Source organism: Quercus robur, chromosome 2, assembly GCF_932294415.1.
Source record: "Quercus robur chromosome 2, dhQueRobu3.1, whole genome shotgun sequence".
Lineage (NCBI taxonomy): Eukaryota > Viridiplantae > Streptophyta > Magnoliopsida > Fagales > Fagaceae > Quercus > Quercus robur.
Window position 1 is genome coordinate 33,161,712 of NC_065535.1, and position 71,789 is coordinate 33,233,500.

Sequence of the window (71,789 nt, forward strand, 5' to 3'; positions counted from 1 at the left end):
TTGGGGAGAAAACCCGCCAACCGACTCGCCGTTTTCGGGTTCTGGAGGCGAAGACCCGCTGCCGACCGTCACCAACGTCGAGTCGGCCAGTTCTCGGGCCGGATCGGACGGATTGGGCGGGTGGGTCAGGTCTCGGTTTCTATTGGACACCCCTAGTTGAACCTACCCACTATTATCAAGAAGTTACTGACCCTAAATGGTAGGATGCAATGGCTGCTGAAATAGCAACTCTAAAGGCCAATAACACCTGGACCTTGGCTACCCTACCTGCTGGCAAGAAGCCTATAGGATGTAAATGGGTTTACAAGGTCAAATACAATTCTGATGGCTTTGTGGAAAGGTATAAGGCACGGCTTGTTGCCAAGGGTTTTACTGAGAAAGAGGGTGTTGATTACATTGAAACATTCTCACCAGTAGCCAAGATGGTTTCTGTTAAATGTCTATTGGCAGTGGCTGCAGTCAAGGGATGGTTTCTTGCTCAACTTGATGTCAACAATACTTTTCTCCATGGGAATTTTATTAAGGAGGCTTATATGGCTATTCCACCAGGGTTTCATAGCCAAGGGGAGCAGGTTTGTAGGTTAAATAAGTCTCTTTATGGACTTAAGCAAGCCTCTAGGCAGTGGTTTGCTAAGTTCTCTACAACCTTAATTCAAGACTTGGGTTTTACTCAATCTAAGGCTAATTATTCTCTGTTTACTAGGCAGAAGGATAAATCTTTCTTACTCATATTGGTTTATGTGGATGATGTGTTAGTAGTTAGTGACAACAAAGATGAAATAGCAAAATTCAAGTTATTACAAGAACAAAGGTTCAAATTGAAGGATTTAGGAGACTCGAAATATTTTCTTGGACTTGAAGTTGCTAGATCAGACCAAGGTATAGCTTTATGTCAGAGGAAATATGTTCTTGAGCTGCTGAATGATGCAGGATATCTAGGGTGTAAGCCAGCAAAGACACTAATGGAGCAAAATCTTAAGTTGAGTAAGTATGAGGGAGAGGAACTTAAGGATCCTAGTTTGTATAGAAGGATGATTGGCAGATTGTTGTATCTGACTATTACCAGGCCAGACATTACTTATGCAGTTCATAGGTTGAGTCAATACATGACTAAGCCTAGAAAGCCTCATTTGGATGCTGTGTACAGGGTCTTACAAAATCTGAAAAATGAACCAGGGAAAGGCATTTTGTTTTCTTCAAAATCAAAACTACATGTGAAGGGATTTGCAGATTCTGATTGGGTTGCGTGTCTTAACACAAGAAGCTCAATGACTAGCTATAGCATATTCATTGGTGATTCATTAGTTTCATGGAAATCAAAGAAGCAATGCACATTCTCAAGATCTTCAATAGAGGCAGAGTATAGGGCCATGGTTGTGGCTACATGTGAGATAGTCTGGTTGTTGTATTTTCTAAGAGATATTGGAGTTCAACACAATAAAGAGGCTTTATTGTTTTGTGACAGTCAGGCTGCATTGCACATTGGATCAAATCCAGTGTTCCATGAAAGGACTAAGCATATAGAGATTAATTGTCATGTAGTGATGGACAAGGTGCTTGAAAAGGTTATCAAGTTGATCCATGTTAGAACACATTGTCAATTAGCTGATTTACTGACCAAGGCACTCAATTTCAATCAATTTTCAAGTTTGATTTGCAAAATGGGGATGATTAATATTCATTTTGTAGTTTCCCTTGAGGGGGAGTATTAGAATGTAAAGCATGGTGAGCATGAGAAGCATAAAGGCTTGACAGAATCAACAACAAGGCAAAACTACAGAATTGAAGAAAGAAAAGACAAGCAAGAGTTAAATGACAAGTAGCTTAAGATGTTAAAGTTGTAGGTAGTTTTAGTGTGTATTTATCAGTTCCAAAAGTTAGTTAAGACACGTGAGAATGGTAGTTACTATGTGGATTCACACGTGTAGAGTTGTTAGTTAGTTCTTAAGCTACTCTGATTGTATATAATGTGTACATTTTTCTTTTGGTTAAATATACAATTGAGGAAGTTCTTTTCCCTGTTTTCTGATATGTCTCTCCCTCTCTAACACACAAACACAAACATAAACACAGGAAAATTTTGAAGGGAGCAATGCATGGAAAGTCATTTTTATAGCCAAATTACCGTATGATTTCAGACACCAAAATTGATGAGTTGGCCAAAACTTAATACAATAATTACCAGACAAAATTGCTGCTTGGCCAATCTTTGTTATTTAACGTTAGCAACTAATATTTTTTGTGAGATTTTAAATGAGAGGTAAAGGAGAGACAGGATTCGAGCATAGCATTACATGCTCTAATACCTAGATAAATTATAAATATATTATCCTAAAAATTTTAGTTGTTAAGAAATGAGTTTACAAGAAAAGAAGTTGTTAGGAAATAATGAATTTAGTTATATTTCTAACAGAGTTGAAGCCCGACATGTCTTGTGGATACTAATACCTTGATAATTCTACTAATAAGAGTTCTTTCATGTTAGACCAATGATATACTCTTAAGAGTTTAAATTTAATTGGGATGTGATGTAAAACCCTTGGTTTACACACTTCAATAACAACATATATATCGCACTAAGTTTTCACAAACTCATGAATAGAGTCTACCGCACATAATAAATGAATCATCAACTTATTTCAAAAAATCAAACCCATCATCCTTAATATCAAGCCTACCATTGGAGGCACTACCATAATCTGGAAAAAGATGCCTTCAGCCATCAAAGACACTGCCTAACAAAATGTAATTAAGGAAAGTAACTAATTATAATAGAATGATTTGTTTGATTTTTTGAAATACAAAGGATTTATTGTGTGTGGTAAACCCTATTCACGAGTTTGTGAAAATTTAACGTAGCATACTATTATTGAAGGGTGTAAATCAAGAGTTTTATACTACATTCTTGTCAAACTTGAATTCACATTCTAAAATAATTTTAAGTGCCAAGAAGTTGAAATTATGGTTTCAATTATTCTTTTGCTTCACTTTTAAATCTTATATATATATATATATATATATATATATATATATATTAAAATGTTACTATATATGTATCATACACTTTGTATTTTTGAAAGGGCCTCGAGGAAATTGGTAATTGTTAGGAACCTAAGAATTGTAGGAAAATTGACTTAATTCGAGGTATAGTCACCGTTTATAGAGAAATATTAAGAGAGAGAAAATGCACTAAGCAATCAATTGATTTATTCTTCCATATGAATAGAAATGTTATTACAAGTATTTATAGAACCATAAAACTATTCTATTGACTCACATGGTCTTATCCTAATGGTTTTGTTATTCTCTATGTGCATTAATAATTCCAACATGTGTTAAATGTGATTAACATGCTTGGAATTGTAACTAACTAACCAACTAACTAATTAACTAAATGTAACTTACAGCGATTGATTTTTAATAGCCTAATCGATTATTAAGTATTTAGGGTGAAATGAAACAATTTTTATACATATAAGGCGAATTCAGATATTCAAAAAAAAAAAAAAATCAATTTATACATGTGTGAAATTCTTATATATAATTAACATTGAAAAATTTATATAAATTTTTTTATTATCAAAATATGGCCAGAAGGGTCTTAATCTAGTTGAAGGAATGTGAAAATAAATTGAAATTTTAAATTATATAAATGGGTGATTAATTTATTGGAGATAATGATATAATTTAAATTAAAGTGCAAATTTTAATTTTAAATTTTCAAAGAAATATTATAAAATAATTAATGAATAATTGATATATGCATATGCTTGTTTATTTCTTATACAAAGCTATAATTGTAATTAGAGTTTAAATTGTGAAATATCTTTTATTTTCTAATACCGTTTTCTTTCTATTTATTTTTATTTTATAATTCAGCAATTGGGAGAAGGAAGATTTGAACCTTAAATGTCTTTTTTGAAAACACTAAGAGCTAAGAGCTATAAACTAGGTGAATTACAAAATTTTTGGCATAACAATATAAAACAAAGAAAAATAACACTCATTTTCTATATTTTCTTTAATTCTATCTATCCGACCAAACACCTATCATAGAAAATATTAATATTTTTTTCCTTTATCTTACTTTTTAATAATTTCTATATTTTGTTTCCTCTTACTTTAATATCATCTTACCATCCTACTTTAATATCATCTTACCAAATAGAGCCTAAAATTTCTTTTATTGGAATCTTTACACCAGAAAAATCTCCAAAAGACCAAAAAAAATCCTCATAGGTAAATACAATTTAATTTAATGAACATATTATTTTTTCATGAATTTTTTTGTACTGAAATACTCTTAGAACTTCACATAATAATGGGGTTTTTTTTTTTGGTGGGGGGGGGGGGGGATGTTGTCTTATTGGTTCAAAAACATCAGACACCATGCATGTTGAATCTCATAAAATAGAAACGACTTTGCGTTGTGTGTAACTTCATAAAATTTACACCATTTTTACACTGATTCAAAAACTATGCTTTATTTTAAAGTTGGGATCAGATTGGTTAAGATTAGAGTGCCCGTTTGTCGTAACCAGGCTTTGGGGAGGACATCCATCTCGCATTTTTATATTGCAAGAGCCAACCGCTCATCACATCCCGTTAACTGCCTGAAGGATCATGGTTTGCACATTGGTTCAATTTTCTTCCTTAAAGAAGCGACTTCCACACATTCCAATATTAGCTTTCGATGTGGGATTAGATTACCTTACAAATTCCTCTCTTTTAGTCCCTCTAAAACGAGAAAGTATATGTTGTTTCTAAAACTCCAACTCAGCATCCATATGGTGTTTCTAGTTCCAATAAGAAATTGACACATGTATTAAAAAAATTACAAATCAACAACTCAGTTAACTTAAAATAAAAAAATAAAAAAACAAACATGCCCCTAAAAATTTCAAAGTCGCCATTAAAACAACAACAGGCATTTTCCCTTTTTTTGAAAATCAAAATTTTCTCTTCATATCTGCTTTCTCTCGCACCGCTCCCTCTCCTCCAAATCTCCATAGCCACTGCCTAGCATCGTTGCCGGAGCTTCGCCGTCGGACATAATCAATTCCAAAAAGATCAGCCTTTATCTGGTCAGAAAACCCCAAAATCATCTCTTTTTCTAGTTGCTTCCAACCCCCAAAGCCGGAAGCTTTCTTGCCGCTTCCAACATCTGATATCGCAAGAAAGGTTTTTTTTTTTTTTTTTTTTTTTTTTTTTTTTTTTTTTTTTTTGTCCATTTATTTTTTGTATTTTTCACATCTTATTTGTTTTTTTTTTTCTTACCGAAAATAAAAGGGTCTATCTTTTTATGATGTTGGATTTGGCACCATAATATGTCTTATTTTTATAATCAAATCTTACCTGAAATGGTTTTATTCTATTATGGAATGAGAACACCTAATGTTGCAAGATTTGTATGATAATGAATTTGGCTTTGTAGGTCTGTTATGGGGTGAGATTTGGGTGTTTTTGTTTAGGGAAGAGACAAGTCTGATGGGAATTTGGGGTTGGGGTTTGGAATTATGAGTTTGGGGTTTATTTGCTATCATTGTTTTAATTTGTATCCTAGATTATTATCAATGTCTATAACTGTACATGGGATTGGGCTGCCTAGATTAATTTTGATGGTTCCTTGTATCTAATTTATGATACTATTCATGTTGTGAGTTTGGGGTTTAGTAGCTATTATTCTTTATTTTAGTTTGTATCCTATTTTATTATCAATGTCTATAAACTTTACATGGGATTGGGCTACCTAGATTAATATTGATGGTTCCTTGTAGCTAAAGTACGATACTACTCATGTTGGTCGCCAAGTTGAAGTAAGATTATATATTGCTAATAGTGTACTTTGTTACTTGAATATAGGTTCTACTGCTGTTATGTTTAGTAGATATTATATTTCTGTTGATATAATTACATAGCCTACCCCATTGTTAAATAATTATTAAAGAAACTAATACAGAATATTTTGTTTCTTGCTTCCTTAATTAATTCTAAGTAACAGCCACCAATTATATTTATATTAATTCGTATACAAAGAACTGTTTTACTAGACGACACAACAGATAGCTACACTATAGTGATTGGATTACATAAGAACTCTTAAACATTATCAGTTTGTAGTGATTGGATAACATAAGAATCTTAAACATTATTATCTGATCCCTTGACTTTAGCTGGAGATACGTTAGCTAAAGTTAATGTTGTCTCAATAGTTATTTGAGTTCAATTTCTTAAGTTCCATTGGCTATAGTGTGTTACCTACTGGTTTGTTGGTTGTAGGAAGAGAAAGTTCCAAGCTTCACCAAGAAGAGAGTTGGGAGGTCTGAATGGAGGAGGGCATTCTTTGTTGGTTTGAACAGAGTTATATGTCGACTACAAGAACACATGCAAAAGATTGATAAAGATAGAGTTGATCAAGATGAGTTAATTGTACACCACAAGGAGGAAAAAAGGTTGAGGATTGCATTTTTGTTATAGTGGGTTGCATTTGTAATTATTGTGAATCTTTTGATATGGTGCAATGGGGTTAGAGTGGAGCACAAAAAGATTTTGCCAAAAGTTTAGCTAGTTTGGATCAAATTTACATTTTAATATTATTGTTATGATTTGTAATGTACTTTGTCACCCATTTGATGGATTGTCTGTTTTGAAAGATTAAAATAAATAAATAAGCATGGCACTTTGTTCATGAAATCTCAAATTGTATATTTTTGGTGCAATTCTAACATTGATTTATACAAGTGTTCCAACTCCTGAGACAACGGCAACATTTTCATCATAACCTGATATAGCAGAAGCAAAGTTGGCTCCTCCAATGATTAAAGGTTATATGTGTAATTGAAAAGCCATTAACTTGAACCATATATTTTACATTGTACTCAGTCATCATTCATGATTTCTATGCAAACATTCTATCATTAATGCATCACATTGCCATCAAGGTCTATTACAAACTAATCAGCTCATAACTAGCAATTTTCCAAGTAGTTTTGTACTAAGTTACAATGTAACTATAGCAAAGATGCTTATTCCAGGAAGTGAGTTTCCACACATCTGATAACAATTCCATGAACAAAAAAACCTGCATAATTTCATTCCACAATATCACCTCCCATGTTTTGGTGTTACCATTAATACATTTACCAAATTATCTAAGGTTTCACATCCATGTTAATTAATGGTGGTGCAAAAGTTAAACAAATGTTATACACTAGGTTCTTTTTTTGCATTCTTAGAAAAGACACAATTAGTCGTATCCAAAAATAGACTATAAAGTTTGTCTATGTCATGCTTCTTTGATCATGGTGTGCTTGGTGGAGCTGTCGTGCTTCTGAAAGTCTTCTTGTCAATAGGCTCACTAACAAGTCCACATTTCGGTGGCCTTCTCTTCCCTTTGTGATGGGCCACATTTCCATGCTTGTCACCAACAAAAAATGCCCTCCCCTGCTTAGACCTCCCAGCCATCTTCCTTGTGAAGCTTGGAACTTTCTTTCCCTACAACAAACAAACTAACAGTACTTCATATCCACAATTAATCTACCTAACGTAAACATTTACACAAATATGAAACTAAACAACACAAAATCCAAAACACGCAAGTCCCAAAATATGAAACCTAAACCGCAGATTACTTATAGTTACTGTCAGGTTTCCTTCTTTCTGTGGAACATGTCACATGGTGGCTGATTTGTCTTCAATCAGTGGGTTTAGGTGATTTAATTGTGACTATCGATGATGGCTTATTGGGTTAGCCACAAAGTCATAAAAAAGAAGACAATGCATAACTATCCTTCACCTTGAATAACCATATCATGCACATATAGAAAATAATATATAAGAATAAAATGTACTATTGCATAAAAACTTTCATCATTTGCATATAATTAGTCTTTAACTAGAAGCTACTCAAGCATACACAAAATCTATCATGTTTGAGTAACTTCATTAGTTACAAAAGTTTTCCAAATTGACAGCTATAATTAATGTTTGGCTATACAATCACTTATCCAAATTTTCAGCTATGCTAACTAAAAAATTTTCAAGTAAAAAGTACTATCCAAGATGTTCTTCCACTGTGCAATAGAACAAAATTACACATCCATCTCTGCACCATGAAAAAAAAAATTATATCAACAAAAATGTAATGTATACTAAACATAACAGTAGAACCTATATTCAAGTAACAAAGTACATGGCTAGCACTATATGATCTTAGTTCGGCTTGGCGACCAACATGAGTAGTATCGTACATTAGCTATAGGGAACCATCAATATTAATCTAGGCAGCCCAATCCCATGTAAAGTTTATAGACATTGATAAAAAATAGGATACAAACTAAAACAAGGAATAATAGCTATTAAACCCCAAACTCACAACATGAATAGCATCATAAATTAGCTACAAGGAACCATCAAAATTAATCTAGTTCGGCTTGGCAACCAACATGAGTAGTATCGTACATTAGCTACAGGGAACCATCAATATTAATCTAGGCAGCCCAATCCCATGTAAAGTTTATAGACATTGATAATAAATAGTATACAAACTAAAACAACGAATAATAGCTATTAAACCCCAAACTCACAACATGAATAACATCATAAATTAGCTACAAGGAACCATCAAAATTAATCTAGGCAGTCCAATCCCATGTAAAGTTTATAGACATTGATAATAAGATAATAATACAAATTAAAACAATGATAGCAAATAAACCCCAAACTCACAATTCCAAACTCCAACTCTAAGTCCCCATTAGATCCGTCTCTTCCCTAAATAAAAACAACCAAATCTCAACCCTATAACAGACCTGCAAAGCAAAATCCATCATCATACAAATCTTGCAACATCAGATGTTCTCATCCCATAACAGAATAAAACCATTTCAGGTAAGATTTGGTTATAAAAATAAGAAAGATTATGTTGCCAAATCCAACATCATAAAAAGATAGACCCATTTTCAGTAAGGAAAAAAAAAAAATACAAATAAGATGTAAAAAATACAAATAAATAAATAGAAAAAGAGAAGAAAACTTTTTTGTGATATCAGATGTTGGAAATGGCAAGAAATCTTCTGGCTTTGGGGTTGGAAGCAACAAGAATGAGAGATAATTTTGAGGTTTTCTTACCAGACAAAGGCCGATCTTTTCAGAATTGGTTATGTTCGGCAGCTCCGGCGATGATGCTAGGCAGTGGCTATGGAGGTTTGGAGGAGAGAGCGGTGCGAGAGAAAACAGAGATGGAGGGAAGATTTTGATTTTCCAAAAAGGGAAAAATGCGTGTTGTTATTTTAATGGCGGGGCTTTGAAAATTTTTGGGCATTTTTGTCTCTTTGATTTTAATTTAACTAAGCTGCTGATGTGTAATTTTTAATACATATGTCAATTTTCATTGGACCTAAAAACACCACACGGATGCTGAGTTGGAGTTTCAAAAACAGAATATACTTTCTCCTCTAAAACAGCCCCATCAAATGAATCAATCCATCATCCTCATCCAGATTGTGAGCTCAAGACTAGTTCTGATGTGTAACGAAAATTTGCTAAGTTATCTTCTGTCCATGCGCGTCGTCCAAAGGATTGACGAGGTAAGGCATTGGTTACTCATCCGTCTGTCCTCAAGGTAGACGGGACAGACGAGCTTACTGACCTCCGTCCGTCCTTAAGGACGGACGGGCTTCTTAGCACTCGTCCGTCTGACAAGGACGGACGAGCTCGCTACCATTCCTCGTCTGTAAAAGACAAGAGGGAGGATTACTACGTCTCCGCCGGGTGGAAGAACGAACCGTCGCCAGCCAAGCCCAACCGTTGTGAAATACAAACTTCTACATCAGTTACGGAAGTTAATTTCCAAGCTTGTTGGATTCCCCAACTGTAGGAGCGGTTACTAAACAAGTAACCGCTTCCTGTATACTATATAAGCACACGTCAATGAAAGAGTAAGGCATTCTGTTCTTGAGAAACTAAGTTTACATTTCTTCAGTCAGAGACTAACTTCACCATCGGAGGGTTCTTGGCCGGCTACCACCGGTCTCCTCTGAGTTTTTACTTGTTTTCTCAGGATTCAATCGCAAGTTTACCAAGGCCCGGCATTTTCAGTCCACTGATATCCCAGAGTTCATCAGTTGGCGCCGTCTGTGGGAAAGAATAACGTTTGATTTCCATTGTTGGATTCTGCGATTTCTTTCTTGGACATATGGGCTGAAATGGTCCGGACAAGGTCAAGGGCTACCAGCCCAGGCCTTCAAGAAAGTAGAGGCGACCGTCAATCGGTGCCTACCGTACAACCGCCTTCTGTCCAACACGTGCAATCCATGGCTGCTACTATGGCAGAATTGACCCGCCAGAACCAGGAGTTGGTTAGAGAACTTAACATGAGGAGGCAGCATCGGGATGTGAACGTTGGAAGACAGGTCCAGAGCCAAGATGAGAGGAATGCCGAGTTTGAGAGCCAGTCAAGGGGTACCCCTTCAAGAAGGGTGCCTCACTTGGAGAGGGAGATGGACCAAATGAGAAGAACTATGGATGAAATGAAGGAAAATATGAAGAGGACCAACCCCGTAGAGGACTTGGTTCACAGGACTGACTCCCCATTTGTGCCTCCCATCAATGCTCACCCTTTGCCACCGAAGTTCAAGATGCCTTCCTTAGATTCGTACGATGGGACGCGAGATCCATTTGACCACATTGCCACCTTCAAAACTACTATGCATCTTCAAGGGGTTCCGGATGAAATAATGTGCAGAGCTTTCCCTACTACCCTTAAAGGACCCGCACGAGTGTGGTTCAGCAAAATACCTCCCAGCACGGTAACGTCCTTCGAAGAATTAAGTAAGTTGTTTGTTAACAACTTCATCGGAGGACAGAGGCACAAGCGTTCCTCGTCCAGTTTGCTGACCATAGAACAAGGGGAGAATGAAAGTTTGCGGTCGTTCATTACGCGGTTCAATAGGGAAGCTTTAGCAGTGGACGAGATGGATGACAAGCTGCTCCTGGCGGCTTTCCACAATGGGGTTCACTCTGATTTGTTCATCCACAAGCTATATGAGCAAGAGCCTCAGACCATGGCCGAACTCGTCCACTCAGCCCAGAATTTTATGAATGCGGAGGATGCTATCATAGCCAAGAAGAGGAAGAGAATTGAGAAAATGGATGCTAACCCCACTCGTCACTCAGAGCAGGGTCCTCGTCTCAAGAAAGGACGAACGGAAGACAAAAAGGATCGTGACAGAAAGGCAGGCCCCTCAGCACGAAGTCAGCAGTATACGCCATTGAACATGCCACTTGATCAAGTCCTAATGCAAATCAAGGATGATCCTTCCTTGAAGTGGCCAGAAAAAATGAAGGGAGATCCGAATAAGCGCAATAGAAACAAGTATTGTCGCTTCCATAGAGACCATGGGCATGATACGGACGAATGTTTTGATCTAAAGCAGCAGATTGAGAATCTTATAAGGCAGGGGAAGCTAAGAAGTTTCCTAGGACGAGACCATAAGGACGACAAACTCAAGGGAAAAGCTGAAGAGTCGTCACGGCCACCTCTCGGAGAAATCAGGGTTATCGTCGGAGGGAGCTCAACAGTTCAGTCGTCCAGGTCCAGGAAAACATACCTGAAGGTGGTGTAGAGCGTCCAACTCTCTGGACGACCACCTAGGGATATGGACGAACAGGCAATCACATTCACCGAAGAAGAAGCTGAAAGAATCCACCATCCTCATGACGATGCTATTGTCATAACCTTGCTCATCGCTGACTACACAACCAGAAGGGTACTCGTTGATAATGGAAGTTCGGCAGATATCCTGTATCTTCCAGCTTTTCAGCAGATGAAGTTAGGACGAGACCGTCTTCGTCCGGTGAATTCTCCGTTAGTAGGTTTTGGTGGGATGAGGGTGCAGCCCGTGGGTACTGTTACATTACCAGTGGTAGTAGGGGCATATCCACAACAAGTCACCAAGGACGTAAGTTTCCTGGTAGTAGACTGTTCGTCCTCTTATAATGCCATAATTGGGAGGCCAACTTTGAATAGTTGGAGAGCAGTTACGTCCACCTACCACCTATCAGTCAAGTTCCCAACAGACTATGGAGTAGGACAAGTGCAAGGAGATCAACTGGCAGCGAGAGAGTGTTACTTGGCTATGTTGGCCACGGACGAGCAAGTGCAGACAATGACTATTGAAGAGAAAAGGGTCGTGGTAGAACCTATTGAAGTGCTGGAAGATGTTCCCTTAGACGAAAGGAACCATGAGAGATGTACCAGGGTGGGGGCAGATCTAGAAAGAGGAGTTAAAGAAAACCTTGTCCAGTTTTTGAGGAAGAACGTAGATGTGTTCGCATGGAGTCATGAGGATATGCCTGGAATAGATCCTAATGTCATCACCCATCGCCTGAACGTATGTCCATCCTCGAAGCCAATACGACAAAAGAAAAGGGTGTTTGCTCCTGAGAGAGAAAATGCTATTAAAGACGAGGTTCAAAAATTGATGGCAGCAAAGTTTATCCGAGAGGTGTATTATCCGGATTGGTTGGCCAACGTAGTAATGGTCAAAAAGGCGAACGGCAAGTGGAGGATGTGTGTGGATTTTACTGATCTGAATAAAGCTTGCCCCAAAGATAGCTATCCATTACCACGAATCGATCAGCTGGTGGACTCCACCGCGGGCCATAAACTGCTTAGTTTTATGGACGCTTTCTCAGGATACAACCAGATACGGATGGACAAGGTTGACCAGGAGAAAACCTCATTTGTTACTAGTCAGGGCTTGTTCTGTTATGAAGTAATGCCCTTCGGATTGAAGAACGCGGGAGCAACGTATCAGCGACTGGTCAATCACATGTTCCGTCCTCAGATTGGGCGAAATGTCGAAGTGTATGTGGATGACATGTTAGTGAAAAGTCTGGAAGAGGGTAAGCATTTAGACGACTTGCAAGAAACCTTCAACACACTCAGGCGATACAGTATGAAGTTGAACCCCAGTAAATGTGCTTTCGGAGTGGCTTCGGGAAAATTTCTTGGATTCATGGTCTCACACAGGGGGATCGAGGCCAATCCAGAAAAGATCAAGGCAATCCTAGAAATGAAGCCTCCGCAGAATATTAAAGAAGTTCAATCTCTCACCGGGCGAGTTGCCGCCCTCAACAGGTTTGTCTCTAAAGCTACTGACAAGTGTTTACCATTTTTCAAGGTTCTAAAGAAAGCTTTCGAATGGACGGACGAGTGCCAAGGAGCCTTCCAAGATTTGAAGACGTATCTTGTCATGCCCCCACTGCTAAGTCCGTCCGTGGTAGGAGAGGAACTGTTTTTGTACCTGGCGGTGACCACGCATGCTGTGAGCTCAGCGCTGATAAGAGAGGAAGCAAAAGTGCAAAAGCCAGTGTATTACACCAGTAGGGCACTGCGGGGGGCGGAAGGATGATATCCGCCAATAGAAAAGCTGGCCTTCGCGCTCATCACGGCTTCCAGGAAGTTAAGACACTACTTCCAAGCCCATGTAATCAATGTTATGACAGATCACCCACTTAAGAAAGCTATGAACAAGTTGGAAGCTGCAGGACGTCTGATCCAATGGGCGGTCGAACTTAGCGAGTTTGATATCCGATACCAACCAAGACATGCTATTAAGGCTCAGAGCCTGGCAGACTTTATTGTGGAGTTCACTCCAAGATGCAACGATGAAGTGCAGGAGGATAAAAATTGGGTGGTCCATGTAGATGGCTCGTCCATACAGCGTGCAGGAGGAATAGGGGTGGTTTTGCAATCCCCTGAAGGAGACAAGTTGAAGCATAGAGTCCGTCTGCAATATCGACCAACTAACAATGAGGTGGAGTATGAAGCTCTGCTTAAAGGGCTAGAATTGGCTAAGTCTGTAGAAGCGGAGTCGGTCCTCGTCCTGGGAGACTCTTCGCTGGTAATGGGCCAAATAAATGGGACATATGAGGCGAAAGAAGAACGAATGAAAAAGTACTTGGTGAGGGTATTACAGCTTGTGGAAAAATTCAGGAAAGCTAACTTCATTCAAATCCCGAGGGAAGAGAATGCAGAAGCAGACACATTGGCGAAGGAAGCCTCAGCAACTGGAACGACCGAAGAGTATGATGAAATTCAGTATGTCCCGAGTGTAGATCTCCCGGAAGTACAGCAAATAGGGAATGAAGAAAATTGGATGGCCCCAATCGTCTCGTATCTGAAGGACGGGAGACTTCCGGAAGCAAGGGACGAAGCTAAAAAACTAAGGATAAAAGCAGCAAGATATGTCCTCATGGACGAAGTTCTCTATAGGAGGGGCTTTTCTCAACCTTATCTTAGGTGTCTGGCCCTAGAAGAGGCGAACTATGTGCTGAGGGAAGTTCATGAAGGAGCCTGTGGAAACCATTCAGGAGCCAGGTCGCTTATCCAAAAAGTCGTCCGTGCAGGGTACTATTGGCCAACTGTTCAAGTGGATGCAAAAGCTTATGTCAAGGCATGCGACAAGTGCCAACGATTCAGTAATGTCCCCAGACAACCATCAGAATACCTCACCCCAATGATGGCCCCGTGGCCCTTTGCTCAATGGGGCCTAGATATCCTGGGTCCATTTCCACTTGGAACTAGACAGATGAAATTCTTGGTGGTAGGGATTGACTATTTCACTAAGTGGGTGGAGGCAGAACCATTGGCACACATTACACAGCAGAATGTAAAGAACTTCGTCTGGAAGAATATAGTGTGCAGGTTTGGAGTGCCCAGGGTACTAGTTTCCGATAACGGGCGACAGTTTGACAACACCCTTTTCAGGGACTTCTGTCTACACTTTGGAATCCAAAATCATTATTCCTCCCCCGCACATCCACAGGCAAACGGTCAGGCTGAGGTTACAAACCGATCCTTGCTGAAGATCATCAAGACTCGTCTTGAGGGGGCAAAGGGAGTATGGCCAGATGAGTTGCCCGGTGTCCTATGGGCATACAGGACGACAGTGAGGACCCCTACAGGGGAGACCCCTTTTAAACTAGCCTATGGAAGTGAAGCAGTTATACCTGCGGAAGTGCACATGGCTAACCATAGGGTGATGTCATATGAGGAGAAGGATAACGAAGAGCAACTCCGCTTGAACCTCGATCTTATAGACGAAGTAAGGACAGAAGCAGAGCACAGGGCAGCGAAGTACAAGAACCTCATGGCTAGGCAATATGATGCAAGGGTGAAACCAAGACGTTTCAAAATAGGAGATCTTGTCCTGAGGAAGGTCTCTTTAGCAACCAAGAACTCAGCTCATGGGAAATTGGGCCCCAATTGGGAAGGACCCTATAGAGTCATCAACTTCAAAAGACAAGGATCCTATTACCTGGAGGCCCTGGACGGGAGAAAGCTAGAACATCCTTGGAACGTGGAGCACCTGAGGAGGTACTACCAGTAGAAGCGGGCCGAAATGAGGTTCACTGTGGACGAGCTTGAAGCTTGCTACCCTATTTATATTCTACTTATGTTTTATGCTGTGTTTGATACTATCACTTTGTTATTTGTGTTGTGGTTATTTATCATGATTATGGACGAAGTTATGGAATGCTTACTAAATAAAAGGCATTAGCATGTATGTGCCTTATCTGTAAACGATATTTATGTAATGTACAAAATGTTGTGTGAATTTCAGATTTCCATGGCATTCTCGTTCGAAGCTAACCTACAGGGTGGCTAAGAACAAAATATTTTTTAATTGTCAATCAGACGAGTAAATTCTCTGGACACGGAGATGTAACGTCTAAAGCTTTCCTAAGGGAAAGGCAAGACACCTTCATTTTAATCAAAGAACAAGGTGGAACCTATAACGAGCCCAAGGCATATTCGTCCATAGGGGTAAAAAGCAAGATAAAGGCGTCCTCGTCCAGATATAAGGACGAGGAAGAACCCATAACTTGCCTAAACCCTGGACGAACTCATAATCCATAAGGGTAAGAAGCAAGGTGAAGGTGTCCTTGTCCGGATCTAAGGACGAGGAAAAACGCATAACTTGCCTAGGCCCTGGACACTCATATAAAGGACGAGGCAAAATGCACGTCCAGACCATGAATAGTAAAGTCCATAGACGAAACTTTTGAGACAAAACCCAGTCTACGGACGGACAAGGTCCCTAAATTCATGGACGATCAGAGCGCATAACAAAGCAAAAAACAATTTAGTCTAAGGACGAGAATTAACCATTTAAGTTTTAATAGATGGTTTAAACACACCAAATATGGACGAATAAAGTATGAAGCTAAGCAAACGAAATGAAAAATGTCGTCCATACATAAAGGAAAAATCCACCAACTGTTCGAAGGGCGGACAACCAACGTCCAAACACCCTTGCAAAAGAACTAGTTTCAATATCTCGTCCAAAAAAGATCTGGACGAGATTAGTGTATTTGAATTACATCAAAGATCCCAAAACAGAGGATCACAAAAAAAAAAAAAAAAAAAAAGAAAACTTGTTCTCAAGCAGAAGGGGCAGTGGGTGGCTGAGTGGAGGCATCGTCCTCAATATTAACGTCCTCAGAACTGGTTTGGAGAAGAGAGCTGGTAGCAGCGTTCAAGTTAAGTTTGATAGAGTTGAAGTCCACTTCAGGGAAGTTTTCAATGGCGTCCATCCTGAAATCCTTAAAACCCGCCGCATAGTTGCGATCCAGTAAATCTGTGAATTCCTTGGACGCTTTGAACTCCGCAATGGCATCGTCCTTGGCCTTGGAGAGGGAAGTACTCAGCTCGTCATTCTTCACTTGAAGGTGGTCGAGACGAGAATCTTTCTCCACCACAGAGGCCTTCAACTCTGCAATCAAGTTTTGCTGCTCCGCTTCTTTCTGCTTAGCCTCAACAGCAACCCCAGCCCATTTCTTACTTTCGTCCCTCACGTTTTTTATGGTCGTCTCCAGCAAAATTCTCGTCTTGTCCAACTCAGTGGCTTGCCTAGACGCTGCAATGAACTTAGACATGGCCTGCAAGAGAGAAATGCTTGGTTAAGACGCCCAGAAAATAGTGAAATAATAAAGGCAAGACGAAAGGAAATTTACCTTAAAAAGATCATGAACACCAGAATGTTCAAAATCTTTTAAAGACATGTCATAGCAAGCATGTATGTCCTCGTCCTTTACAGCTTCTTGGAAACGTTGCCAAGCCAAATCCTCGTTTTCAACTATGTTCGAAGATATTCTTGGCAAGGGCTGAGACGAGACAGATGCAGTCGTCCTAGGAGGGGTCTTGGACGAGGTCATCTCCACAGGTGGAGATACGTCCACATCAATTGTTTGGACGGAGAGGTTGGGCTGAGGCAAAATAGGCTTGGCCACCTTAGACGATGAATGCTTCACTCTTTTGTCCCGCCTGCTGGGAAGGCTCCCTAAGTCCAAATTCTTCGGTAAGGACTTTCTTTTGTCCCCAGCAGACGGACGAGTTTGGGGTACAGCTTCAGGACGGACGTCCCCAGCCTCAGGACGATCTCCCTCACCAGCTACATCTTTTCCCTTGTTACCCTTCATTGTCGCCATTCCTAAAAAAAAAAAAAAAAGAGTTTTTAGAGCGAACATAAAAAAAAAAAGGTTAAAGACGTCCTGAGTTAGAAGCTTACTTCTCCTTACGGTTATTTCGTGCGCTAGTGCTTCGTCAGAAGGATCAGGACCAAGTCCCCACTTAGCAAGCCGTCTAAGAGTCACTAGGAAGTGGAAACTCCTATCTGCGTATAGACGAGCTCTGTGGACGCGATCACGGTGAAACTTGCTAAGGGAAGGACGCCCAACAGCTGTAAAGGAATAAGTTAGGATACAAAAAATAATAATAACTTAAAAAAAAAAAAAAAACTTAAACTTACCCTGAGGACGAAGGTTCCCTAGGTCCCCAGTATAACGACCAAAAGTGTCCCGTCCAACGTCTGAAGGGTTTCCAGCCCAGTTTCCGGAGACGAAGAAAAACTCCGTCTTCCACTTTCTGTCAGACGAAGGTAGGGACCTAATCATTCTACAATCTTTACCCCTGGCAGTAAACTGGTAAAAGCCAAGGGATTGATGAATTTCAGAGGGTTTATAACAGTAGAGGAACTCGTCCACTGTAAGAGGACGGTCCCCCCCAAACACCTCTCTCCATAGGACTTGCATAGAGATGACCAATCTCCATGCGTTAGGATTAAACTGACATACCCCCAAACCTAACCTAACAAGTAATTCCCTAATGAAAGCGTTTAAAGGAAACCTCAAACCCCCTAGAAGATAGGCCTCATAGACGCCTATCCCAAAACGAGGATCACAACACCATTCTCCACGGACGGGTAACCTAGGGTTAAGCTCGTCTGGGATCTGGTACCATGTCCTCATATTATCTAACCTTTGATCGTCCGTCTTAGAAGGTATGTCTATTGCACAGCTAAAAACAGTTACTTCCTCCTCGTCCAAAGAGACAAACGGAGGGACGGACAAGGAAACCCTGGACGAGGTACCTGCCTGGGATCCTGAGGCTTTCCTAATTTCTTGTTGAATAGCCTCTAAGGGAAACCCAGGGACGCCGGAAACATATTCCTCGTCCGTAGAATTCCCTACATCACTACTACTAGAATCACTAGAACTAGTACTGGATATGGATTGATACTCGTCTATAACCTTTTCTAGACTGTCGCTAGACGACATTTTGTTTTAGAAAAGATTTAAAAAGAAAACCTAAAAGACGAGAGAAAAGGGAATACCTGGCTCTAAGACGAATGGAGGCTACGGACGTGAGGAATATCCTAGACGAGGCTCTAGACGAGGAATGTCAAAGAACGAAAATTTTAGAAATGTAGGGGGCAACGGAGGAATTCCCCTATTTATAGGAAATTGACCTGGGCATACAAAACGACACAACCAATCGAGAAGTGACACGTGGCATTCATCTCGAGAAATGGATCGACGAAACTAATCACCAATGAGAATGTGACACATGACATCTTGACGTATGGGCTTTCTAGGTACAACACCTGGCTGTTCGTCTCCTTAGACGACCCATATGAACAAGGGGGCAACTGATGTGTAACGAAAATTTGCTAAGTTATCTTCTGTCCATGCACGTCGTCCAAAGGATTGACGAGGTAAGGCATTGGTTACTCATCCGTCTGTCCTCAAGGTAGACGGGACAGACGAGCTTACTGACCTCCGTCCGTCCTTAAGGACGGACGGGCTTCTTAGCACTCGTCCGTCTGACAAGGACGGACGAGCTCGCTACCATTCCTCGTCTGTAAAAGACAAGAGGGAGGATTACTACGTCTCCGCCGGGTGGAAGAACGAACCGTCGCCAGCCAAGCCCAACCGTTGTGAAATACGAACTTCTACATCAGTTACGGAAGTTAATTTCCGAGCTTGTTGGATTCCCCAACTGTAGGAGCGGTTACTAAACAAGTAACCGCTTCCTGTATACTATATAAGCACACGTCAATGAAAGAGTAAGGCATTCTGTTCTTGAGAAACTAAGTTTACATTTCTTCAGTCAGAGACTAACTTCACCATCGGAGGGTTCTTGGCCGGCTACCACCGGTCTCCTCTGAGTTTTTACTTGTTTTCTCAGGATTCAATCGCAAGTTTACCAAGGCCCGGCATTTTCAGTCCACTGATATCCCAGAGTTCATCAAGTTCAACCATCTGTAAATACAACAGTGACTTTCGTGTTCATTGAAGCATCAATGCCACAATCATATATATACTAAATAAAATACTGGGACTCAAGAAAAGGGAGAGGACTAAACTACTGGAAGATTAAGTCCTCTAACCAAGAAATTAACATTATAATTCGAAGGACAAAATATGCTTAAATCCTTTATGAGATACCTATCATTCTTTATTGAAATTCTGGTTCATATCTAGAACTCTCAATTATAAGGTGATCATCAAAATAAATGTCAAAAATATAAGTGAAGAATATTTATCTCAATCATTACTCTGGCCTCAAAAATCTTCGTAACTTCAAAAATATAAGTTTGAAAATTTGCCATAAAAAGAAAATTAAAAACACGAATCACTCACTATGGTCTCAACTAGGAAGTAGGAAGGAAGGAAAACTAAAGAGAAAAGAAAAAATAAAATAAAAGGGGCAAACTGACCAAATGGGGCACATGTTGTAAGGGTAAAAAAAAATTAAAAAAATTAAAATACAATTAACACCGGTATACCCTTGACGTTTGGGTTAATACCAACTAAGTCTGTCACGCCCCGAACCCAACTATAAAGATAGGCACGTGACAACTGCCGCACGCTTATATAGTAAACACCCTACAAGTGTGCAAGGCCTTCTTAGCAACTAAAAATTTATCCTCAAAAATTAAATCAAATAAATCCAAAATACCTTAACAATTTCTTTATGAAATAGATCTCCAATAATTTAATAGGAACAAAATCCAAACCTCATGTACCTAATGCTAATTGGCCAATAAATATAAAATAATTAGAAGACTATCCAATCCCAAAATCACTAAGCTTCTTTCCTGCTCACAACACAACATCAAAACTCTCAAGACTCGTTATTCTTCACAATTTGAAACTGGATGGGAAAAAGGGGGTGAGTTGACAACTCAATAAGTAACCAAAATCCTAATAAGTTCTATCAAGCAATAGATCTGTAAAGTAATAAGATGTAATGTGAGTTTTCAAAAGTTATAATATACAATGGGTTTTCAAAAATAACTAAAGAAGTTTCATAGTATTAAAATAATAAGTTGCAAATAGATCACATACTTTAATCTTACAAATATATCAATGATGATATAGAAAGTAGTCAGTTTTCCATATATCAAAAGTTATAACTTACAATAGGTTCCAAAAATACATAAGCAGTTTAAGTGACTCAAAATAGTTCAAATACTCAAACATTTTCAAAATAACATATGTAGTTTTAAGGACTCAAAATAGTTCAAATATTCAAACGTAATTCATATTCTTAACAATCTTATGACTATGGTCACGTTATATCCCCGTGATTGGGCATCAGAGTATCAATGAATAACCCCCATTGGCTGGGTATCAAAGTACCAATGAATAACCCCCATTGATTTGGGTATCAAAATATCAATGAATAACCCCCATTGGCTGGGTATCAGAGTATCAATGAACAACCCCCATTGGTTTGGGTATCAAAATACTAATGAACAACCCTCATTAGTTTGGGTATCAGGGTACCAATGAATAACCCCCATTGGCTGGGTATCAGAATCAATTCATAGTCAGATTGTCCATAATCATATATATATATATATATATATAACATCATAGTTTCTAACAAACATATTTCTTATTCAAATACATATATATATATATATATATATAATCATATATTCAATATTCAAATATATTTGTGATATTTCTATATTCTTTACTTTAAATCAATATAGCTAAAAAACAATTAGTTAAAATAAATCTTATATTCAATGCTCATATATATATTTTTGGAAATTCTATATTCTTTTTTTTGAATCAGTATAGCTAAAAAAACAATTAAATAAAATACATTATATATTTAGTAATCAGATATATTTGTGATAATTCTTTACTTGAAATCAGTAGTATAATAGAAATAAAATTGTAACAACTATAAACAATTTTCAGTAATTAAAATTACGCAAACTAAAATCAATTAGGATAAGGTTACTTACCTCAATCCAAAGCCTATTAAAAAATCCTTGCAGTTTCCCAAGACCAATCCAATGTAGACCTTTTAGCAAACTAAATAAAGAATTTACTCCAAACAAGTTTGTCACTTAGATCCTTGGACCTCAAATCTCAATGCCATCCAACACCACAGAGACAACAAGGCAAAGATGCTTTACACGTGAAAAGACTAAATTCTTGGAAACCTTCAAATAATTGGTATTGGCTTCATCTTTTATCTATCAATAAGGAACCTTAATGACAAGTCAGTACTGCCCAATAGTGGCCAACACACATCTAGTTACATTGCCCTCAATAAGAATCATGGAATAAAAGTGATGTGCTTTTAGTGGTGAAATTTTGCTTAATTGGACATATACTGGTTGGCTTCTTAGATAGGAGAAAAGATGAGGAAAGGGGGGGGGGGGGGGGGGGTGGACGGCAACTCCTCTCAGAAAATCTTTAGGCGTAAAAAGCAAAATCCATAGGGTGGCTAGGGTTTACATGATACAATTAGGGTATAAATATTGCTAACTTCAATATCAGAAATTACTAAATTACCCCTAAAATAAATTTCCTTTTATTTATTTATTTATTTTTTGGAACCGGGTATTACAAAGTCGAAAACTTTTCAAAACTGACCAAATTGATCCCTAAACCATTACTTATTTTTCTCATCTCTTTTACAATAATTATGGACTGATCAATTTTGAAAAATTTTAGACATGATTGGCATTGTTACAATTTGAATCCTTGATTATTCTGTATGAAACTAAAACAAAAAGTGAGTTCCAATTAGCTAAATTGGTAAAATCTCTGATGGTTGAATAAGAGATTTTGGATTCAATCTCTACATACATCAAAAATTGATTGATGTCAAATCTAATGATAAAAAACTATTATTAAAAGCAGATGTCATAGGTTGAAACTCTAAAAATATGTGTAAACCTTATTGGTGTCATAGAAAATGGGAAGAGTGGAAATGAGAAGGTGCAAAAGTAGTCATGAAGTGGGATATTTTATGGCATGGAACAGTGGAAAAGTCGAAGGAAATGAGAGATATGGAGTTGAGTGTCCTCATTCATATGGGCCTACAGTACTGACTCATTTATTCCACCAAACATGCGTGGAAAAGTGAGCAGAAATTGCAATATACACCAAGGAGGATATAAAAGTCTTCTGCCCTACATAGTTAATTATATTTCTTCTAATATTGGATTTTTTTTTGGCTGCAGCTTAACAATTTTTTTTTTTAGAAAGGAATACTTGCTATATTATTAATCATGAATTAGGATGCAATTAAACTGAAAATTTAAATCATATAAATAGGTGATTAATTTATTGGAGATAATAATATAATTTAAATAAAAATATGACTTTTCAAAGAAATATCACAAAATAATTAATGAATTAATGAATAAGTGAAATATACCTATGAATGTTTATTTCTTATACAAATTGATATGATAGTAATTATAATATTCTCTATTAAACAAAGAAAAGTGACACTCATTTTCTAAGTGTTTCTTTTCTTTCTATCCGACCAAGCACAAAATATTAAAATAATTTTTTTTCTTCTTTCTGTCCTCTTACTTTTATATCATTCCTACCAAATAGAGCCTGAAAATTCTTTCATGTGAATCTTTACACCAAAAAATCGTAAAATGATAAGATAATCTTAATAGATGAATACAATTTAATGAACATATATATATATATATATATATATATATATTTTTTTTTTATGAATTTTTTTGTACTAAAATACTCTTACACCTTCACATAAAGGGTTTTCTGGTGTGAAATTAAGTTTTAAATGTAACTTTTGTGGGTTTCTCTTAATTTTAGATAATAGAAACTTACTGAGGATTTCCACTGTAATTTAAAACTCAATTTCACACTAGAAAACCCTTTATGTGATTATTCAATCAAACTTCTGTGGGTTCTAAGACTTAATGTCGAACATTATAATTTAATTATTATGTAATTATTCCAAAAAAATAAAATTAAAAGAGAGAGAATTTTTGGATGTAAAATAACCTTGAGTGAAATCACCATTTTTTTTAAGAACCTGGGAAGCAAGAGTTTTATTTCATGAGGTCAGTAATATCAATGTGATTCTGTGAATTATATTAATTTTACAATGCACTGTAGGATTTCCTCAAGCCACACTAGTGGCACTCTCAATGTTCTGAGCTTGGCGAGCTAGAGCACGCATGGTCTAGTGCTACATTGTTTTCTTGTCTTCTAACATGCTTGAATTCTTTCCATCGTTATCATTTTGATAGCATCCTCAAGAACATGCATGTCCATATGCACACCCCTTCCTAGGTTTTTCTTATGAGAAAATAACTTGGCAATACCACGAAACCACATTGTGTATCTCTACAAATTTAGCCATTATTAAATGTTTGGTTTTTACTAAAACTCCTTCCTGCAATTTTCCTAGTAGCAAACAGCAAAACTAGATATTCATAGATTGACCTAGCCAAGTCGTGGGAAGCAAACATGAACCTCGTTATCGTTGCGACTAATTCAAAATTGAACACAACCTAAGGATGCAAAAGTTCATTATTGTTTTTGTTTTTTGGGATAAGTGAACACCATGATGGCTAGACATCTAATGGAAGTCGACATGAAAATTACGTATCAACTGGTTGGACATGCATAGCGACTTGTTCACCAGGCTGGCACAAGTTGAGAGAGTCTTCAAATTCCACAGTATGAATGGAAGAAAATAGAGAGAAAACAAAAAATAAATAAAACAATGCCAATAGTGAGTAGTGACATGACATAGGAAACAAACTTGTCATTGGATTTCTACCAAAAAAATTTGTCATAGGAAGAATTTGATTTCTAAGTTTTCAGATTTTCTAAAATAGAAAATTATTAATTCCTTGATTTTAATAATTTTTAAAGCTTTCTTTTCTTAAAGCATGTGTACAACCGTACGTCTTGCATATGAACCTCTAGATGAAGGAGGAATCACGCATTGGCACATATTAACTAAAATTTGTTTAAGAATTTTTTTTTACTTAGATATAAGTTTGATGAAACATTTGATTGTATATGCCGGACGTAGACAATGAATACCTGCAAAGATGTTGATTATTCTTTGATAATTAGTGTATCTTGATCGCAACATGGAATTTGGTTCATAATGAAGCACATTATGAATGATTGTTATCCTGAATTCGTGTTGTTATAATATAATATATATAACTCCTACTATAAATTTAACCCTTCAAATATTACGAGTTCAATAAGCATTTTAAGGGGGGGAAAAACTAAGAGTCTAAGGATCCCGAATCCGGTATCTACACTGAACCTTGCATATTATTTTCATTCATAAATACATGCTGAGCAGCCTAGTGGTAAATTTCAATGCCAGATTGAATAAAGCCACGCATAACCAAACATAATTTCGATAGAAAATCCCTTATTACAGTTACAAAGAAATGTGAAAACAGCAACATTATTTAGAAAGATGGAAAGCAATAGCCGAAAAGGAGTACCATATACATATAGACCTTAATACATTCTTTTGTTTGTCACCAAATTCCGTTTTCAGTACTAATAAAGTTGAAGCATATATTTAGCATTGATCATTTTCATTGCTCCTCTTGTAACAAAGAATTGCATGGCAACCGTAAAGCACAACTCCACTGAAGCCTAAAGACAAGCCAATGCTTGCATAAGCCAAAACACGGCGCCACCGCTTTTTACACGGGTCTGGCGACTCTGGCCTAAGCGAGTCTCCAGGCGGGTTTTGTTCTGATCTCGCCTTCAGGTCACCAAGGTGTGCCGAGTTTTGGTCAAAAGATTCTCTGCAGCTCAAAATTTTTTTGACAGTGAAGTAAAATGCAAAGAGGTTGAGGATGGCGGCAAGCAAGGAGAGGACAAAGGGAATCCACCAGTGATGACATTTGATAGACTTGGCTGAGGCACATGTTGAGAGAATGACTCCTTGGAACACAAAGTATAAGTTGGTGAGCTGAAGAGCTTTTGCTTCTAGTGCTCGGATTCGCTTTTCTTGTTTCTCATTGATTTTTGTGAGTTTATCTATTGCACTTTGGTTAGGATTATTGTCGTTCCCTGGCAGTTGGTCTCGACTACTCATGTTAAGTCTCTGTCTCTCCCTCTCTATAACACACAAACACAAACACAATGAAATTTTGAAGGGATCAATGCATGGAAAGTTATTTTTATAGCCAAATTATCGTATGATTTCAGACACCAAAACTGATGAGTTGACCAAAAAGAATGGTCCAACTTTAATACAATAATTACTAGACAAAATTGCTGCGTGGCCAACCTTGGTTATTCAAGGTCAGCAACGAATATTCTTTGTGAGATTTTAAATGAGTGGTAAAGGAGAGAGGAGATTCGACCATAGGATTACATGCTCTAATACCGATAAATTATAAATATATAATCCTAAAAAATTTAGTTGTTAAGAAATGAGTTTACTAAGAAAGAAGGTAAGAAATAATGAATTTAGTTATATTTCTAACAGAATTGAAGCCTGACCTGTCTTGTGGAGACTAATCCTTTGATAATTTTACTAATAAGAGTTCTTTCATGTTAGACCAATGATATACTCTTAAGAGTTCAAATTCAATTGAGATATGATGTAAAACCCTTGGTGTACACACTTCAATAACAACATACATACATAAATATATATATATATATATATCACGTTAAATTTTCACAAACTAATGAATAGAGTCTACCACAGATAATAAATGAATCATCAGCTTGTTTCAAAAAATCAAACCCATCATCCTTATTATCGGGCCTACAACTAGCTAAAGACGCTACACCTCTAGGCCATTGGAGGCACTACCATAATCTGGAAAAAGATGCCTCCAGCCATCAAAGACACCGCCTAACAAAGAAATATAATTAAGGAAAGTAACTGATTATAATGGAATGATTTGGTTGATTTTCTGAAATACAAAGGATTTATTGTGTGCGGTAAACCCTATTCATGAGTTTATGAAAATCTAACGTGGAATACTATTATTGAAGGGTGTAAATCAAGATTTTTATACCACATTCTTCTCAAACTCAAATTCACATTCTAAAATGATTGTAAGTTCCAAGAAGTTGAAATTATGGTTTCAATTATTCTTTTGCTTGACTTTTAAATCTTTTTGGAAAAATCTTTTCATGAGAAATGCAACTATATATATTAAAATGTTACTACATATGTATCATACACGTACTATACATTTTTGAAAGGGTCCCAAGGCAATTTGGCAATTGTTAGGAACCTAAGTTTCCTAATGCGGATGGATAGATATTGTAGGGAAATGTATAAAAATTGTAGGGAAATTGACTTAATTCGAAATAATCACCTTTCATAGAGAAATATTAAGAGAGAGAGAGGAAATGAACTAAACAATCAATTGGTTTATTCTTCCATATGAATGGCAATGTGATTACAAGTCTTTATAGAACTATAAAACTATTATATTGGCTCACATGGCTTTATCCTAATGGTTTTATTATTCTCCATGTGCATTAATAATTTCAACATGTGTTAAATGTGATTAACATACTTGAAATTGTAACTAACTAACCAACTAAATGTAACTTACAACAATTATTATCTATATACCTATAGGGGTTCCTAATAGCAATTGATTTGTAATTGCCTAATCAATTATTAAGTACTAGTATGTAACCCATGCAAATCCATGAATGCATTTAAAATTAAACACAATTTTTATTGTAAAAACATAAATAATTAATCAAATAATTTTTTAAAAAAAAAAATAACATGTAACATATGCATACATATAGATACATTTAAAATTAAACACACTTTTTATCATAAAAATATAAATAATTAGTTAAATTATTTTTTAAAAAAAAGTAAATGTAATTAGTCCCATATTAAAATTCTTACATAAATTTAATACTTCTAATGATAATATTTTTTCTAATTTTTAATAAGATAGAATGTGTGGTGAACTTTCTTGTGTGGTAATTTTTATCGAGTATATGTGATTATTTTTTTCTTTTATTTAAATTTTATAATTCATTAATATTAGATTCTTAGTATTTTTCACTCATTAACTCACTTGACACAAAAATTAAAAAACTTAAGTGGACATAAGACACAAACTTAAGTGAATAAGTATGGTGTGGTCCCCACATAAATTTAGATACATGGCGTAAAATTGGATTTAATTTCAAATTCTAATTAAAATTTTTCTGAGCTTTACCTATTAATATATATTAGCCTCTGAGCACGTGCTCACACACGTGCTCCGAGACTCTTCTATTTTTTGGGTAAAGATTAATAATTTGCATTTATTATAATTTGGAATTTCTACTTTTTCCAATTGCCAAAAAAAAAAAAAAAATGAATAGGTGGGGTGAGTTTTGTAAATTGGAGGAGTTTTAAAACTAACAAAAGAGTGATCCTATTTTGTAGGGAGTTAAAGAGTAGAAATAAGAATTTAAATTAACGTAAAAGTAGGAGCTTATTAGAAGTAGGAATGCATTTTAACGTAGAAGTAAAAATTAATTATTTTTGTCAATTTACTATTTTAATCCCATTTTTAAGTTTTAGGTAGGGGTATTTTTGACAATAAAAAAAAAGTAATAACTAACTTTCTTTTGCCAATTTACTATTTTATCCCCATTTTAAAGTTGTTGGTTAATTAATGTAGGGATATTTTTGACAAGAAAAAAAACAATAACTAACTTTCTGAATCCTCTTAATATATACAGATATATATATATATATATATAGAGAGAGAGAGAAAGAGAGAGAGAGAGAGAGAGAGAGAGAGAGAGGGTGAAATGAAACAATTTTTATACATATAAGGTGAATACAGATATTCAATTTTTTTTTTTTCAATTTATACATATATGAATTCTTATATATAGTTAATAAAGACTCATAAAAATTAAAAAATTATGACATTTCTAAAACTATATCATGATATATGCATTAATTGTTTTTGGGTAAAATACTATCTTGGTCCCTAAACTTTATTAAAAGTTTATTTTTCATCCTTAAACTTTAAGAAGTTCATTTTTCATCCCTAAACTATTGAAAAGTTCATCTTTCATCCCTAAACTATTGAAAATGTTTTATTTATATCCTTAAACTTTACTAAAAGCTTTTTTTTTTTCATCCCTAAACTATTAAAAAAGTTCTTTTTTCATTTCTATTTTTGTTTCTAAACTATTGAAAAAACTTTTTACAAAATTTAGGGATGAAATTTTTTTTTTTTAAAGTTTAGGAACGAAAAACAAACTTTTGTTAAAGTTTAGGGACCAAAATCGTATTTTACCCTTTTTTTATTTTTTATTCTGAAGCAAACACACACATGGAAGAGAGCATGAGATCTAACATAAAATTGAAAATAATATTAAAAATGGGAATTTATTATATAATTATCTTATATTTTATTTTTTATGATAAAAATTTTATTAAAATATTATATTATTATATTAAGACTTTGTGTTTTTTTCTCCCCTCATTTTTATCACTTGTGAAAAGAAATAATATTGTTCTCTTTTTTTTTTTTTCTTTTTTTTGCTCTCGCTGTCTTTTTTTATTATTATTAAAACTCTTTTCTTTTCTTTTTTCCAACCTTTGCTTTCCTTGTATAAATGTTTGACCTTTAAAAAACATTGATAAAATAGGAAAAAATAATAATTCTAGAGACACAAATTATTTTACAAAATATTTTACAAACTGTTGATGTGTTAAGTGATTATTGGTAAATAAAAAAGTGATATTAATGATGGGTCCAGATGAAAACCAATAAAATATTGGCCACATCAACATTTTGTAAAAATGTTGTAAATGGGAGATATAAATGGGGGAAAATTTCTTAAATAAAATCCATGAGAGAAATGAAATAAAATGAAATGAAAAAACCAAATATTTTGTAGGTAAATGATAGAAATTTTATTGATGTATAGTAAAAAGTATTACAAAATACAGCACCACGGTAACGATTTAGCCCCACTATAAGCATCATAAAGCATTAGAAGCATTCCAATATTTCCCTTGATTTGAGGACGCACTATATACCAAGTATAATTCTTTGTGCCGTGACCAATTAAAGCTTCCAAAGGTGTTGGTCTTGGATGCAAAACTGTTTTGTGACAGCATTGTTGATGTTGTGACTGTGAGGGAAGCTGTGGCCATTAATTTGGCTAGCTCTGATCCTCTCCCACCGTAGACAAATATATAATACAAACCAAAGATAGGTGATTTTAAGGGGGTGAAAAAATCTTCTTCTTTTTTTTAAAAAAATTGCCTTCTCTGTACTTTTGTTTTTACAAAGTAAACCACTAAAGAACACTACAAAATGCGGGGGACTTGGGCCGTGTTTTATAAGCTGCGGCTATAAAAAACGCGGCCCAAGATAGACTAAAGCCGCGCTTTTATAAAACGCGGCTTAAAAAAACCTTAAAGCCGCGTTTTAAACGCGGGGCCATAGGACCATTCTGAGGTGCATTTTTTTGAGCTAAAAACGCGGCCTAAGGACCTCCGTATTTAATTTTTTGGCAAACTCTTTTTTTTTTTTTTCCTTAATTGTGGCCTCATTTTTAAAACGCGGTTAAAACGCGGCTATACATCCTTAGGCCGCAGTTAAAACGCGGCCTAAGACCAAACCCTTAGGCCGCGTTTTAAACAGGGCTATAAGACCTGGTCTTGGGCCGCGGTTAAAAAGTGCGGCCATAGGACCGTCAGTCCTATAGTCACAGGTTTTAGGCCATATTAAAAAGCGCGGCCTAAAAAAACGCGACTATAGGCTATAGCCACGTTTTTTTTGACATATAGACGCGTTTTAAAAACGCGGCCATAGAACCTTTTTTTTGTAGTGGAAGTGGATATTGGAATTGAAAATATTTAGAAATGTAAAATTAAACTGAAATATATTTTTTTACTGAAGGAAAAATTAAACTGAAATATAATGGTAAGCTTGAAATTTTAGAGAGATGGTGTGGGCCAACACACGTGGGGTTGCATGTATGTATTACACCCTTGGTCAAGTGGTCAGTTTTCAAGATGCATAAGCATAAAATACAAAACGAATTACTATGATCAGCACATTCATTTGGAAAAAGAAATTTGTACAAAAATATTCGAGAAATTTCGTCTTAATTAATATAAACAAACCCTCTCAAAGACTCAAAACAATTTTGCAAAAAGAAATTTCCACAAAAAATATTGGACAAACTTTCATGTTGATTAGGACAACTTGCAACTTCTCATCATAAACGAACTTATTATAATTTTAGGTTCTGAAAAAGATAAGGGATATGATATTATTCTCTATATACTTTCAAGATGAAGACAATTTTTTTTTTTTTTTTTAATAACTCTCTCAAAAAAAAAAAAAAAAAAAAATGAAGACAATGTATTATAGGACAACTTGCAAGTTGCAACTCTTCATAAATCATAATGTTTTTCACGAGGTTGCTACTTACAAACTCTCACCTTAATGACGAGTTGACGACCATTTTGTAAGGTTGAAAATGCATCCTCAATCGCATATTACAGTTCTAGCTTCTAGGTTCTGAAAAAGATAAGCATGAGGGCCTTGTTTAAAAAAAAAAATTGTAAAAACAAAAGCAAAAAAGAATGAAAATGGTGAACTTAAAAAAAAAAAAGTTTTAAAAATATATTAAAGAAAATATGCTATATTTTTAAGAGTAATTATGTATTAATACATAATTATGTTTTAAAAACACATATTGAAAAACTATTTTTATTTTTAAAAAACATATGTTAGTAATAGTTACATAATTTATAAATATATAAATTAATCAATAAATTTCACAGGAATTCTGGTAATGTCAAAATAGAGAAAAATTGGAAGATATTATCTCATTGTGCTTAAAAGGTCATAATTTTATCTTTGTAAGATGTAACTAGGAACAAAAATAATGTACTTTTCTCTTATAATGTATCTAGGATCAAATAATGTATATTTTAGATACTTAAAAAAATGTGCTTTTTATTCAACAAAGATGTTTATTACAATTATGATTTTCTTAGTTAATAAATTAAGTGACAACTTCATATATAACCCTTAATTTATAGGGGAAATCTAATAAGTTGAACAGTCATTTTAGGGGCACCAACATGACTTCACCCATTTATGAGAGTTTAGCCCAAACTAGAGGATTGATAGGTCGGGGAAATTAGATTTATATAGGAATGACCATTTCTAGGAAAATGATTTTTGGGCATATTATTATTGGTTGAAATAAGGTTTACCCTTTGTGGTGGAATTACCATTGTTCTCTTGTGTCATGAGTGTATCTTGTCCTCTAACCTCCTCCTCCACACGAATGCATGTGATCAAAGTCTCCAAGGATGTCTCCTTTTGTTTGTGCTGTAAAGTCTTTTGAAACTTCCTCTAAGATTGTGGTAGTTTATCAACTATGCTAGCTACCACTAGATTATCTCCAATCTTTATACCTTCGGATCTCAATTCTGTCATGATCATTTGGAAGTCTTGTGCTTGATTTGCCTACAATTTTCCATCCACCATTTGGTAACGAAAAAATCTACTGGCAACATACTTCTTTGCACCAGAATTATAAGTTATATCATAATAATCATAGAAATGATCGGCAAGACAATTCAAAAGATAAGAGTGTTGAGGTCCAAAAAATCACAGCATCTAAGCCCAAAGAAATAAGCACAAGGGGCCATGGAAAAAACAACATACTTCTTTGCACCAGTTTCCTTGGTATCGTACTTGCTTTGTAAAGCTTTTCAAATTTTCTTGGCAGACTTATAAGTTATATCATAATAATCATAGAAATGATCTGCAAGACAATTCAAAAGATAAGAGTGTTGAGGTCCAAAAAATCACAGCACCCAAGCCCAAAGAAATAAGCACAAGGGGCCATGGAAAATGAAAAGAAATGGTAAGCCCAAAAGGCTTGAAGCCCAAAAACATAAAGAAAAAAGACAAGCCTGGAAGCTTATGAGAAAAGAAAGAAGAAAAAGAAAAGAAGCCTAGATCAAAAGATTGAAAAATTATTAGCGTAAAAAGAAAGTTGAGTCGGGATCCTCAGAGGCTGCCAAAGGCTCGGGATCCTTGAGGCGTGTAGCACAGTCAAGAAAGGATTAAGACAGCTCAAAGGAAAAGCCAAAAGAACACAAGAAAGAGAGGATGGATACGTCCTTCTCAGATACCAGAGATCCAGCAAGAAAAAAAGAAAACCTAGAGTGACTTCTCATAGCACAAGTGGACAGTACCTCAGGGAACCAGAATGAAGGGCTATAAAAAAGGGAGTAGCAGCAAAGGACTTTCGAATCGGCAGAGCGGGATTCTGCCCATTTGAGAAAAAAGGTAAAGAAGAAGGATGGCCAAAAGCTGAACCGTGAAAAGCATGACATTAGTGCACTCCGAAATAGATAGTCAGCCATGGACTTTTGAAGGAACTACACTAAAAGGAAGAAAAGAATGAAGAACAGGGAAAACTGAACCTTCTGGGCGATGGGCACAAAACAGGCTCTGGTACCCAGGGGACAAAACAGGGGAATCAATAGTTCCTCGGGACTCCAGAATAACACTATAAAAAGGGAAGAAGGATTGCAAAGAAAAAAAGAGGGAAGAATTACAATAGAATCATTGAGAAAGTTCTGTCGAGAAGAAAACTCAAAGAAATTAGTAAATTATCTCCCGGTATCCCAAAAACAACCACTATAGCACATACTCGGATTCAAAAAGAATCAAACTTTGCAAGTCTTAGAGGCTTGAATAGCCATCTAAGACTGTAATTTTTTAGTTTACTTGAACCTTGTATCACGTCTTAGTGAGCACACTGTAATAATAATAAAGAAAATTCAATGAAGTATTTCTTATTGATTTGAGGATCCCTAACCATTACTTTGTACATTAACTGTTTGCTTTGCATTACTTTTGCTATTTTTGATTGTTGTTCAATACAAATATTCTCGTTTGCTAGTTTATGTGTATTGTATGAAGTATACCCTGTGCACCACTTGATTATTAAACAGCCATTTAGCTGCGGTGAATCAAAACCCAGTCCACCAAACTACAACTATTTGGCCTAGGATCCTTGGGCTTAAGTGCTAGAGAAAAAGACACTCTCACAAAGAGCAACAATTATATTCATCTTTTGTATGCTTATCTATTTTTTCTTGATGCATGGAGACAAAATTCTTCCTCACTCATCTCATTGGTAGAAACCTCCTCCTTTCACCTCCTCCTTGTGCACATATCTAACTCGATATTTGAATTAATATATATTAGCAGATTAATCACCACAATTAAAATGAATAAAATAATCTTTCTCATTTTCAATGTGGGATTAAACATTTTCACTAACTCTTTATTTTCGATATTGTGTAGGTGCCTTTTTTTTAGCTCCCAGGCCCAAGGATCCTGGGCCAAATACTAGTGTTTAGGTGGACTAGGCTTGGTTCACCGCAGCTAAATGAGCTGTTTTACAAACCAAGTGGTGCACAAGGTAAGGGTCCTACAACGAATATGCACTAGCAACCAAGAATATATATATATATATATATATATATATATATATATATTCAACAGCAAAAGTAACAGCAAAAGGAAAACAATGTAACAAGGAAGAAAGAAATGCACAATAACTATTAGGGATCCCCAAGTGAATATGAAATTATTTGATTATTTTCTTAATTATGGATTACAATGCGCTCACTAAGATGTGTTACAAAGTCCAAAAAAGTTCAAAAATTACAAACTTAGATGGCTATTCAAGCCTCCAAGACTTGTAAAGTTTGAATCTTTTTGAATCCGAGTATGTTCTATAGTGGCTATATTGGGATACTGTGAATGTTTCTCTCTTTTTACTACTTTCTTTAAGTTTCAACAAAGTTTTCTCAGTGATTTTGTTATGGTTCACTGCTACCCGATTGCCTTTTTCAACACTGGCTGCCTTCCCCTTTTATAATGTCTTGGTAAGGTTCCGGAGTACCACTAACTTCTCTCTTTTGCTCCCCTAGGCACCAAAGCTCATGCTGTGCCAGTCACTCAGAGAGCTAGTCTTTTCCTTATTTCTCATAATTTTCTCCTTTTGGTGTTGTCTCCCTGAAAGTCCCTTGCTGACTTTCCATTCCGAGGCACCCTTAGGTAGCTGACCTCAACTTTTGGCTTTTTTACCTTTTCTGCTTTTGGCTGTCCCTTTTCTTGTCATTTTTCCCAAGTAATCGGAATCCTTTTTTGCTAGGTTGAAGGTTTTCTTAGGCATTTCCCCTTATAGTTCTTCATTCTAGGTTTCCCGAGGTACCAGCTTTTTTGTTCATGAATTGTCACTCTGCAAGCTTTCTGGTTCTTTGCTGCACCACTGGGTGCTTGAGAAGGATACATATATTCTTTGTTGTATTTCGCAGCACCCCTTCCGAGTTGTCTCCATCCTACCTCAGTTGTGTTGTGCGTCCCAGGGATCCCGAGCCTTTGGTAGCCCCTAGGGATCCCGACCCAGCTCTTTCTGCTGGACTCTCCTCGACTCCCTGATCCTGAGAGGCTAAGTCTTTTCTTTCCGTGGGTTTTTGGGCTTCAAAACTTTTGGGCTTACCGTCATTTTTCTTTGTGGTGAATTCATGCCTTTTATGATTACTTGTCATGAGGTTGGCCCATTGTGTTGTTTCCTTGGGCCTGGATGTCATGATTTTTTTTACCTCAACACATATTAACTCCAACATGTTTACATTTATGTTTTAATATAAATCAATTTTAATTATATAATATCAAAATGCTCCAACATAGGGCACCAACGTGACTCCACCCATTTACGAGAGTTTAGCCCAAACTAGAGGATTGATGCGACTGGGAAATTAGATTTAAATAGGAATGGGCCATCTGGAAATTAGATTATTACATGTGGCAAGATAGGAATGGTCCATTTGGAAATTAGATTTAAATATGAATTTTCTAGTCAGAAGTGGGTTAAGAAAGTGCTCATGCCAAATGAATGACAAATGAGGTTAGTTTATAGGAATACCAAAATAGTCGATCACAAGCAATTACCTCAAGAGGTTAATTTTGAGAGGTTACTGTGGATTATTAGATCAAGAAACATGTGCAAAGTGATGATTAGAAGTAGGATGATGGTTACCTTAAAAGCAATTACAAGAGGTTACCAAATCTTTCTAACAACAAAACACTTGGAAATGACCAAAGAATGACATATAGCACGAGTATCAAGCATAGCTATCAAACATTCAAGTATAAATACTAAATGGAGGAATTATTGTACAAGAAAATGACACCAATTACAAGTAGAGAACTTTCATGATCATTTGTATTAGATTCTTAGGAGATCAAGTAGATTGAAAGCAAATCAAGTAGTCCTTTAGGCTTGTACAAGTTTATGCTTGTAAGTTCATTTCCGTTTTACTCGTGTTATCATTCAATATGGTATTCAAGTAGTTTGATGCAATATTTGGTTGGTTATTGAAGTTTGATATGATTTACTATTACTTTGAATCAATTTAGTGATAGAAAAATCAAGTAGGTTTGAATCCTTTACATTTCCTGCAATCTACTTTATTTTGAGAATTTTACTTTGAGTTGGTGATGCACTTCAATTTAATTTAGTTAACTTAGACTCATAACTTAGTCATTGAAGAACTTTGTCATTTCGGATTTTGTCATTCTCATTGTTAACTAGCGCATTGCTCAAAAAATTCTATTTAGTTAGGCATTTTCGGACCCTAGTTTTTGAAGTCAAATATTTCAAATCGAGCTAGTTTAAAACATCTTGCATTTCACTTGTTCAAGCAACTTGAAAACATAAAATCGGTTTCTACTCAAACATTACATATATTTAAATCGAGTTTCATATCACAAGTTTGTTTACAAATATATTTGTTATGTTTGAACTTGACTTGTTTAATATTCAAGGTTAAAATTAGGTTTCAATTTAATTCGTTCGCTTAGTAAACAAACATAAATAAGATTTTCTTAAGCTAAATATGAGATTTTCATAAACAACTTGATTCATTTATAACTAGGGCTGTAATCGGTTCGGTTCGGTCGGTTTTTTTTAATCTAGCCAACCGAAACCGAAATTTTCGGTTTTTAGAAGTCTCATCCGAAACCGACCGAAATAGATGAAAAACTGTCGGTTTCGGTTTGTTTCAGTTTCGATTGGTTTTTCGGTCGGTTTCGGTTCCTTAACATTTATTTTCTAAGAAAGCAAACAAAGAAAAAAAAACAAACCCAGAATATAAAAAAGAGAGAATAAATTGAAAAAATAAACAACCAAGCACATGGGTTTTTTCAAAACCTTAACTTTCTTTGCACATAAAAATTGAAAAAATAGCATTTTTTTTTAACACAAAAAAATAGCATTGATTCAATATTAAACAAACCCAGAATGGCAGAATATAAAAAAGAGAGAAGAAATTGAAAAAATAAACAACCAAGCACATGGGTTTTTTCAAAACCCTAACTTTCTTTGCACATAAAAATTGAAAAAATAGCATTGATTCAATATTAAACAAACCCAAAATGGCAGAATATAAAAAAGAGAGAGGAAACTATGGAGAAATTAAAGAGAGAGAGGGGGTCACTGTGAATATGAAAAGATTAGCCGGCGTTGGGAGCCCGGCGTGTGGAGACTAGCGTGTGGAGGCCGTGGAGGCTGGTGCAGGAAGGCCGATGTGTGGAGGCGGAATGTGGAGGCATGGAGCGATGAGAGAAGAGGAGGGGCTGAGGGCTGAACTCTTTGAAAGACAGAAATAAAATTTGAGAGAAAGAGTTGAGGAAGGGGGCGGCTGAACTGAAGAAAAGAAAAGAAAAGAATAAAAGAGGGGAGGGGTATTTCCGTCTTTATCTCATGCCCTAGGGTTTTAAAAAATTAAATAGTAAAAAAACACAAGCCCCCACGCGAAGGCTCGAACCTGGGATCACTAGCAAAACTACAACGTAGCATACCACTAAGCCACTAATCAAATACGTAATAGAGTTACATAAATATATATATATATATATATATTCGGTCGGTTCGTTTCGGTTTCGGATGAAAAAATCCAACACCGAAACCAAAACCGAAAATTTCGGTTTTTAAAAAATGAAACCGAAACCGAACCGAACCGAAACCAAACCGAAAATTTGGCAATGGTTCGGTCGGTTTCGGTCGGTTTGTTCGGTTCGTCGGTTTTTTGCACACCCCTATTTATAACCCTACAAATAATATTACAATTAAAAAAAAAAAAAAATCATTTACAAGTGATCCCAAGATGTTGATAATACTTCACAAATCATCTGAGGCTTGAAAGTCATTATACCTTTCACTGTCAAAATCCCCCACTAAATCCAGACCATAATTGTGCCGACATAAAACTTTCAGCGAAAAACAAACAAAAAAGACCTGGTGGCTCCCACGACTGCAGCGTGGCGTGGGTCACTAAAACCGAAAGAAACAGAAGCGTCCTTTTAACCCGCGAGATTCCGATCTGTCTAGCGTAGCTTCTACAGATTCAACCCCAACGATATACTTATATATATATATGTATCAACAAAAACCCCAAACCCCTGACTCGTTTTCTAGCCTTTTCATTTTCAGACTTTAAACACACAGAGAGAAAGAATGAGAAACGCAGCTATGGTATGTCTTCGACCTTTTCACTTTCACATCAAAATCTACATATATATATATATATCAATATCTCTCTCAGTTTCACCATTTTCTTTCTTTGTCCATTCTTTAATGTAATTTAACAGAGCTAGCTTAATTTTTTTAACCAATGGATCGATTTTGATTTAGTTGTGGAGCAAAATAGTTTTAGCTTGCATTTATTTTTTTGGAACATTAGCGATTTTGTTGTTGTTGAAGTGTTTGAGGTTGAGAAATTTGGAATAGATTCAAGCACAATTATGAGTAGGAGGTTGATGAAGCATTTTTATCAAATTCCTTGTGAAATTTTGGGTTAGATGTAGAACTGTTACGAATTTCATCAAGAAATGTTGATTGGGAACTATGAAACAATGATTGGTTTTGGTATTTATCTAGTAATTGTTGGTATTCAGAAAATTAAATTTAGGTTAATTGCATTTTTTTTCCTATTAATTATGGTGCAGTTGCCGTTGGTAAAACTTAGGTACATTACGTTAGGTTGCATGATTGAATTCAAACATCTGGTCGTATTGAATTTAATTGTCCTTAGAAAAGATAACACTGTTTGCGTTTTATTGGTTAATGCAACTAGGTGCTTGAATTCAATTGTTCCCAAGTTTTACCCAAGTTCTAATCTTCAAAACTAAGCAATCTTCCTCCTTAACTATTGGTAATAAGCACTCAACAGAAAAGTCATAATTTTTTGAAAAATGTGTGTACTTTTTTGATAGGTCGATAGTTGGGGGGGGGGGGGGGGGGGGGGGGGGCACGGGGTGTTTGACTCACCTAAATGGGGTACTACAAAGAATGTCATTCTGCTAAATGTATAGTTGTTTTATGTACTAGAAATTAGAATTTTCCGTTAAAATTTAGCAGACATCTTAACATGTGCAAAGTTCTTATTACCAATAGTTAAGAGGGGGGAAACTGCAATTTGCCCTAAATTTTGGTATTTTTTTTTTCTCTTTCCCGTGAGAATTTGATACTTTGTGTTAAAAGAAACTATTTTTGAATTCATGGTTGGCAAAGCATCAGCTATTAAACTGTAATGGGATAAGTTATTACTCATATCTAGAATATAATATCAGAAACAGATTATTATTTTGATCTTATTCTTTATGGCACTGGTTGAATGTGGATTTAGATACTTAACATTTATGCACAACACAGGTTGAAGGAAGTGGACGGCGTAAAAAATTTCTTTTTTTGGTGTACCAGAGTTTTGGTCTAGTGTTTGGTGACTTGAGCATCTCGCCTCTTTATGTGTATAAGAGTACATTTTCTGGGAGTTTAAGTAATCATCAAACCGAGGATACAATATTCGGGGTGTTTTCGATGATTTTTTGGACTTTAACTCTTTTTTCATTGTTGAAGTATATGATTATCATGTTGAGTGCCGATGATAATGGTGAAGGTAAAAGCTTATAACTTTTTCAAAGGTGCTACAAGTTGTTTTCATTGTTTTTCATTTTTATGTATCTGTGACTGTTGAGTCATTTGCAGGTGGAATTATGGCATTATATGCACTCCTTTGCCGAAATGCAAAATTCTCTTTACTACCTAATTATCAAGCAGCAGACGAGGAGCTTTCTAAGTATCACAAACCGGGTTACTCAAATAGAGATATGCCTTCCAATCCCATCAAAAGATTTATTGAGAAACATAAAAAAGCAAAAACCGGTTTGCTGCTTGTTGCTTTATTTGGTGCTTGCATGGTGATTAGTGTTGGTGTCCTCACACCTGCAATTTCTGGTAAAGGCACTTTCTTTCACCGCATGTTTATGTGTATTGTCTTTTTGAATTTTTCAGTTGAACTTCTACTGGCTGTTTTGGTCATCACTGCATGTTTATGTGTACCTTTTGTTGTAACCTCTGCTAATAGATATCTGATTTTGGCAGTTCTTTCATCTATCGAAGGGCTGAAAGTTCGAGCGACAAATATGCCTAATAGTGAGTATAAATCTCTGAAAATGTAGAAATAACGCTCGCATGCGCACACACACACGTACATAAATTTTATTATGCTAATAATTTTTCAATGAAATTTGAAGGTTAGTGCTTAATATTATTATTATTATTTTAAAAAGAAAAAATAAAAGGAAAGATGCTCATTAATTTGAGTATTGAACTCATCTATTAGCCAGAAGATTGTGTTCAGAAGTTCTGAGGAAATTGAAACAAGAAATGTTAGGATGAGAACTGAAGAGGACTAAAAGTAGGAACTATAACCTTGTTGAATTCCCACTTTTATATACCAAATACTGAAGACAGTGCATGGGATGCATAAAGGACAGAGAAACATGGTCTCTAATGATTAGATTTTTCTTATTACTGAGTAAAAAATGATTGGCAAGTGGAGCCTGAGAGTTAGTTAAATTTCTTTTCAGATCCTTTCGGCTTCAATATTTAAAATAGAAGCATGAAGGGAAGAGATAAAAAAGCAATTTGGGATTTAGGAGTCTGTATATTGCATATAAAAACATATTATTTTATGAGTACATAAGTGTTTTCCCGTCTTTGCATTAGTGTATTGCTATTCAATTTACTATCCTTTTTTCAAACTTCCATTCAATGTTCTAACACTTACATAATTAAACAGGTATAGTGATTGTTATTGCCTGTGTTTTATTGGTTGGGCTTTTTTTCTTGCAACACCGGGGTGGCCACAAGGTGGCATTTCTGTTTCCTCCCATTATGATTCTATGGTTACTGTCTATTGCTGTTGTTGGCATCTACAATGTCATTAAGTGGAATCCAAGGGTATACCAGGCTCTTTCTCCGTATTATGTTTACAAGTTCTTTTGGGGCACAGGAAAAGATGGTTGGACTTCGCTTGCTGGAATAATACTATGTGTTACTGGTAAATATGGCATATGGAATCTATTCTGGTTCTTTAAGCTTTACACTTGTTAATTTATGTAGTCTTTTCTTGTCAACTACAGGAACAGAAGCTATGTTTGCAGACCTTGGCTACTTCACTGCAGCATCACTGAGGGTACGCAAAACAATTAATGCAGAATAGGGTTCTGTTTCCAAGCATAACCTTTGGGTGACAATTTTTTTTTTTCCTGAGAAGTAATTATTTTTGATGATATAGAGGAATGACTTGGTGTTGAATCAATGATAACGAACTTATGTCCATTTATGCATTTCAATGCTTAGTTGAGTAATGCTGTTAAGAGATTTTGAAGCTTAGTTCTGATTCATACTTTGCATTTTCCAATGATGGCTAAAAGAAAAGCATTTAGAACAATATATTTACAGTATGGCAATGTACTGGAACATCTGAACTACTGACCTTCTAGGTTAGAAGGCATTGATGCTTGTTGTTCTGGACCTTCCAATTAATTTTATACATATGATCTCCTCTTTAAGAATTGATGTTTTGATGGACCTACTTGTTTGGACAGTAATTGATAACAATAGAAATTGGGATCTCATGCAAAAATCTCTAGCCAGGTCAATTATACTGAATGATTTAATTGAGCAATTACTTAAAACTTGTATTCTGGAGTTTTATATGTTATCAGTCCCCTGAACTTTTAGGACTACCAGTCAATACAATTATGCAATATTGCAACTTCAACTGCTCTTTGTATGAGATTCATTTTCCTTATGTTTCTTTTCTTCTTTCCCCCCCATCAGCCATCAGCCTTGTAAAGTTGGAAGTGCTTAGAGGGCATAGAGCATATTGCTGAAGAATTAGAGCTGTGGGCATTACAGTAGTTTGGCACAATTAACTTAAGTGTAGCTGACTCCCAAAAGTGTTACAGACTAGGTAATCTAGATCAAAATGGAAAAAAATATGTTGAGTTAAAACATGTTTAACTATCATTGATGTTTATAGAAGTTACCTAGAGTTGGTCTACCCACCTTTCTCTATTTATTTGAAATATATCCTACTCTCCTTTATGTACAATCATTTGGGAATTGGAAGATCAAGTATTGGGCTCAATAAATGTATCATGTTGTTAGCAGAGGGGGGAAGGGGTTTATGGGATTTGGTAGTTTACTACTGCAATAATTTTTTTTTTTTCACCTTTCTGGAGGTATCATGGTTGGGTTTGTTCATGTGGTTGATGTTGGGGCAGGAACACAAGTCCGTGTACTAGGCAGTAGGCACCCTCTTTATTTTCTTGTCTTGGGGCATTTAAATGTTGTGATAATCACTTTCCATTCTATCATTCTTTTTCCCTTTCTTATTTATTTATTTATTTATTTAATTATTAGTAAGTTACATCCACCTAGAAGTTATAAGGAGAGGAGGTGCCAGTTGAGCTAAAGCTCATTGGCCATTTCTATCAGAGTTTTCAGCAGCCAATAAAATGTTTAAGGGTGTCAATCAGAAACATTTCATATATTTTGAATTGGCGGTCACAATCCTGCCATACAATGTCAATGGTCAAAAAGTAAATGTCTTTGGGAAACTTTGATCTATTGAATACATATTCTGCTGTGTTGTGTATGTTTGGTCAAATGAGATAAGTTTAATCTTTTCCCACTATCTAGAGTTGAGCAGTTCCTACTCTAAGATTATTGTATCACCAAAGCTTATGCTTAAATTTTTTTTCTTGCTGCTTTACCTTACCTCATACTTTTTAAGGTTGTGCTTGTTATTGTTGTTTCTTAGGTAAAAAATTGTAGGGTATTTAAAAAAAAAAAAAAAAAATTCTTTCATCATTTTTCTCATTAATTTGTTAATATTCCTGTAATTAAAACCCTAAAGAGTTTTTGCTTCTTGCAGGTCACATTTTCTTGTGTTATTTACCCATGTCTAATACTTCAATACATGGGGCAGGCTGCTTTTCTTTCAAAGAATTTTTCTGCAGTGTCTACAAGCTTTTATGCTTCTATTCCAGGTAAGTTATTGAAGGAATGAATTACAGTTGTGCCCATTAAAGGGGAGAGAAATTCTCTTTGAGGAATGCCACTTAGTGCATCCTTTAGGCTACAATATTCCATGAATAGTAAATTCCTGATTTCATTCTCTTTCACTTAAATATCAATACTAATTAGTTAGGTTCCCAGCTAGATTCAATATATTTGGTGGTCTCGTTACCCAATCAGCTGAGCATTCAGAATAGAAGATGTTTTGGCTATGTCAGGGCGTTGCTATTATTTTCTAAAGTTTCTTCAACTTTTCTTTCTTGTATAAATTGCGTGCATTTTTATTAACTCCCCCCCCCCCCCCCCCCCCCCCCAAAAAAAGAAGGAAAAACTAAAAAAGAAAATGAAAAGCATTTGCTAATAGATTGTGAACTAGCCTTAAACTTTTAAAGCTATTTAGTGTTGTAGAGAAATGAGCACGAGCTTGAGTTTGATCTCTCTGTTGCTAGATCAGCTAAGCATGAGGAACACCAGGCTTGACTTGGTTGGGCCAGTGAACAAGGATGCAATTAAATAATTTGAAGTCATCTGCAAATATGTTTAGTTTTGTTTGTGATGTTGACAATTGAAATCATGGAATTTTCTTATCCCTCACAAACAAGCATAACAGAATTTTCGGAAACTTGTTGAAACATAAATTTTTTATGTGGAACCAATCTGATAACATTTGCACAATTGCGTGGATGTGCATTCTGTCTGTCAGTGCATGTTTCTATATCTGACAGTCTGGCCCTCTAGAAAATGGTTAGCTCTATACATCTTGCTTTCATGGAGTCTTGTGTATGGTTCTGGTTTTTCTGACTTCTCATCTTCACATTGACTTTCATAGTTCTGCAGCTTTCTGAGAGAATGAGAGGGAGAGATGGGGTAGAACTTGGAACCATATATTGACAATGTTCACATGTCCCTTCTGAACCATGTAAAACTGAGTTTGAGCAACTCATTCTACCTGGTTTCCCCAATAAAGGATTCTCATAAGCTAGATTAACACCTGTTCATAAGTCTACTACAAATTGCCCCAAGACTTTCCTCAGCTTCTTACACCCATAGCACCATTTGATGCAAATGGACCAACTTTGGCAGTGATAATTTGGCTGTTGATATATAAGAAAATGTGTTGAAATAAGCGAAATGGCTAAATTTGTACAAGTGGTCCTGTCATATTGAATATTTTTCCCCAGATTCTTCCATTTTCTACCACATTTATGTTTGAGGCTTTTCATGATATCACTTGGGAAGTCCTAAAAACCTCAAAAGCATCCTAAATACCTTCTTATTGCTTGACAAACATTTCTTTATGCAAGAGGGATATCATAAGGTTAGCAATATTGCCTACATGGTGATTGGTTAAGGGGACTGGTGAGAATTGTAATTCACTTCTTTTTTTTTTTTTTTTATTTATCCTGAATCAATGTTGAACAAGCATGAATTCCATATTTAATTTTTTTGATTATGCAATGTTCTTGCCATGTTTGCAGATCCCTTGTTTTGGCCAATGCTTGTGTTGGCAACTTTTGCTGCAATAGTTGCCAGTCTGGCTGTTATATCTGGCACAATCTCAGTTGTCAAACAATGCCATGCATTAGAATGTTTCCCTCGTGTCAAGGTTGTTCATTCAAGGAGATGGATCCATGGTCAGATATACATCCCTGAGATAAACTGGATCCTTATGATTCTCAATCTAGCTGTCACCATTGGTTTCCAACATGCAAAACGTATTGGAAATGCTTATGGTAAGGTGTTTTCTGTCAAGAAATTTGTTAATAATTTTCTTCTCAATATATTTATCTCTGGATATTGTGATTAATATAGATCAGAAATCTGATTCATTTTTATGATCTTGTGCGTGAAGGAATACTGTCAAGTAGTAAGAATTTTTAACTATATTACATTAATAATTCATTACAGGAAATTTTTTGCTTTCAAGGGCATTTTGAGTTTTTGTCTGTCCAAAATTACCTGAATTGAACATAAAGGGACTGTGGATTTAAGACGACATAAAATGGACAGGACCAAGAAGGGTTAGCTGCTTACCCATCTAAATTACATTTCAATGTGATCTTGCTGATTTTTTCACCTTTTTCTTTTTCTTTTTCTCTTTAATAAAGTGGGTAGTTGTTAAAATCTGTGATGAGTATGAGCAAAATATCAGGTCATTTTGGTTAGGTGAACATTCTCTTTATGCATGAACTGTCATTTTGGTTACCATCTAAACCTATTTATCCTATGGCAGTCAGGTCGACAGTGCCTTCATCTGCAACGCCTGTACTTTGTCCACAGTACTCAGTCATAAAATTCCCCTTGGGCTCATTCTCATCTACTTATATAGCCAAATTTGTCTATGTTCTGAGAGTTGTATTTATGTAATCCATAATGTAGTTACCATCTAGTTGGCTGGAGGTGTCAGTTCATGCCCCTCTTCTTTTCTCCCCTCTGTTGCAAAAGCTAATCTTGCTGTGTTAATTTCAGGGATTGCTTATCTGACTGTGACTTTCGTGACAACCTGGTTGATGTCACTGATCATCAACCTTGTATGGCATAAGAGTCTCGTGTTTTCCCTTTTATTCATCCTATTCTTTGGATCGATTGAGATTATCTTCCTTTCATCTACTTTTATGAGAATCCCCAGAGGTGAGTGGGTTCCTTTCATAATCGCTGCAGTTTTCTTGGTCATTATGTATGCATGGCATTATGGAACCAGGAAGAAGTATTTATATGATCTACATAACAAGGTTTCAATGAGATGGATACTAACACAGGGTCCAAGTCTTGGGGTCATTAAGGTTCCTGGGATTGGCCTCATATACACCGAATTGGCAACTGGAGTCCCGGCCATGTTTAGTCAGTTCTTAACCAACCTACCAGCCTTTTATCAAGTGGTTGTCTTTGTCTGTGTTAAAACTGTTCCTGTTCCCTATGTACCCCATAAAGAGCGGTATCTTATTGGACGGATTGGTCCCAAATCTTACAGAATGTACCGCTGTATTGTCCGAAATGGTTACAAAGATGTTAATTACAACGAAGATGATTTTGAAAATGAACTGGTGATGAGCATAGCAGAATTCATCCAACTGGAATCAGAAGGTCCTCGAACTCTTGATGGCACTGTGGATGGACGGATGGCAGTTGTGAGGACATCTGAAAAGTTTGGAACTAGATTGCGAAGGTCAGAATCTGCAGGCTTTGGAGAAAGCAGCAGTTCGAACCCTTTGGCCGCCTCTGTGACTCTTAGTAGCTGCAAGTCAGCCACACTGCAGAATTTGAAGTCTAAGAATAGACAGGAATCAACCCCTCTCAACAATAGGCCAATGGTTCGTTTTGAGTTGCTGAATACAAAATACAGGGATCTAAATGTCAGGGAAGAACTTTTGGAGCTTGTGGAAGCTAAGCATGCTGAGGTAGCATATATTGTGGGCCACTCACATATCAAAGCAAAATCAAATTCATCGTATATGAAGAAATTTGTTGTTGGTATGGTATACTCTTTCTTACGTAAAAACTGCCGAGCCCCGGCTGTGGGGTTAAACATCCCTCATATTTGCTTGATTGAGATTGGTATGAACTACCTTGTGTAGCTGAATCTGCTGCTGATATAAGCCTCAAGTGCTTTCTGGCAGCCAAAGTTACAGGGGGTTTCTTTTTCTAATGCCATTGGCTATTGGTCAGTGTAGTCACCAATTTGCTGTTTGACAGAATTGTCTCGCTCCAATCTTCACTTGGCAACATGTTAAGAGGATGAAAGGTTGCATTTGATTTTGAATGCCAATTTGTATAATTCATTCTGTTTTAGTACATTAAGTGTAGAGCTCCTTCTAATTGGGTTTGCCGAGTACGCTCAGTCTTTAGATCATGGACTAATTCTCCATAAGCCACGTCCATTTTGTCTTTCCAGGTTGCTTTTGTATCTGTGTTACATAAATTCATATATGCTGAGCATGTTTTCTCTCGTCATAGAAGATTTGTTTGTATGATTATATTAATTTTGTAATTTAGTTTTTTTTTTTTTTTTTTTTAAAGAAAATTTTGTAATTTAGTTTAAACTTGTCAGTTATATTATTTTAGTATTTTGAGAGTTTGTTTTGATAAAGTTGGAATATTTTGCCTAATAGTGTAAATTTAAATTCTAATTGTTTATTAATGATGAGTTTAAATAACTCAATGAAAGCCCAATTTTTATTATGTTTGACAAAATCACTACAACCCAAGAACACAATCCAAACCAACCAATGGGTTGAGAAAATAAATGAAACCTAATTCAACCCAACCCATGGTCCACAGGAATACCTATTTGAAATTATTCTCTAATTCTACTTGAAGCATAAAATTAGGAAGCCACTTTGCCACCGAAAAAAAAAAGACTCAAATTACAGATTACAGATGTTATTTGAGATTAAATGAAAGATATATAAACTTGTTCTGCAACAATCTTGAACCATTTTCAAGAGGGAACTCCATCCATTTTAAGTTTTACACCATTTTCAAGGGGAACTCCATCTATTTTAAGTTGGACTACGTATTAAATTAGAATTGTGTCTAAATACTAAATAGATATGTCCCTTCCACTGAAGTTTTGAACCAAAAAAAAGGGAAAATTTTTCAAGTAATCTCGTTGTTGTTGTTGTTGTTGTTGTTGTTTCTTCTGCTTATATTTTATTTATTTATTTATTTTTTCCCCTAATAGTGTCTAAAACTCTTTGTTGAGGGTCATTTTTGAGAATCCAGGTAGAAAGAAGAAAGTCCAACGACAAGGGCAGCAAAGAATTGGCAAACAGATAGCAAAACCATTAGGCCCAAGCGGTAGGAATAATGGATCACAGGCCTATGAAATAAACAAATGAGCCTTGAAGAGGCAAGTGGGCTTGAAGGAGTTCGGAAAGAGAGAAATAGCATACCCATGGGTAGTATATGCTATGGAAAAGTAAAAAAAGGCCACCACAGGCCCAAAGTAATACAAATAAAGAAAGTAGAGGATTAATGGCAAACCCATGAACCCCAAGGATGAGAATAAGGTAATTGAGCCAGGAAAGCCCAATAAAGTTAGTAAAAGCCCATGGGAATGCAGAGTTAGTAAAAGGGCCAAAGAAGCCCAAAGAAAGCAAATAGACCAAGGATGCCCAAGAGAAAGACAAAAGGGACATAGAAACCCATAAGTAAGAAAACCAATGGCCATGCTAAGCCATTGGGGGAAAGAATAAACGGCTGGCCTGAAGAGGCCCAGCAGGATTGAATCATTACAGCAGGAATGACAGAGTAATATAGCAAGAAATGAGGGCAATCAAGAAATAGGCTTAAAGAAATGTAAGGTCCAGTATCAAATAAAGCCCAGCTCCTAAAGGGAGCGGGAAATTGAAAAGCAGCTCATATAAAAGATCAAAGAAAACAGATGGCAGACTGTACAGGCAAGCCTCTAGACCACGGCAGGCGAATGAGCAGCAGACAAATTTCGGACACACATGGAAGGGAGGCACGCGTAAGGCCCAGGCACCACCAGCCTATACCCAGCCAATACAGGGCATGGTGAGGTTGTGGGTCAGAGGTAAGAGGGCATGGTTTAGTGGTAGGGAGAGGGGAAAAAATCTATTTTTAAGGTTCCGACTCAAGCTCTTTTGGGGGAAGTGTCCTGCTGGGATGACATATTACCCAAAAGAAGCAAGTTGAGTTGGAACCATTAGGTGCATGCCATGAGGGATAGAGAGAGAGAAAGAACCCAGACCGTAGCAGGAAAAGGTGCCACGGCAGACAAATAAACAAAATACCCTTCTTTGTCTGGTGATGGGGGGTGGCACACAGTCGAACCAGTGGTGGTTGGCCAGTACACTCAGACCAGACAAAGGAGGTTAAGGGCTAAAACAGTAAAATCCAGTCGCGGCAAGCACTATAAAAAGAGAACCTTGCCGAGAACAAAAAAAGAGAGAGCAACAACGGGAACCATAACTAAGGAATAGAAATTCGAAAAGATAGACCAGGAAATAGAAAAGAAGCGAGTGTGAGGGAAAGAAACAAAAGAAAAAAACCAAAAAGAAAATAGATGGAGAGTTAGAACGACAGGCATGCACCAATAGATTGATTCCCTCTCTCCCTCACAAAATTTTGCTCTCTGTCAAAATCAAAAGGAGTCCTTTGTGCATAAACCATTCAGGTCTGTTTCCCTCAAGATAGTTAATTTCCACGGCAAGACTTTCCTGGGAGATTAATTGCATTGAGAAGAAATGTTCTTTCCTCTTTGGTTTTGCTCCTACGGACCAGATTCAATCTAGCTTCTTTATCTTTTGATTCACCCATATATGTATTACCATTTGTTCCCTTTGTTCTTTTCTAAAAGTAACTATTATCACTGTGATTATGCTTCCTGAGTAGGGATCATTTGGTCATTTTTCTATTAAGTAGCCAGGATGTTTTATTTTGTTATTATTATGTCTGTTTGCCACAACTTATCTGAAACAGCTCTGTCTGCCAAAAGAAAACAACCAGAAAGAAAATAGATGGAAAGTTAGAACGGCAGGCATGCACCAATAGATTGATTCCCTCTCTCCCTCACAAAATCCTGCTCTCTGTCAAAATCAAAAGGAGTCCTTTGTGAATCAACCATTCAGGTCCGTTTCCCTCAAGGTAGTTAATTTCCACGGTAGGACTTTCCTGGGAGATTAATTGCATTGAGAAAAAACGTTCTTTCCTCTTTGGTTTTGCTTCTGCAGACCAGATTCAATCTGGCTTCTTTATCTTTTGATTCACCCATATATGTATTACCATTTGTTCTTTTCTAAAAGTAACTATTATTACTGTGATTATGCTTCTTGAGTAGGGATCATTTGGTCATTTTTCCATTAAGTAGGCAGGATATTTTATTTTGTTATTATTATGTCTGTTGCCACAACTTATCTGAAACAATTCTACCTGCCGCAAGCACGTTCCTGGCAAATAAGGCATAGTTTGCGCGCAAGCCGGACCAAATTGAGTTGTAGTTGGATCGGTCCTAACTCTCGTATCCAAAAAATTTGGGCCTAGTACAGTAGGAAACATCCCAACACTATTAGCAAAAACCCACCACTTTACACTCTTCAAGTAGTTAACTATTTTTTCAAAGTGTGCAACTTATCGATAATTATCTCATTCATCTATGTATGCCTCTTTTTTCTCACATGTAAGCTCCACCTAGTTTTAGGACCCATATATTATGAAAGGTGATGCATATGTATGATGTACAACATACCTAATATATAAGCAAACAAGAAATATGGGTTTTTTTGGTAAAATAATGAAATTTTAATAATAATTTTATAAAATAGTAGCGTAATGACTTAAAGTTATTTAGTAAAATTTCTAACTTTCTATCAAAAAGAAATTATTTAATAAAATAGTAATTGTGTTTTTTATTAAAATATTATTTTGTTCTAAACATTTGACGTGTTAAATTTGGGTTTTTTTTTTTTGGTTTTTAATTATGTATAATTTTTTTGAAAAATTATGAAATTTTAGAGTTGAGGTGAACTTTCTTTTTTAAAATTATACTTTTGACATGTCAAAGGATGTTCGCAATAAAATAAATATAAGAATGAGAATATAAGTAGTTGTCATTTTTTACTATAAAAAAAAAAATAATAATAAAGAAAAGGAATAGAAAATATGTTATTGGTTGGAGAGATTATACATAAATCCAATTACATTCTATTCCTTCAACAAAAAAAAAATAATAATTATATTCCTTTCTTATTTTGGCATAAACAATGGCAAAAGAGTCTAAGTTGATCCAAGTCTAACCCTAGACTTCCTTATTTATTTGTTATATGTATATATTAAAAGGATTCAGAAAGTTAGTTATTACTTTTTTTCCTATAAAAAATATCCCTAAATTAATTGTAGGGGCCTTTTTTTCTGTTTTGTGTGTTGGGCTTGGACTGCCTCCTGCGGTAATGGGCCCTAATGTTTTCTGAGTAAGGGAGTTGGGGCCGGTCCAATTGTAACTCAACTTGGGCCGGTTTGTGCACAAACTTATGCCTTGTCTGCCAGGAGTAGGCTTACGGCAAGTGGAACTGTTTCAGATGAGTTACGGCAGGTAGATACAATAACAATAATCAAAACAGAGTATTCTAACTATTTAAATAAATAGCTATGCAATCCCTACTTATAAAGCATAAAGCATGATTACAGTTGTGATAATGCTATTACACAAAGAAAAGTAAAAGAGAAAGAAAATAATATAAACTAATCCAGAATGGGCATAAATCAAGTTTTTTAATTTAATCTGCCGAAGCAAGGCCAAAGAGGAGAGAACGCCTCTTTTCAATGCAAATAATCTCCCAAGAAAGGATCCTGTCGTGAGGATTAATGGCTTTGAGGGAGTCGGACCTGAATGGTTATTGCCCAAAAGAAGGAGCCCTTGTTTACGTTATGGAAGAGAGGAGGATTTGAAGGGGGAGAGAGGGAAACCGATCTATTGGTGCATGCCCATTGAACTATCTCTCTTTTTTCTTTAGTTTCCTCTCTTTTCTTCTCTGTTTTCTTTCTTATCTTTTTTCTTTTCTTCTTACTCTGTTTTTCTTTTCACTCCGTAAAAATGCTCTATTTTTCGATCCTTTTTTCAAGGCACGGCAATGGCCCTTTTATAGTGCTTGCCGTGACCAATCTTTTACCATTTTGCCCCTCAACCGTCTCTGTCTAGTCTGGGCGTACTTACCGACCACCAACTGTGCGACATTCACCCTTGCCAGACAGAGGCAGGTTTATTCGTTCCTCAGTTTTACTGTGGCACTTCTTTCCTGCCACGGTATAAATGCTCTCTCTCTTTACTCTCAAGGCATGCACCCAACGGTTCCCCCTCAAACTTACCTCTTTTGGGTGGTCTGTCATCCCAGCAGGACGTATCTCCCAAAAGGGCTTGAGCAGGAGGCGCAAAATAAATCTTTTCCCCTCTCCCCACCACCAAACCATACCCCCTTTACCTCTTACCTCTGGCCCATGGCTCCACCACGTCCTATATTGGCTCGGTACAGGCTGGTGGTGCCGGGGTCTTGCGCGTGCTTTCCTTTCAGATATGTCCAAGAGTCTGCCTGCTGCTCATGCGTCTGCCGTGATCTGGAGACTCTCCGTCTATGTTTTCTGACCTTTCATATGGGCTTTTCTTTGGTTTCCCGCTCCATTCAAGAGCTGGGTTTTGTCTGATGATGGGCCTTACATTTCTTTGATCCACTCTTGATTTTCTTTATTTCCTGCAACATTGAACTGTTATTCCTGCCGTAATAACTTAATCCTGCTGGACCTCTTTTGGGCCAGTCGTTTATCCCTTTTCTCAGTGGCCTATCATGGGCACTTTTTTGCTTTTACTTATGGGCTCCTATGTCCATTTGGGCTTTCTTTTGAGCATCCACGACCCGATTGCTTTCTTTGGGTTTCCTCGGCCCGTTTGCTAATTCCACACTCCTATGGGCTTTTTACTAACTTCATTGGGCTTCCCCGGCCCAATAACCTTATTCTTATCTTTGGGGTTCATGGGCCTGCTATAAACCCCTTACTCTCTTAGTTTGCATTGCCTTGGGCCTACGGTGGCCCTTTCTCACTTTTCTATCTCATACACTGCCCATGGGATGCTATTTCTTTCTTTCCTAGCTTCTTTGAGCCCGCTTGCCTCTTCAAGACCCATTTATTTATTTGTTAGGCCTGTGATCCATTATTCCTACCGCTTGGGCCTAATGGGTTTTTGCTATCTATTTTGTCAATTCTTTGTTGCTCTCATTATTGGGCTTTCTTTCTACCTGCCTGGGCTTCCACAAATGGCCCTCAACATTAATTAACCAACAACTTAAAAATTGGATTAAAATAGTAAATTGGAAAAAGAAAGTTAGTTATTACTTTTTTTACTGTAAAAAATACTCTTACCTAAGGCTTAAAAATGAGGTTAAAATAGTAAATTGACAAAAATAATAAATTCCTACTTCTACGTTGAAATGCCTTCCTGCTTCTAATAAACTACTACTTTTACGTTGATTTAAATTCCTACTTCTACTCACTAACTTCTTACAAAATAGGATTACTTTTTTGTTAGTTTTAAAACTCTTCCAATCTATAAAACGCACCTCACGTATTCATTTTTTTTTTTAAACTTCATCACAATGTATTTGTTTCTTCTATCTTCCTTTTTTTTTTTCAATTTTTTTTTAAAATTTCATTACACCCTTAGTTTTTTTTTTTCTTTTTTGGATTAGAAAAAGTAGAAATCCCAAATTATAATAAATGCAAATTATTAATCTTTACCCAAAAAATAAAAAAACCTCTGAGCACGCGTGTGAGCGCATGCTCAGAGGCTAGTAGTATTTTAATAGGAATGAGAATACGGTTACAAAAACGAATATGAATAGGAATAGGAAACGGAAACCACTTAACTGAATAGTATAAATTAGTCTCATCACATGGGTAGCATATCGCATGTGCGATTGAGCCTTTTTTTTTATAATTATTTTGAATTTAATATCATAATTTTTCAATTTAAGATTTTGAAAATGAGTAAATTACAGGTTTAGTGTGTGCTATATTTTTTTTAAATTTTTTTTTATAGTTTTTGTTTTTTAATTGTGTTGAATTACAATTTTAATCATATTTTTTATTTTTTAAGAAAAGAATTATTTAATTAAAATAGGGGTATTTTGAGTATTTTTGACATATTTTTAAATCATAACTAATTTTATGAAATAGGAGATAAACTATAAAATCCCCTTTGAATTAGATTTCCCGGGTACAAGTCTTTATAATTCAATTCTCTACGCAAGAAACAATAGAATGGTGAAAGAGAAAGAAAGAAACCCTACTGAAACCCTGGGACTCTGGGAGGCTACGGAATCAAACTCCAGAGACAGACTCGTGTCGGGAACAAAACTCCGGCGAATATTCAAATCACCGCCGAACAGATCCTCCGGGAGGCTTGTGACCTCCAAGACGCGGCGGAGATCAATCCTCTGAAGTCGGAAATCACCGACGCCGCCGAGCTCGCCGATCACCGCCTCCGCAAGCGCAAGGAGTTCGAGGACCAAATCAAAAGAACGCGATGGAACGTCACCGTTTGGATCAACTACGCTCAATGGGAAGAGTCTCAGAGAGACTTCGATCGAGCTCGATCTTTGTGGGAACGAGCTCTCGGAGTCGAGCATCGGAACCACACTCTGTGGCTCAAGTACTCCGAGTTCGAGATGAACAACAAGTTCATCAATCACGCGCGCAACCTGTGGAAGTGGAACCGTGCCGTCACGATCTTTCCGAGAGCGAACCTGTTGTTGCACAAGTACCTCCACATGGAAGAGGTGATCGGAAATATCTCCGGCGCTAGAAACATCTTCGAGAGGTGGATGACTTGGTCGCCAGACCACCAAGCCTGGCTCTCCTACGTCAAATTCGAGCTCCGATACAATGAGATCGAGCGAGCTAGGCAAATCTTCGAGAATTTCGTGCGTTGTCACCCTAAGGTCACTGCCTGGATTCACTACGCCAAATTCGAGATCAAGAATGGCAAAATCGCGGGCGAGGAATGTTTACGAAAGAGCTGTGGAAAAACTCGGCGAAGACATGGAGCGCACAAGAGAGGTGTATAGGTAAGTTTTTGATTCTTCAAAAGTTCTTTTTGTGTTTGGTAAAGTTGATGTACTGCGTAAAAGTTTATGTTTAGACTTAAAAATGTGGAGAATTTGCTTTAATGGATTGTGTTGTTTCTTTTCTTCTTCTTTTTTTGAACGAAGATTGTGTTGTTTTCAAAGTATGCTTTTTTGCATAATCTTGTTTGTCCCTCATTTGTATTTGTTGCTGTATGTGGCCAAAAGGTCGTACTTTTATTACATGTGGTATTGTTGTGTTCATGCGATTTTGATATGGTTCTGTTTACTTTTGCAAGCCTTTGTGGTTCTTTTGCATGCATAGTGTACAGATCCTCCACCGTTGGCTTCGAGTGTAATTCGGTAGCAAAATTTATATCGTTGTGAAACTCACAGCCAAAAAAATATTACAGTCACTCACAAAATTTATTCAAACTGCAGGGGTTTTTGCTCTTGATTGGAAATGGTTATTGTCTACATTTTTCTGTCTTTGAAATAAGATGTCTAAGTTTATAATAATCTGTCAGGATCATTTTACAATGTGGCTTGTCCTCAATGTTCACCAAACCAGGAACTAGATTTCAGTAAAAACTTCATTTGCATCCAATGCATGTAACATTGCTTGGTTATCCTAGTGTTAAAGTTGAAATTGTATATATTATAATATTACTAGCGAAGATGACTTTATAAAATTAAAAGCAAAGGCAGTATACATGAACTCATAGGGAGTAACTTTAGTATACAGGCTGCATAATAAAGGATCTCTCCTAAAGTTTAAATTGTAAATATATATATACATATATATATATATATATATCACTACATCTTATTGCTTTTCATTGTTTTGACAAAGAAGATCCTTTGCCATCTAGGCTTCAGGTAGGTTGTCCAGTTCTTTATTAAGCAATTTGAACTGACATATGACAAAGGGAGCAAAGTCAAATCAGAGTTGGAATTCTTGGGTCAGGTCTGGCAGTCCTTTGGATAGCCTAGTTTGTGACGAATTAGGGTGAGTATTTGGTGGGAAGGAATAGTAGGATTTGAGAACACAACAAAGGGGAAAAACCAAGATCTGGGTTGTTGTTCCAGGGCTGTGACCTGTGACCAGTGTTTTCGCTCTTTATGGGGTACTTGGGGCTAATTGATGGATGGGTTTTTTAGGGACTGTTTGGTAGCCAAATCAAGAAACAATTTTTATATTTTAAATACAGTAATTGGTGGGTCCAATGAAATGTTAACTTGTTTGGCAAACTGTTTCCACAAAACAACTTTTAGTTTTTTGTTCTCCAAATCAGGTTTTAATATGATGTTATGGAGGTTGTTGTAGGGTTGATTTTGTTTTGGTAGTGATTTGGGTATTGTTCCATAATTTTTTGGTTTTTTGTTTTTGAAGTGAAGGATTGGATTAAAAAAAAAAAAAAAAAACTTGTTTTTGACTTGGCTGTTAATCTATAAAGATAGATATATCCATAGATATTGGGTATTAGGTCTTGAGTGAAGGATTGGTTTCTCAGGTTTAATTAAGCAATAAAAAAGAGAGATTATTCTTGGTTTCAACTCCGCTCTTATAAACATGGAAAAGAATGTAGTTTATTTAAATGAATATCGAAAACCAGCACATAAAAAAGCTAACTTAGTTTACATTTTCAGTACTTCAGATTATTTTATGCTCAAAAATGATTTGACTGGTGATTACTTTATAGATGATGATCACATATTTTAGGTTTGTAGGAAATTTTATGTTGTGCAGTCAATTTTTTTTAGAAGAAGTTGTGCAATCAATTTGGTTGTTAAGATTTTTGGGTTCTATGACCAGAAAAAAAAAAAAAAAGAAAAGAAAAGAAAAGGTGACTTCATAAGGACTTGCAAATGTTTACAGTTTATAAATCTCTATGATGTAAATGAATTTTTTAAATTATATAAAAAATGGTATCCGAATTAAGTGACTTACACTGTCATTTACAACAGCACTGGTATCTGGTTTTCATATGTAAGATTCACATGAGTGGACAAACCCAAGTGACTTTGAAGATATTACTCATTTACTGTTAATTTTTCCATGGAATCTCCTTAAGCTCATTTGTCATGAGAAAGTCTCTTTCGCAAAACTATGGCTTGTAGCTGCCCAATTTGAGATCCGGTAGCTGAATCTCAAGGCTACAAGACAAATCCTAGGAAATGCAATTGGCAGGGCTCCTAAAGATAAGGTCAGTTACAGGTTTTGTCGTGGTATATATTATATCATTATCCATTAATTTGGCATATTCTCACAATTGTAACTGTGTTTTTTCAATAAAATAGACATTTAAGAAATATATTGAGATAGAGCTGCAGCTTGGAAATATAAACCGTGGTCAAAAACTCTATGAGAAGTATTTAGAGTGGTCGCCTGAAAACTGTTACGCATGGAGCAAGTATGAGGAGTTAGAGAGATCTTGTGCGAGACTGGTGAGCTAGGGCAATCTCTGAGCTTGCGATTGCCGGATAAAGACCGAAGAGTAGATTTTTTGAAGCATAAGAAAGGATGTCAATGCTCAAGTGGAGTATAATGGTAGAGGTTGTGATTCAATGCTCAGCAGAATCAGGAAAGAGACTGGTAGCAGGCAAAGGTCACTGATGTTAAAGTTTAGTCCCTGTGTAGTTCTTTGTGGTCTTTATGATCAATGTGTACTTTTGTGTAATAATTTTAGTTTCTTTTAACAAAATCTCTTATTGATTTGTCAAAAAAATCTATTTCTGTTTTCTGTTTCAAAGACTCGATTATAAGGATGAAAACAAAAAACAGATTTCTAGTGTTTTTCAAAGTAGAAAATGTTTGGTAAACTGTAAAAAAAGGAATAACAGTTTTCCGAGAATGGGAAACGAAAAATTTGTTTGGTTTGATAGCTAAAAGATTAAAAGAACAGTTTTCCAGTCCAAGGACAAACTAAATTTGGATTGATTCCTAGAGTAGTTCATTGTTTTTACTTTGCCTAATCATTATTTTAATAAGTTTTTATGATATTAATAATGAAAAGCTGGAAATTTTAGTCCAATGATGTGAGTAATTCAAATGCTCATTGTTGTGACAACTCACAAGTGAGGTCCACTATATATGATTTACTGGTACATAGATTGCACTGGTTGATTCTTGGAAGTCCTCTGTTCGAGCCTTTGTGACTCTGAGTAGCAGCAAGTGAGCCACACTATAGAATTTTAATAGACAGGAATCAACCCGTCTCAATGCTAAGGAAAGGAAGAGACTTTAGAGCTTGTGGATGCAGAGTATGTTTTACTTGGTATAGAAGGCATCTACGAGCCATTACTGGATCTGTGAAGTGTGAACTTATTAAGAAACTAAAAAGGTCTTTATTACTCGTTTTGCTTCAGCTACAAGATTGGTCTTCACCATATTCTGAATTCCTTTTCCACGAAGGTTTGACCAAGGTTTTGCCGGCAGTTTCCTCTTTCTCTGTAATTGGGACCCGATTCAAAGAACCCAACTTTAAGCAAATACTATACGATTGTCAACTGAATACAATGCCATCTCCATCATTCCTAGACTAGAAGCTTAACCATCTGATTTAAATTATGGAAATAATTTTAATTTAATTACTATCTTAAACATACAAAAAATGTTAATGGATGGCCTAAGGGTATTATGTTAATGAACTATTTTTAGAATTTTTTATAGGAAAATGAAAAAGCAATTGACTTTTTTTACATCTTTTTCATTAAAGTGGTATAAAAAATTTTCTAAAATAATTAATTAATCAATGCTTTAAAGACATCCGTTAACACATATTAATAATTATTTTTAGACGTTAAACATCAAACAACTCACCCTTTTCTATTAAACACAAAAACTCTTCTCCAATTTTAGTTGAAGTATATAATGTCATGAAGCCTCGTAATCAGAGTTTAGTTTTGTTTTGTGATCAATTATGAAGATAGACATATGTTATTTTAGATCAATTGACAGGTTCATAAAATTTGTTTCTAGTGTCTTCATTTGATACCTTGTTAAGAGGGGAATTGGCAAAATGTACCCATCAATCCATATTAAGTTGGAGTGAACATTTAATATGAATCATCTATTATCTTTAATGATTCTGAATACCAAATTTGATATTATCCCTACAAGCTACAATTGTAAAATTTTTTATATATTAAAAAGAAAAAAAGGAAGGAAAAAAAGAAAAAGAAATAGAGAGTTCAAAAAACAAGTTCTCTTATATGGACTTACAAGCACCTAACATGAATAAAAAAAGAAAAAGAAAATGTAAAGCTATATGATAGATACTACTTGGGATTTAGGTTTATTTTCTAATTCTTAAAAAAAAAAATTTATTTAGTTACTGTATCTTAGTCTTTTATTTGAATTCAATCCTACGATTTTATTAGTTAATAATGTACATAATTAAATTCATTTATACTACATTAACCAATACAATTACGTGATTGATTATATATATATTTTTTTAGATAATGATTGATTATATTTTTATACACTCATCCCAATATCACATATAGATTTAAAAACTAATCAAGACAAAAAGGTCAAATTCACTAGCTACAATTGTTCTTAGCCTGAAACAATTCATTTCCTCCAAAAAAAAAAAAATAAAGGGGGGTCACGATTTACACGACATTTTGATTTCCCAAACCTTCCCCGAGTTCCCAATCTTCCAAGCAACCTACTCCACATTTTCTTTCTCAACCAGAAACTTTTATTACTTTCCCATCTCACAACGATATTTCAAATCCCCCCCTCTCCTCTCCTCTTCAAATTCCAATTCCCACTCACACCCACACCCACCCACACAAAAACACACACAATTTCCAACTCTCTCTCTCTCTCTCTCTCTCTCTAAAAGAAGGGTAGGTCTGCTTAAGCCGTTGAGACAACTACCGAGTCTCTCTGACTTTAAAAACTCTCTCTCTCTCTTTGATGCAAGTTTTCCGGAGCTTCATATTGGAATCGGACTCGGACCCATGTTGAGCTGGACCTCCTCCTATTGCTCTCACTCTCTCATCCACCACCGCCCTCTGCTTTTTCGTCCCTCTATCTCTCGAAACATTAGGGTTCCGACCCGACCCGTTCCTCTCTGCCCCAATACCCGAACTCTCCGAACCTCTCAATCTTTCACCCTCTCATACAACGTAAGCAATTTAATCATTTCTGTTTATATCTATATTTAAGCTTTTGATGCATTAATTTGTGAAACATTAGAGTTGTATTTAAACGCAATTATGACTATGAATAAGGTTTTTTTTTTTTTTTTTTTTTTTTTTTTGGGGTGCAGAAATTGAAAATTTCATGCTTTAGAAATGAGGAATTTGCTGCAGAAACCCCAAAGAAGGAATTTATTGAACATTATTTGCCTGAGGAATTGGTGAAGTCAGAAAACGATAATTCAAGCGCGGTTAAAAGAGATTGGGGTTCCACTCTTAGAGAGGTAAATTCTATTTTTTTTTGTTTTGTTTTAATTCATTCGTATATTATCGGCAGCTGATTTTAATGCTTTTGAGTTTTGGGTATTTGATTTGGATTGTCTAGCATTTGATATGTGGAAAAGCACTAAAAATCTGTTGATTGTAGTAAGGTTCTTGTCTAGACTTTGTGTTGTTTGATTTGTTGGTGCGCGAATTTAAGATGCAGTTTGCATTTATAGAAGTAGTAAAAAAAAAAAATTGAGAGTACGAGTTTGGATAAAATAGAATGATAGAAAAGAACATGTGGCCTATCCCGACTAGTCTATTGGGGATTTGTGCTTACCCTAAAAATTTGGGACTATGGTTTAGGCATTTGTGTCGAATCTGCTCTTAAGTTAATGGACTTATAGGCTTAGGGATTTAATCAACTAAACTCCGTAACTCCTTGATGAATATCTTCAAACAACATGTTGTGACCATTTGGGCTTGGTTTACTCTGTAATGAATGACTAGGATAGGTTGTCTTTATTCAAACAAAGGGAACCGAATGTTTCCTCGGTACTTTAGTTTAGTAGTACAACTTTTGTAATATTAAGTAGCTGTAGACAGAATTACTTTAGTTTAGACTCTGTGTTGTTTGATTCGTTTTTGCGTGAATTTATGATGCAGTTTGCATTTATAGAAGTAGTGAAAAAGAAAATACATGTAAATTAAGAAGGTATTAGAGAGTATGACTTTGGATAAAATAGAATGGTAGAAAAGAATACATGCGGCCTATCCTAACTAGTCTATTGAGGATTTGTGCTGACCCTAAACATTTTCGGACTATGGCTTGGTTTATGTTGTTTTAGTTGGTATTTGTGTTGAATCTGCTCTTAAGTTAATGGGCTTATAGGCTTTTAGGGATTTAGTCAACTAAACTCCATAACTCCTCAATGAATATCTTCAAACAACATGATGTGACTGTTTAGGCTTGGTTTACTCTGTAATGAATGACTAAGATAGTTGGTCTTTATTCAAACAAAGGGAACCGAAGGTTTCCTTGGTACTTTAGTTTAGTAGTACAAATTTTGTACTATTAATATTAAGTAGCTGTAGACAGAATTCCATTTGCCTAGTTAGTATTGGGTGAAGTCCTGCAATGAGTGCAACCCTCATGTTTAGTTGCTAGCGTTGAGTTTGGAGCCTTGAGTAGACTGCTGATGATAAGTTGGACAACGGTGAGGATAATATCAAGTCATCATGCCTCTTATGCAAACCCTGTACAAATTAGACCACATAGTCTACAGGAAATAGTTGAGTATGGGAATGGAATTTGGAATTGAATGACAGAATTTATGATGTGTGGATTTGCATGACAGATGGGTTCCTAGATATTGAAGGAAAAGAAAAGAAAAAGATTAGTTTCTAAGGATTTCCTTTGTAATCCCAAGATGCTGCTAAAGTTAACATTTTTTTTTTTAACTCCACTCCAGAAAATTTGATGGAAAATTAGTTTTCAACTTATATCCGAAAGAGGGAATGTAATTTTTCTTTTTACTAGGAAATTGTTACACCTTAATTATTATAGTTGGGTATGGGATTGGAATTTGGAATTGAATGACAGAATTTATGATGTGTGGATTTGCATGACAGATTTTCTTTATATGGGTTCCTAGATATTGAAAGAAAAGGAAAGAAAAAGAGTAGTTTCTGAGGATTTCCATTGTAATCCCAAGATGCTGCTAAAGCTAACATTTTTTTTAACCCCACTCTCCAGAAAATTTGATGGAAAATTAGTTTTCAACTTATATCCGAAAGAGGGAATGTAATTTTTCTTTTACTAGGAAATTGCTTTGAAACACCTCAATTATTATAGTTAATTATGAAGTTTTAAACATATGTCATTCCCTAACTGGCTTGGTTTTGCAGGTTGCAAATGCAGTGTTTAGGGTGATTGGGAGCCGATGGACTGTACCTTGGACGGCAGAGACCATACTGCAGGTTATGCTTCTTTGGATTGCTGCATTCTGGTTCATAGGCTCATGGATGGTTCCATTTGCAGCTCACGTGGCAGGCTTCAACAAGGAATCCTTGACTTTTAGAGGACAAGCCTTATTCAGCCTCATAACTGATGTAACTGAAGGCATTGCTGGAATTGCAATCCTTCATCGTTGCCTGTCCAGGTTTCGTCCTCTCCCACCTGATTGGTTTAAGCTTAGCCTGAGAGGAAACTGGCATATTGATGTTCTTCTGGGATGTCTCATGTTTCCCCTGGTCAATCGACTCTCACAGTTCAACCTTAACCTTCTGCCTCTATTGCCTTCAACACCTGTCACGATCTCAAGTGTTGAGCAGTCAATTTTGGCTAGGGATCCTGTGGCAATGGCATTGTATGCAATAGTAGTTTCAATTTGTGCTCCTGTCTGGGAGGAAATAGTCTTCCGTGGTTTCCTTCTTCCTTCCTTGACCAAGTACATGCCTGTATGGTGTGCAGTGCTGGTGAGCTCGGTTGTCTTTGCTCTAGCACATTTTAATGTACAGAGGATGCTACCGCTTGTATTTCTTGGGGTGGTAATGGGTGTTATTTTTACACGGTCGAGGAATCTAGTACCATCAATGCTCTTGCATAGCCTTTGGAATGCATTTGTGTTCTTGGATTTAATGAAATAGCTTCTTGAAGTTGTGCTTAATATGTAAGTTCGGTGATAGGTTAATCTAATGTAAATGAAGCACAACTTCAGTCTGATTTCATGGGGCTGCAATTCTTTGAAGGATCTAGCCTGTGCCCCTTACAAGGATGGATGCCTACCCTGCATCAGCAAAGTTGATCAAACATTGCTCACACAGAAAGCAGTATAAAAGTCCTCCAACTGAATGCAAGAAGTATCGGGCTGTCGGGTTATTCCATCAAAATTTGTATGTTGAGAGCATCAATCTACTACTTTGTTCATGTCATTAATGACATACATGGTATAAAGTAAAGAAGCAGAATGTGAACAATCATTTTTCCCAAAAGGATCTTGCAACTTGCATTCCAGCAATGTAAAACGCTTTTGTAAATTTCTTGATCGTCTCTCTCTCTCTCTCTCTCTCTCTCACTCTCTCTGTGTATGTGGTGGAATACATTTTGGGTTCCTAGGACTAATTCATCTAGGATAGCCTTGTCACCTAACCAAAGAAATATTTCGACTCATTATCCTGGAGGGGAAATCAAGATAGGTGCACTTATTTTCCTGGCTCGAAAAGAGGATAGGATAGCATAAATTTTTCTTGTCCCGTCTCATCGTATTTTGTTTTGCCTGTTTCTTCTGTGTATATTTATCTACCTTTTCTTTTTTATTTATTTTTGGGTAATTTGTTATTGCAGGGGATTGAACCCCCGAGTTAGCGGACACATAAGGTACCACTCAGGCAACTAGGCCTGATAGGCCTGATAGTATATATTTTTCTACTTACGTATATATAAACTTAAATTAGTCATATAATTTAATCTTAAAAAAGAAAAAGAAAAAAGAGAAGCGATTATAGTATCATCCCAAAACACTCAATACTCTCACAACTCACAAAGTGCCAATGCCACCTCATTATAAACGGTAAAATGCTTCCATCCAATTCCTTATCAATCCGCTTAACTTCTACCATGTGTGTTTCTCCACTCCAAAGAAGGGGCAAATTTTGTTTGTCCCATATTATACTATATCATCTCACTCCGTCCCTTCTTGTTTGTGTATATTTATATCTCTTATTATATATAAAAACTTAAATTAGTCATATAATTTAATCTTTAAAAAAAAAAAAAATCTAGTATCATCCCCAAAATACTAATATACTCCTACAACTCACAAACAAGTGCCAACGACACCTCATTACAAATAGCAAAATGCTACCACCCACTTCCTTCTCAATCCATTTAAGCCATGTGTCTCCACTCCAAAGAATGTACAAAATCTAGTCATATCATCTTCTGTTACCCTCCCTTATTAGAATGAACATTCCTTAGTATATGAAATTTGGTTGGAAAGTTGAAAATCTAATCAATATTTAACATGGTAGTCAAATGGTTTAGCACATCAGGATTTTTTTCGACTTTGAAACTTCAATTGGACCAACATTGCTTGAATCCCTCACAGGGTCACATTGCTTAAAAATTTTGTTGGGCCTCTACAAACAGCAACATTGCACATTCTCTATGTACCTTTATTTATTTATTAATAGGCTCTTAATATCTTATTGATTGGGGTTTTTGCATGTGTCTGAATTGGTTAAAGCTTAATGTGAGCTTAGGCTGTTCATAATAGGGTTATCATTTATCAATGTTATTTCTTCTAATACACCCAATTATACATCAATGTAAATTACGTAATCTCTTTTTGTTTAATTAAATACTTTCATTTAGCCCAATCATTGCCTGATTCTCTAGCAATCCATATATGTATTTTGGTTTCTACAAAAACAGAACACGTACCCAAAAAAAAAAAATTCAAAAAAAAAAAAAAATCAAAATGTCAGAAGTGGGATTTGAACCCACGCCCTCGTTAGAGGACCAGAACTTGAGTCTGGCGCCTTAGACCACTCGGCCATCCTGACCGACGGTTATATTAGCTTTGATTTTGTTTAATAAACAATAGGAAGTACAGTCAAAACTCAAAGGTAATCTTAAATTGACAACCCCTGGTTGTCCTTATCCTAGTCCTAGCTGGATTCATTTCCTACGAAGACCAAAGCTATAGTCAACCACTCAATTAGCTCTGCTTTACATTTTCGGGTCCCTTATTTGGGATCTGCTTCTGAACAATTTTTTTTTTAGGCCAAGTGGATCCTTGTGAACAATGAGCGAGGAACTCGTAAAGTCCTAAACACAAAAAAAAATCCATCTCAGAAACACTATATTCATGCATGCTTGGAAAGAAATGTATCCTTGTCACATTAAAAAAAAAGTGTCTTTATGTGATTTTCATTAACTTAATTGGTTATGTAGCAATGATTTGATTCGAATCAAAACTGTATCTTCATGGAGAATCTCTTCAAGTTTCATATTTGCCCAAGTATTTTTTATGTATTTAATCTTAGAATTCGACATTTACATCCCCAATGTGTTGATTGTAATGATTAAATTAGCCATTAGTTGCATGTGTATTAAGTTTATAATAAATAATAAATATATTATTTATATATGTTTATTTATATTTGTTTCATAAATTTTATAAGTGTTTGCAATATGATAAAATACACAACATATATAAAAACAATTTACAATACAATTCATGATTTGAGAATTATGTTCCCAACATCAACAACAATTTTAACAAGTATTCCTACTTTAAAGTTAACACCATTTTTGATAACCCGGTAGAGGGTGAATCGGGTGATGGTGTTATAGCGCCTCATATAGGAAATCTCCAAGTACTCTAATTTTATGCTTGCCCATTTTAAAACTATAAGCACCCTGCATCTCCATTAATATGAGAATTGTTTTCTCAGTCTAACTAAACACCCTGCATCTCCATTAATGTGAATGTTTTCCCTAAACCCACAAGCTCAAGACTCTAGGATTAAGACCAATTACAATCATGCAATAATGCAAACCCAAGGAAATAGGTAACCTAGGAGACACTGATTTTTTGTTGCATAATTAAGAGCATTAAGTTTCTGTCCACAAGCATCTTCTCATGTCCACTTTCTCTCCCACCATTTCAGCATTGAAAGTACCCATCAAATAAGCTTTTGAAAAAGCCATCATGCATGTTAGATATTAGCTCCCATTTCTTATAGGTGGACAGGCACATGTCAAAACTTTTAACTCTATGCTCGCTACCAATTCAATTTTATTGGTGCTAAGGGATTTCTAAAAAGATTCCTTAACCATGTCTTTCTATGTAACAGTGATGCACTAAGATATTGTGGCCCTGCGTGTATCCCGCATATCAATTTGATAAGTGACAGATACTTATTTTCAGTAAAAAAGAAAAATAAACATAATTTGGCATTAGCTAGGGTTTTGCCGGCCCTAAAAATGCTGCACAGAGAAATTAAATGAGGTAGTATGACTTTACATTTTTCCAGTTCATGAGCACTTGCATTAAGGCTGGTTATGTCGAACTTACATAGTTTTAAACGGAATAATTAATAACTACGTGACTTGAAAAGTTGTCAATTTCACGTTCTAACCTAGAGTAACTTTATTAATAAAAATGAGGTCTCCAATTTGTGACTTGAGCATGTACCTAGCTACAATACCTAGGATAGATTGGTTTCCCATTTTCCACACAGAGAGAGAGAGAGAGAGAGAGAGAGAGAGAGAGGAATGAAAAACGAAGAAAAGATTTCTAAAGCTACATTTTTCATTATTTGACAATATAATCCTACTAGGTCCAACTATTTCTGCATGTACTTGACATGGAATATCACCAAAAAATTGAAAAGAAAATCGAGCTTTTTATGGGCTTGCTACATCAAACACTAATAGCATAATATTACTTTGATTTTTATATGTTGATAAAGTATCTTTTTTTCTAGAAAGTTGCTTTACTTTTTTTTTTTTTTTTTTTTTGGAGAAAAAGTTGCTTTACTTATTTGTGATAAGCACAAACAATTTCAAATGGTGTAATAGATAGCAAGACACCTCAGAAAAAGGCAAAATTGCTTGCATGTGCACACATGAACATTGAAAAAAAAGAAAGAGGGTAAAGCAGAGAAGAAGCAAACCGAAGCAAACCCCTCTTTAGCCAATATGCAGCACTTGTTTCCATCGGATTGCGGGTGGCTACTTATTAATTAAACAAAAAATTTAGGGACATACATTTTACCATACACTTTATCATAACTTAGACACATGTAAGTAGTAATTAGATTACTTTGCATTAAGCACTAATAGTAGACCCATATGTAGATGATGTAATCCAATCACAAGTTAACCCTTAATGTGATGGTCACTCTACAAGTATATATGTTTGTGGGGTGTGAGGGGCAAGGGTTAGGATTCAAGTCTTTAAGAGGGAGTTTCACACCATATACACTTACATTAGGTTAGAGTAGAATTTCAATTTTGTATATATATATATATATATATTTATATATATATATATATATAAATAAAAAAAGGCTCTTAATTAAATGTTAAGGAAAAAACATGTTGCGCATACACTTTTTACACATTTGTATACATGTGAAAAAAAAAACAATTGAAATTGTGCGTTGAATGCACAATTTTTTCTTTTTACACATGTCAGTATGTATGCAAAAAACGAATTGAAGTTGCACATTAAATCATGTCTTCAACACATAATTTCAATTGTTTGTTCGTATGTGTGTACGGATGCGTGTAATTAACACTGCCCACATGCTAAATATGGTTATTGGAAAAAATGGTTTGGGTACTATTATCAACCATAGCGCATAAAAATGTGTCACGGACGTAACTAATTTCCATATATATATATATATATACAGTATATAAAATACTTCCATGTCAAAGACTCAAAAGGGTCAGTGTAAAGTAGGTTACCCTCTGTCACCATGTCACGTGCAATGTTGAAGGGGACTTGCATAGGGGTACATCTTTGCCTGACATTTTATGCGGTGATGCATGCATTACACAGTGGGTGCACGTTTATCATTTCCTTCTTGACATGGCCCCATATATATCAGCATTGTGCATCATTCCCAATAGACTGTGATTGAGGTTGAGGGGGGATGAACCAATGCATAGCTAGCTAGAGCCTCAGTTGTTGGAACAGCCTGCCAACCCAGAGATGGGAAGCTTCAAATCTGTAGGCATATATGCCCTCTGTGGAGTTCAACTCTTCTTCACATGGTTTTATGTGCATGGGCTTTACTCATATTTCCTACTTTTTTTGGTAGAAGAATATTTGCCTTACAAATAAAGGAATAGGATAAATTACTCTTCATTGTTTCCAAAATTTTAAATTATTTAAAATATAATATTCATACTAACCATTATTCTAAGTTCTAACAAATAAAAATAAATTTTTTTTTTTTGCTTAACAAATAAAAATAAGTTATAGAATACTGTAGTGCAAAAGCAAGATATTTAATTTACTAAATTTCATATTCCATATGGTACTACACATGCATGATTGTAGTTATGCATTAATTAACTAATGCATATGCGGATATGCCATTCTAATTACATCAATATATATATATATATATATATTTTTTTTTTTTAAGATAGTTACAATATGTTGCTAATCTTGCTATTCCAACTCTCTTCTCCTTAGACCTTCAAATATTTTGTGTATAAAAATGTACCAATTAAGCTACAATACTCTTGTTTATTACATCAACATACTTAATGCATGCATTTGATTCAACATATATTGTGAGTCATTAGCAAATGTGACAAAATTATTGTCATATCTAGCATTATTGTTGCTTATGTCAATATATAAAATAACTACAAGTTTTATAGTTCAACTAGTGCGTCTTAATATTTTCAATAGAAACGTCTATAATTTAAATAATTCAAATTTTTATGTGTTGTAACATATTATCAAATAGATAAACAATTGACCGCATCACAATTTAACATGATGAAGTAAAACATTAAAAAAAAAAAAGTACTTAAAAACTCTAGCTGAATGTATAATGTCATGTTTATAGATTGCTTCATCATTTAAGATTTGAATAATTTTCAAGGTTTTAGTAAAAAATTGAACTTAGAACATGCTCTTAAAAAAAAAAAAGTTTAAAACACAACAAAGTTAACAATATTTTTAACAACAATTCAGGAGATAGACTGTGATTGATATACAATAAATATAAGAGGAAAGATTTGTCCACAACATTTTCATAATAAATTTTAAGTAGTAAGTTATTATTGGTTTTAATATATGCCTACTACTGAAATAACTTTTATGTCCACCAATAACAACTTAACACTTAAAATTTTTTATGAAAATATTATGGACATAATATTTTTTTATTTTCCTAAAAATAATGTTAATAACAGTTCTAATAAGAGCACTAGCATTGGGGGTGTAAACACTCTCAATTGCTATTTTATAACCCAAGCCACCCAAAACTCACTCCATCCGAGTTTGTAAACTTAAAAAAATTTGCAACCTATGAATAGTAAGGTTGCATATGTTGTAAAAAAAAAAAAAAAAAAAAATTAGTTTAATCTTGTGATTGTATGTAAAGAGAAAAAGTAAGTGGGAGGAAAAAGAGAGAGAATAGTATTTTATATTATTTTATTAGGTAGTTTATATTATTTTATTTGGTTGTATGTAAAAATAAAAACTAGGATGTAAAGTGAGTTGTAAAATGAGTTGGTAAAATAAATAAAATAATGTTGAGAATGCAAAATATATATATATATATATTTTTTTCCTACTTCTCCGAATGCTAATGCTCTAAATTAGTAAAAATGATACGATGCTAATGCCCCATGTTTGTAAAAATGATACTACACTAATGGATAGTGCTTGTGTTCCATGTTTTTGTCTGCATTTGACACGCTACAATGTGAACATATATCCGAATAGCATCGTGTCGGACACTGAAGGTTTCACCACACTACACTAATCACCTCAATAAATTGTGGAATTAACTGTATCTCAACATTATCACGTTACGGAAAATTATATATGCAGAGAGATATCCTATGATTAAAAATGCAAGTTGGTGCTGTTCATCAAACAAAAAAAATGCAAGTTGGTGCGTCCACTTGCATCTGCGCCGTCTAAAGTCAGCAAGAACGGCGTGGATAATCCTGAAGTACTCCACTGAGTACTGTACTGTACCGTCCTGTCTCCCTAGTCCCTCCTCCTCACAGTATTTTCGGCTGCGTCATTTACAAATTCACCCCCCACTGGGTGGTCCCCACTGCCTCTAAGTTAGTAAAAAGGTAAATCCGTAAACTGCCAAAACCGAAACATTAATAAACTTTCAAAATAGTGACACGTAACAACCTTTACAATTACTCTCTGAGAGAATTGTCTTTTTGTCTTTAAAAACCCAAAAACCGAGGGAGAGGGAGGCCTCAAAAGGCGGGAACAAACTTCACCACCACCATTCCCACTATTTACTATCCTCACCCATTAATTACCACCATTTGTCTCTTTCTCTCAATTCTCAATCTCTCCCTGCACTACTACGTCTCTTTCTCACACTTCTTTCTTTCCTACATATATATGATGGCACCGCTTTTTGCTTTCATTACCACTTTCCTTTCAGCCCACGCCAGTAGTCTTTCTTAGGATCCATTTCTTTCGCTCCCTATAAATACGTACTACAAAAATCTCATTCACACACAAACAGAGAGAGAGAGAGAGAGAGAGAGAGAGAGAGAAAAGAAAAGAAAAGAAAGGACGTGGTTTATTTCTTATTGTCAAAATTCCGTTAGATCTGCTATTGTTGTCCGAAAATATATTTAAGAACCAGTATTCAAGTTTTTCTCAAATTATTTTTACATAATTTGTTTCAAAGTGATGGATAATTTATGTAGCGGTTAATCAAACAAAACTCTAACCTATTGTAGATCCTTTTTCCTTGTTCCATTTCCGAGTGAAAAGTACTTTTTTCTCTCTGTGTGTTTTCCGTTTCACTGTAAAGCGGTTAATAGATCCTTTTTCTTTTTTTTCATTGTTCTATTTCCTAGTAAAAAAAAAATACTTGTCTCTCTGTTTTTACGTTTTCCATCTCTACGTGTTTTTTCTATTGTCACTGTAAGGCGGTTATCAAAGCAGAAACTCTCCAGTTTTATTTTTTGTAGTCTGTTTGGTTACAAGTTTCTGGTTTTCCTGGAGTGAAAATTGCGGTGTGGAATTGAAAATGGAGCAGAAAAGCGTATTGATATCGGCGTTGAGTGTAGGGGTGGGAGTGGGAGTGGGAGTGGGGCTGGGTTTGGCTTCGGGATCACAAACCGTTGCCAACTGGACCGGAAACGGTTCTGCCTCTAACGCCGTTACTCCTGACAAGATGGAGAAGGAGTTGCTCAGGCAAATTGTTGACGGCAGAGAAAGCACCGTCACCTTCGACCAGTTTCCCTACTACCTCAGGTCACCCTTACCATTTCTCCCTTCTTCTTTTTCCCCTTCTTCCACTTCTATTTTTCTTCTCTAATTTTAATTTATGTTCTCAAAATAAAACTTAATTTTTTAAAAAATGAATTAATTTATATTTATTTTAGCCGATGTGGGATTGGGAACAGGGAAGACAATTAATTTATGCACGCTACTCAGAATTTATTTAATCTATTTCAACGACAAAATTACAAAATTTAACGGAGTTGAAGGCTGAAATTTAAGTTAATTTGATTTAAAAAATGTAATTAGAAAAAAGAAGAAAAAGAAAATTTTTACATTAATTGTGCATATATATAATTTGTGATCATTGATTTCGTTAATAAAAAATAGAAATGAGTCAATTGAGATTTACAATTTAATATAAAGCCACTAATAAACTCTAAATATGTAAATTATTTTTAATGGTAAGAAAATCTTTTTAAAGATAAATAAATAATGAATAATAAACGTTTAAGACAATTATGCTGTATAAATAAATATAATAAAATATTGTGGATATTTTATCCTGCTTGTTTTGTTTGCACTCTCAGACCTCGAGAATGGAAGTATGTTTTTCTGTGAAATTGTTGGTTTAGTAGAGTAATTTGAGGAATACTGTTTATAATTTTAAAAAATAAGTAAGAGTGAAAAAATGTATGAAAATTTGTGTAAT

The 71,789-nt window shown here is 35.6% G+C and overlaps 5 protein-coding genes, 2 long non-coding RNA genes, 2 other non-coding genes and 1 pseudogene across 10 annotated transcripts in view; 7 read left to right on the forward strand and 3 right to left on the reverse strand.

Annotated features, from left to right (window-relative positions):
- Positions 1-4,496: 4,496 nt before the first annotated feature.
- LOC126716218 (small nucleolar RNA Z279/snoR105/snoR108) lies at positions 4,497-4,604 on the reverse strand. Its single transcript, XR_007652036.1, has one exon. It is a non-coding gene; the product is annotated as a small nucleolar RNA Z279/snoR105/snoR108 (small nucleolar RNA).
- Positions 4,605-4,914: 310 nt separating this feature from the next.
- Positions 4,915-6,693, forward strand: LOC126706389 (uncharacterized). Its single transcript, XR_007648583.1, has 2 exons — positions 4,915-5,181; positions 6,280-6,693. It is a non-coding gene; the product is annotated as an uncharacterized LOC126706389 (long non-coding RNA).
- A 1,164-nt stretch (positions 6,694-7,857) lies between these two features.
- Positions 7,858-9,416, reverse strand: LOC126706394 (uncharacterized). Its single transcript, XR_007648585.1, has 2 exons — positions 9,130-9,416; positions 7,858-8,810 (listed from the first exon to the last, which is right to left on the reverse strand). It is a non-coding gene; the product is annotated as an uncharacterized LOC126706394 (long non-coding RNA).
- Positions 9,417-10,205: 789 nt separating this feature from the next.
- On the forward strand, positions 10,206-11,624 carry LOC126697801 (uncharacterized). Its single transcript, XM_050394907.1, has one exon. The coding sequence runs from the start codon at positions 10,206-10,208 to the stop codon at positions 11,622-11,624; it is 1,419 nt and encodes a 472-aa protein (XP_050250864.1).
- Positions 11,625-13,502: 1,878 nt separating this feature from the next.
- LOC126697815 (uncharacterized) lies at positions 13,503-15,395 on the forward strand. Its single transcript, XM_050394926.1, has 2 exons — positions 13,503-14,710; positions 14,948-15,395. Exons 1-2 carry the CDS (start codon positions 13,503-13,505, stop codon positions 15,393-15,395), a joined length of 1,656 nt encoding a protein of 551 aa, XP_050250883.1.
- Positions 15,396-37,899: 22,504 nt separating this feature from the next.
- LOC126713411 (potassium transporter 3) lies at positions 37,900-47,065 on the forward strand. The gene is made up of 9 exons (XM_050413164.1): positions 37,900-38,223; positions 39,403-39,646; positions 39,736-39,984; positions 40,132-40,182; positions 40,832-41,092; positions 41,175-41,227; positions 42,977-43,091; positions 44,598-44,852; positions 45,589-47,065. The coding sequence occupies exons 1-9, from the start codon at positions 38,206-38,208 to the stop codon at positions 46,692-46,694; spliced, it is 2,352 nt and encodes a 783-aa protein (XP_050269121.1). The 5' UTR covers positions 37,900-38,205; the 3' UTR covers positions 46,695-47,065.
- Positions 47,066-53,921: 6,856 nt separating this feature from the next.
- On the forward strand, positions 53,922-57,439 carry LOC126697821 (uncharacterized; annotated as a pseudogene).
- Positions 57,440-59,305: 1,866 nt separating this feature from the next.
- LOC126713412 (uncharacterized) lies at positions 59,306-63,149 on the forward strand. Its single transcript, XM_050413165.1, has 3 exons — positions 59,306-59,834; positions 59,978-60,130; positions 62,019-63,149. The coding sequence occupies exons 1-3, from the start codon at positions 59,667-59,669 to the stop codon at positions 62,757-62,759; spliced, it is 1,062 nt and encodes a 353-aa protein (XP_050269122.1). The 5' UTR covers positions 59,306-59,666; the 3' UTR covers positions 62,760-63,149.
- Positions 63,150-64,592: 1,443 nt separating this feature from the next.
- Positions 64,593-64,676, reverse strand: TRNAL-CAA (transfer RNA leucine (anticodon CAA)). Its single transcript has one exon. It is a non-coding gene; the product is annotated as a tRNA-Leu (tRNA).
- Positions 64,677-70,114: 5,438 nt separating this feature from the next.
- LOC126713413 (uncharacterized) overlaps positions 70,115-71,789 on the forward strand; it is an 8,957-nt gene continuing 7,282 nt past the window's right edge. Inside the window, exon 1 of one of the 2 annotated variants that reach the window (XM_050413166.1) lies at positions 70,115-71,110. In XM_050413166.1, coding sequence (XP_050269123.1) covers positions 70,884-71,110 — 227 coding nt within the window. In that variant the 5' untranslated portion in view covers positions 70,115-70,883. The remainder of the gene's footprint in view (positions 71,111-71,789) is intronic. The other variant, XM_050413167.1, reaches the window with a different exon arrangement.

What these genes read in the sequence shown, in the direction of transcription:
- LOC126697801 (XM_050394907.1), top strand. Translation starts at nt 10,206, where the DNA reads ATGGTCCGGACAAGGTCAAGGGCTACCAGCCCAGGCCTTCAAGAAAGT.
- LOC126697815 (XM_050394926.1), top strand. Translation starts at nt 13,503, where the DNA reads ATGACAGATCACCCACTTAAGAAAGCTATGAACAAGTTGGAAGCTGCA. An exon ending in TGGAAGAATATAGTGTGCAG is followed by an intron (nt 14,711 to 14,947) that starts GTTTGGAGTGCC and finishes ATGGGCATACAG; the next exon opens with GACGACAGTGAGGACCCCTA.
- LOC126713411 (XM_050413164.1), top strand. An exon ending in AGCGACAAATATGCCTAATA is followed by an intron (nt 40,183 to 40,831) that starts GTGAGTATAAAT and finishes ATAATTAAACAG; the next exon opens with GTATAGTGATTGTTATTGCC. An exon ending in CTTTTATGCTTCTATTCCAG is followed by an intron (nt 43,092 to 44,597) that starts GTAAGTTATTGA and finishes CCATGTTTGCAG; the next exon opens with ATCCCTTGTTTTGGCCAATG.
- LOC126713412 (XM_050413165.1), top strand. Translation starts at nt 59,667, where the DNA reads ATGTTGAGCTGGACCTCCTCCTATTGCTCTCACTCTCTCATCCACCAC. An exon ending in CTTTCACCCTCTCATACAAC is followed by an intron (nt 59,835 to 59,977) that starts GTAAGCAATTTA and finishes TTTGGGGTGCAG; the next exon opens with AAATTGAAAATTTCATGCTT. An exon ending in GGGGTTCCACTCTTAGAGAG is followed by an intron (nt 60,131 to 62,018) that starts GTAAATTCTATT and finishes TTGGTTTTGCAG; the next exon opens with GTTGCAAATGCAGTGTTTAG.